This window comes from Phyllobates terribilis, unplaced genomic scaffold (assembly GCF_046119375.1).
Source record: "Phyllobates terribilis strain yellow unplaced genomic scaffold, ASM4611937v1 Scaffold_1__5_contigs__length_1240528914, whole genome shotgun sequence".
NCBI lineage: Eukaryota > Metazoa > Chordata > Amphibia > Anura > Dendrobatidae > Phyllobates > Phyllobates terribilis.
Genome location: NW_027362761.1, coordinates 816,277,351 through 816,349,439, shown reverse-complemented (window position 1 = coordinate 816,349,439; position 72,089 = coordinate 816,277,351).

The window sequence follows — 72,089 nt, the reverse complement described above, 5'->3', positions numbered from 1 at the left end:
CGTCCCTGAGTGTACCGTGTGGTGCTCACCCGTATGGCCGGTGACTCGGGGCCTTCTAATGGCTTCCGCTCCACGATGGCGGTGCTGGTCCCACGCGTGCGACCGGGCCTTCGGGCTTCTGGGCCAGGGGACCTGAAATCCCCTGCCTGACGGATTCTGCTGCTGGGTAGAAGTTAGTCCCCACAGCCTCGGACTCCGGGTCCGGTAAAGAATCTTCTTAGTCAGGGCGAGCTCTTTAGCTGCCAGCCCCTGACTCCTTGTGACTCTGCTGCTTCCTATGCTGCTCTTGTCTCTACTCTTCCTGGACTCACTAACCCTGCCTCAGCCCCGGGTTTATACAGGGGAAGTTCTTCCCCTCCCAAGGCTGGGCAGGAGGTGTGGCATGCACAGGATCCCTGACCAAAGGACCTCCCACCTGCTCTCAGACGTAATATCTCTATCACTGTGACAACCAGACCCCTGGGGTGTCACACATCCACCATCAATATATGGTTAGTTATTATGCAACCTACCATTCCAAATATAAATTGTAATCCACCACGGTGCCCCCATTAATTGTAAATAGGCACTTAATATATAATTTAATTAGAACCTCTACTCTTTCCGCCAATTTGTTACCAGTCACACTCCTGCATCCGCAACGCCCCCTACTCTATACTTCCTGCTCCCCGCATTCAATATTTACATGCACCCCCTGCCCCAATTCATTATATCATGTCTGTGCTCTCCCCACCCCATCATCATTTATCATTTACTCTCCCCCACCCCACATTCGTTATGTGCAGCTCATTATCCCCCTACTCCCAATTCCCCCATGTGCAGCTCTCAAACCCCCCATGTGCAGCTCTCATCCCCCCCATGTGCACATCTCTCACCCCCTCCCCCACATGTGCCCCTCTCTCATCCCCCTCCCCCACATGTGCCCCTCTCGTCCCCCTCCCCCACATGTGCCCCTCTCTTATCCCCCTCCACCACATGTGCCCCTCTCTCATCCCCCTCCACCACATGTGCACCTCTCTCATCCCCCCCCACATGTGCATCTCCCATCTCCCCCCCCCACACATGTGCATCTCCCACCCCCCCACCACATGTGCATCTCCCATCCCCCTCCACACATGTGCATCTCCCATCCCCCCCCACACATGTGCATCTCCCCCCCCACACATGTGCATCTCCCATCTCCCCCCCCCACACATGTGCATCTCCCATCTCCCCCCCCACACATGTGCATCTCCCATCTCCCCCCCCACACATGTGCATCTCCCCCCCCACCACATGTGCATCTCCCATCCCCCCCCACACATGTGCATCTCCCATCTCCCCCCCCCACACATGTGCATCTCCCATCTCCCCCCCCACACATGTGCATCTCCCATCTCCCCCCACACACACGTGCATCTCCCATCTCCCCCCCCCACACATGTGCATCTCCCATCTCCCCCCCCCACACACACATGTGCATCTCCCATCTCCCCCCCACACACACACACATGTGCATCTCCCATCCCCCCCCCCCCACACACACACACACACATGTGCATCTCCCATCTCTCCCCACACACACATGTGCATCTCCCATCTCCCCACACACACACATGTGCATCTCCCATCTCCCCCCCCACACACATGTGCATCTCCCATCTCCCCCCCCCACACACACACACACATGTGCATCTCCCATCTCCCCCCCACACACACACATGTGCATCTCCCATCTCCCCCCCCCCCCCCCCCCCACACACACACACACACACACACACATGTGCATCTCCCATCTCTCCACTCCTAGTTAATTGTATTTTTAAAAAAATAAAACTTGTTATACTTACCCCCATGCGATCCCTGCAGAATCCTGGCGCTCGTCCAAATCGCTGACAGCAGGTTCTCCTGACTTCCGGCCATGCGACGGCGCGGTCACATGACCGGAAGTCAGGGGAATCATAAAGGCGCTGCCGCAGCAGCGCAGCTCAGCGCTGAAATGTCCCGGACCCGGCGCATAGCATGGGGCCGGGGGCCCCATGAGGAGAGAGACGCACAAGAGGGGGGCCCCCAAGGGGGCCCCTACCGGCCGGGCCCCATACTGGAGTCAGGGCAGTCATGCCCTGATGGCGGCCCTGCTGGAGGCTGGAGGGGCCCCCTCTCCCTCGGGGCCCCCGTTCAATGAACCGGCTGCACGGGCGGTAGTTCCGCCCCTGCTGCCCTGTAAAGATATGAGTATTTGTCAATAAGTAACATTTCTAAGAACGAAAACAAAAATTGCATTTTAGAAGCCTAGCTTCTAGTGTTGAGCGAGCACTAAAATGCTCGGGTGCTCGAAGCTCGGGCCGAGCTCACTGTGATACTCGGGTGCTCGACCCGAGCAACGAGCCCAATGTTAGTCTATGGGAGACCCGAACATTTTTGCGGCGGCTCCCCCGGCAGTCTGTAGAAAGCCTAAAAAGTGCCCAAAACGATAGTGACAGTGCTCAAATGACATGGGGACAGCATGGGGATCGCCCCTGGAAGCATTTCTGACCCCCAAGTCACTGCTGTCAACAACGTGGTCAGAGGTATTAAGCCACTTTTACAGGCTCACAATAAAACGTTCAAAAACGAAAGTGAAAGTGCTTTCCTGTGAAATATGTTAACCCCTTAACGACCATGGGTCTTTCTGTTTTTGTGTTTTCCTTTTTTGCTCCCCTTCTTCCCAGAGCCAGAACTTTTTTAATTTTCATTCAATATGGCCATGTGAGGGCTTATTTTTTGCGGGACGAGTTGTACTTTTAAACACCATCACTGGTTTTACCATATCGTGTGCTGGAAAATGGGAAAAAAATTCCACGTGCAGTGAAACTGCAAAAAAAAATGCAATTCCACAGTTGTTTTTTGGGTCCTTTTTTTACCACGTTCACAGATTGCTAAAACTGACCTGCCATCATTATTTTCCAGGTCGTTACTAGTTCATAGACACCAAACATGTATAGGTTCTTTTTTATTTAAGTGGTGAAAAAAAAATCCAAAGCTTGCTAAAAAAAACAAAAAAAATGACGCCATTTTCCGAGACCCTTAGCTTCTCCATTTTTCGGGATCTGGGGCCAGGTGAGGGCTTATTTTTTGCGTGCCGGGCTGACGTTTTTATTGATACCATTTTGGGGTAGATCCGATGTTTTGATCGCCCGTTATTGCATTTTATTACAAAGTTGTAGCGACCAAAAAAACTTAATTCTGGCGTTTAAAATTTTTTTCTCGTTACGCCGTTTACTGATTGTATTAATTCTTCTTTTATATTGATAGCTCGGGCGATTCTGAACGCAGCGATACCAAATATGTGTATGTGTTTTTTTTTTATATATATATATATATTTTATTTTGAATGGGGCGAAAGGGGGGTGACTTAAACTTTTATATATTTTTTATTTTTTTTATTTTTTTAAAAACTTTTTTTTTACACTTTCTGCTTGCTTCTATAGTCTCCAGAGGAGACTAGAAGCAGCAGTTGTCTGATTGCTTCTACTGCATACAAGCGATGAGCAGATCGCTTGTATGCAGGAGAAATGCTCACTTGCTATGAGCGCTGACCACTAGGTGGCGCTCATAGCAATTGAGACATGACAACCACAGGCGTCTGCTGCAGACCCTGAGTTGTCATGCCCACCCATTGGTGACCCGCGATCACGTGACGGGGTCACTGATGGGCGGGGCTTAGGACTCCCGGAAGCGCGAGTTAAATGCCACTGTCAGAGATTTAACATGTTAACAGCCGCGGGTGGATTGCGATTCCAATAATCAGCTGACATGTGCTCGCTTCAGTGCGGGCTCACCGCCGGAGCCCCCGCTGAACCGGCCTTCCCGACCTGGTGCGTACTATTACTGACCAGGTCGGAAAGGGGTTAAGGAACATCCTTTCCAGGGTAAAGACTTGTGTATAAGGTAAAATAAATAACCAAAAACAAAAATACTCCTCCACACCTTGGGCTATGTTCACAAGTAGCATTTTTTATGCGTTTTTGCACGTTTGCATTGCTTTCAACCGAGACAAATGCATTCACCGGGAAATGTCATTTTAACATTTTACAACCTTATCTGGCCATGTGCTGTGTGACACATGCATACAGTGCTAAAAAGACATGGGAACAGCATGGGGAAGACCCCTGGAAGCATCTCTGACACCCAGGTCACTGCCTAAAAGTGTGCCCATCAGAAGTGATCCTTGCCGCATCAGAAGATGCAGACTTGCAACTATCCCCGTGCAAGTCCTTGTCCCAGGGCAGTGTTAAATTGTACCTCCCCCATAACTTGCAATACAAGCGCAAGTATGCAGCCTGCCACCCACCCACCCCCAGGCTGCAATACCATACTGCTAGCTTGCACTTGAAATTGGGCCTCTTAGGCATGTGGAGGTGGAATCTGGCCACCACGTCATGGCTGCGTCGGTAGCCTGGTATTCATACTCAGTCCCCAGCCTCCCGGCGGCCGGGTGTCCACGCTTGGTCCCCAGCCGCCAGGGGGCGGCCGGGTGTCCATACTCAGTCCCCAGCCTCCCCGCGGCCGGGTGCCCACATACAGTCCCCAGCCGCGTGGGGGTGGCCGGGTATCCATAAACGGTCCCCAGCCGCCCCTATTTGTCCCGGTGCGCCTTATACACAAGCGCGCATACCAAAACATTACCTGTGCCCTCCCCAGTGCATTTAGTGGGAAGGACAGCCTAACCACAAACACGTGGACAAGTGAATGTGGCCAGGAATGGTCCATCTCACTGACGCCTTCACACTGGGTTAATATTGTGGAAGCCGGGACACAGTTGGACACTGGGATGCAACACGTCCTCCAGACATAGAGGATTGCGGGTCCTGGGTCAATCAGGCTTCAACACAAAGTTCAGAAGGTAGACAGCAGCAGTGGTCGGCCTCCTACACAACGAGTAAATTATTCATGATCATGAGGCCATCCACCTCCTTAGCTTTCTGTTCCTTGGAATGCAAGCGCATGTATGTAGTAGCAGCTAGGCCTGAGGTGGTCAGCGTTTTGGCGCATATTCTACCTCCTTCGAGAATTGCTGGATGTTTTCCTGCTACTATCCCAGTTCTATGACTCCCGTTAAAACAAAGCTTCAGGTGATGAATGATGGATGAGGTGGTGGCAAAGGAGAAAGAGCAGGAGGAACAGGGACCATTCACATCAATATCAGGCCAGCCAACCACACATGTCTTGTAGGATATGTTTCTGTACCAAAAGGAGCGGTTCAGCTACACAGTTATAAGGCATACAGTGAATGCAATGCCTACCAAAAATTTCGAGGCACTACAATGCCCCTTGGAAGTGACATGGAGGTCAGAGGGCCTTAACTAAACCGTTTTTTTCCATTTATAGCAACTGGGTCTCCTGTACACTGTTGGCCTAAGCAGGGAATGGAAGGCTTTCCAAAAATTATTAGGCACTGCAATGCCCCTTGAAACAGACGTGGATTACAGCGTATTAAAAACCTTCTACCCATTACTGGGGAGTGGGTCTCCCTTAGTGTTCGCCTATGCATTGAAAAGCAAAAGCTGACAAAAATTAGGAGGAAATGCAATGCCCGTTGCAAGAGTCGTGGAGGTTAGAGGTAATTAAAAACAACATGTCAATGCCCCTTGGAAGAGCTGTGGAGTTCAGAGTGGTTTAATAAATAAGACGGTTTTAATGCCCCTTAGAAGAGACGTGGAGTTCAGAGTGGTTTAACAAGACAGTTTTAATGCCCCTTGGAAGAGATGTGGAGGTCACAGTAGCTTAACAAGATGGTTTTAATGCCCCTTGGAAGAGATGTGGAGTTCAGAGTGGTTTAACAAGACAGTTTTAATGCCCCTTGGAAGAGTGGTGGAGGTTACGGTGGAATAAAAAGACAATATCAATGCCCCGTGGAAGAGACGTGGAGGTCACAGTAGCTTAACAAGACGGTTTTAATGCCCCTTGGAAGAGTGGTGGAGGTCGCAGTGGAATAAAAAGACAATATCAATGCCCCTTGGAAGAGTGGTGGAGGTTACAGTGGAATAAAAAGACAATATCAACGCCCTGTGGAAGAGACGTGGAGGTCACAGTAGCTTAACAAGACGCTTTTAATGCCCCTTGGAAGAGTGGTGGAGGTCGCAGTGGAATAAAAAGACAATATTAACAACCCTTGGAAGAGACGTGGAGGTCACAGTAGCTTAACAAGACGATTTTAATGCCCCTTACAAGAGCCATGCAGTACAGCATATTAAAAACATTATTCCCATTATTGGGGAGTGGGTCTCCCATAGTCTTTGCCTATGCCTTCCAAGCAAAAGCTGCCAAAAATTAGGAAGGGGGAACTTGCAATGTCCCTTACAAGAGCCATGCAGTACAGCATATTAAAAACATTATTCCCATTATTGGGGAGTGGGTCTCCCATAGTCTTTGCCTATGCCTTCCAAGCAAAAGCTGCCAAAAATTAGGACAGAGGAACTTGCAATGCTGGCAACATGGACCACGGTCACCCTGGTGGTATAGTGGTCGTGGAGGCTGAGGATAAGGAGAAGAGCAAAAAACAGCCGAAATGAGGAAGCGTATACCCATGTGTGGGTGTGAAGCGATGCATGGGAATACACCTCCCGAAATAACACAGTGGATTTGACTTTATGTTACTCTGCTGTCATTTGGTGGTGATGAGAAGTCTGGCCCAATCCAGCCCTTGTTCATTTTGATAAGGGTCAGCTTGTCAGCATTGTCAGTTGACAGGCGAGTGCGCTTATCAGTTATAATTCCCCCAGCGGCACTAAAAACACGCTCCGATAACACGCTAGCGGCAGGGCAGGCCAGGACCTCCAAGGCATACAGAGTGAGTTCATTCCAAGTGTCCAGCTTGGATACCCAATAATTAAAAGGCACAGAGGAATCACGGAGGACGCTGGTACTCCCTCACCATCTTTTGAAACTTTCCACTCCTTGTGAGAGTACCCTGCGCCTCAGGGCCTGTAAGCTGGGCAGGTCTCAGAAAACTGTCCTAGAACATTGACAGTGTTCCCCTGCCTCTGCTGGATTGGAGTTGCGTCTCTCTCGCTTGTATGCCTTAGTTGGGCAGCGAACTGTGACCTCTGCCGCTACCGTGTACAGATGGGAATTTTTTTAATAGTTCTGCAGCAAGGGCCTTCTGATACTGCCCCATTTTTGTAGACCTCTCCAACTCAGAAATTAGAGAGTGAAAGTTCTCCTTGTAGAGGGGGTCTAAAAGTGTCATCAACCAGTAATGACTGTCACCCAACATTTTGACAATGCGAGGGTCACGGTTAAGGCAGCGTAACATAAAGTCATCCATGCGTGCCAGACTGGTAACGGGCAAGATTTCCGTGTCCTCACCAAGATGACGACTGACCATGCTCTCCTCCTCCTCCTATTCCTCCTCCCCCCTGTCCTCAGGCCACCCACGCTGAACCGACGGTATGACACTTGTACAGGTACTACCGTCTACAACGCATGATAGCAGCTTCTGTTCTTCCTCCTCCTCCTCCTCCTCTCCCTCATTGTCCCCCAATGCACGTTGGGATGAGATGAGGCTGGGCTGTGTGTAATCGCCCGCTACGGCTTTTTGATCCATCTCATCATACTCTGGCTGCAATGCCTCCTCTTTAATTCTCTGCAGAGAGCGTTGCAAAAGACAGACAAGTGGGATGCTGACACTAATGATGGTGTCATCGCCACTCACCATCTTGGTGGCCTCCTCAAAGTTTGTCAGGATGGTACATATGTCAGACATCCAGGTCCACTCCTGAGGTCTTATGTGTGGAGTCTGACCTGAATATCGACGGCCTTGTTGCAGCTGGTACTCCACAACTGCTCTCTTCTGCTCACAAATCCTTTGCAACATGTGGAGGGTAGAGTTCCAACGTGTGGGGACTTCACACACCAGTCGGTGTGCCGGAAGCTGCAAATGCTGCTGCAACACAGCAAGGTCGGCGGAAGCTGTAGCTGACTTGCGAAAATGAGCTGACAGGCGGCGTACTTTCACGAGCAGATCTGGCAACTCGGGGTACGATTTAAGAAACCGCTGAACCACGAGGTTAAGCACATGAGCCAGGCATGGTACGTGTGTGATCTCACCTCGCCTCAGAGCCGCCACCAGGTTACGGCCATTGTCACACACGACCATGCCGGGATGTAGGTTCAGCGGTCTCAGCCACAGATCTGCCTGCTCTTTCACAGCTGTCCACAACTCACAAGCAGTGTGAGGTTTATCACCTAAGCTTATGAGTTTCAGCACAGCCTGTTGCCGCTTGGCTGAGGCAGTACTGCAATGCTTCCAGCTTGTAACTGATGTGGTGATATCTGAGATGGAGGCTGAACATGAGGAGGAGGAGGAGGATGCGCAGGAGCTGTACACTGTGGGGGCAACTCTGACTGACATAGGGCTCGCAATCCTCGGTGTGGGGAGGATGTGTTCCGTCCCAAGGTCCGACTGGGTCCCGGCTTCCACTATGTTTACCCAGTGTGCCGTCAGAGAGATGTACCGTCCCTGGCCACAAGCACTTGTCCACGTGTCCGTTGTCAAGTGGACTCTCCCAGTAACTGCGTTGTTGAGGGCACGGCAGATGCTTTGGGACACGTGCTTGTGTAGTGCGGGGATGGCACACCGGGCAAAATAGTGTCGGCTGGGGACCGAGTACCGAGGGACGGCCACCGCCATAAGATTGCGGAAGGATTCCGTCTCCACCAGCCTAAAAGGCAGCATTTCCAATGCAAGCAGTCGTGAAATGTGCGAATTTAGGACTGTGGCTTGTGGGGCGTTAGCTGCGAATTTCCGCTTTCGTTCAAAGGTCTGGGATATGGACAATTGAACGCTGCGGTGGGACATGGACGTGGACGTTGATGCTGTTTCTTGAGAAACTGCCATAACAAGTGAAGACTGAGAGGAGGGGGCATCTTTACATGCAGTATGGACAGGGGATTGCCTTGCACACACAACAGGGGGTTCTATTGCACGCACAACAGTGGAAGAAGCAGTGGTGACACCCGCTGACACTGGTCGTGGACCCTGGGTTTCGCCCCACAAAGTCGGGTGCTTTGCTGCCATGTGCCTGATCATGCTGGTGGTGGTCAGGCTGGTAGTTTTGTCACCCCTGCTGATGCTGGCATGGCAGGTGGAACATATGGCCTTTTTGGGGTTATCAGCAGAGTCTTTAAAAAAATTCCAGACTCTGGAAGACCTACCGCTTGTACTGGCAACGTCCCTCGTGTTGGTGTTACGGGGAACAGTTGCCTGCCTTCTGTCTGCGGCCACCACACTGCTTCTTCCTGCCTGTTGGGGTACTCTGCCTCCCTCCCCCTGTGTGCTGCTGGCCTCACTCTGCATGTCCTCCTTCCACGTAGGGTCAGTTACTAGATCATCCACCACCTCCTCCTCTTCCACTTGCGCACCACGATCCTCCTCCTCACTTCCTGGCAATTGTGTCTCGTCATCGTCCACCTCTTGTGACAGATTGCCAACGTCGACTTCCTGTGGCCGTGGCTGTTCAAATATTTGGGCATCGCAACATGGGATCTCCTCTTCCACCACTTCAAGCGTATCAGGCGAGGGGCCCATATATGGAAATGGACCAGTGAACAGCTCTTCAGAGTGTCCAAGTGTGGGATCACTTGCTGTCTGACGACACTCGGCATGGTGGGAGGAAGGAGCATCAGGGTGAGGAGGAGTATGCGGTCGAGACTCACGGCTACTAAGATTTGACCGTGTGGAAGACAGACCGGAGGTGGTGGTGCCCAGGTAACTGGAAGTATTGTCTGCTATCCAATTAATAACCTGTTCACACTGATCAGTTCTCAATACTGGTGTTGTTCTGTGCTTCCCTAGTAATTCGGTCAAGAAGTGGGACCGAGAAGATGTGGCTGTTGGTTGTGGCACATTTTCACCTTGGCCACGGCCCCGTCCTCTGCACGAACCATCACCAGAACGTCCACTTTCACGTCTCTTGCCACGCACCTTGCCCATTGTAAATGAAGTAAAATAGCTTACACTTGCACTATCAATTGAAAAAGTGTAATAAAGAGTAGATTAGAACCGTGGAAGAGGAAAACCACAGTTATTGTTTACTGGGGTATACCACACTTTTTTAAATAGAGATATTTGCGGCTGAACAGTGAGCGACACACTCCAACTGCTTTTTTTTTAGCTACCAAAGGCCCAAAACTGGATAGTACAGCGATTTGACCCGTGGAACTGCGAAACCACACTGGGATGTCGGGCCTACACAAGACTATTTTCAACAGATATATTTTTGTGTCACAACAGTCAGGAGACACTACTGTTTTTCTTTACGGAAAAAACTACCAAAACCTGAATAGAGATTTTTTACCGTGGGATGGCAAAACCACAGTTATTGTTTACTGGGGTATACCACACTTTTTTAAATAGAGATATTTGCGGCTGAACAGTGAGCGACACACTCCAACTGCTTTTTTTTTAGATACCAAAGGCCCAAAACTGGATAGTACAGCGATTTGACCCGTGGAACTGCGAAACCACACTGGGATGTCGGGCCTACACAAGACTATTTTCAACAGATATATTTTTGTGTCACAACAGTCAGGAGACACTACTGTTTTTCTTTACGGAAAAAACTACCAAAACATGAATAATAGAGATTTTTTACTGTGGGATGGCAAAACCACAGTTATTGTTTACTGGGGTATACCACACTTTTTTAAATAGAGATATTTGCAGCTGAACAGTGAGCGACACACTCCAACTGCTTTTTTTTTTAGATACCAAAGGCCCAAAACTGGATAGTACAGCGATTTGACCCGTGGAACTGCAAAACCACACTGGGATGTCGGGCCTACACAAGACTATTTTCAACAGATATATTTTTGTGTCACAACAATTAGTAGACACTACTGTTTTTCTTTACGGAAAAACTACCAAAACCTGAATAATAGAGATTTTTTACTGTGGGATGGCAAAACCACAGTTATTGTTTATTAGGGTATACCACACTTTTTTAAATAGAGATATTTGCGGCTGAACAGTGAGCGACACACTCAAACTGCTTTTTTTTTAGATACCAAAGGCCCAAAACTGGATAGTACAGCGATTTGACCTGTGGAACTGCGAAACCACACTGGGATGTCGGGCCTACACAAGACTATTTTCAACAGATATATTTTTGTGTCACAACAGTCAGGAGACACTACTGTTTTTCTTTACGGAAAAAACTACCAAAACATGAATAATAGAGATTTTTTACCGTGGGATGGCAAAACCACAGTTATTGTTTACTGGGGTATACCACACTTTTTTAAATAGAGATATTTGCGGCTGAACAGTGAGCGACATACTCAAACTGTTTTTTTTAGATACAAATGGCCCAAAAGTGGATAATACAGAGGTTTGAACCGTGAAACTGCAAAGCCACACTTGTATTTCTCGGGCCTACACCAGACTATTTTCAACAGATATATTTGTGTCTGAACAATCAGGAGACACTATTTATTTTTTACGGCAAAAATGCCAAAAGCAGGATAACAGAGATGTTTTACCGTGGAACAGCAAAACCACAGTTATAATTTACTGGTGTATACCAGACTTTTTTGAATATATATATATTTGCGGCTGAACAGTGAACGACACACTCAAACTGTTTTTTTTAGATACAAATGGCCCAAAAGTGGATAATACAGAGGTTTTAACCGTGGAACTGCAAAACCACACTTGTATTCCTCGGGCCTACACCAGACTATTTTCAACAGATATATTTGTGTCTGAACAATCAGGAGACACTATTTATTTTTTACGGCAAAAAATGCCAAAAGCAGGATAATAGAGATTTTTTACTGTGGAACAGCAAAACCACAGTTATAATTTACTGGTGTATACCAGGCTTTTTAAAATATATATATATTTGCGGCTGAACAGTGAGCGACACACTCAAACTGTTTTTTTTAGATACAAATGGCCCAAAAGTGGATAATACAGAGGTTTGTACCGTGGAACTGCAAAACCACACTTGTATTTCTCGGGCCTACACCAGACTATTTTCAACAGATATATTTGTGTCTGAAAAATCAGGGAGACACTATTATTATTTTTATACAGCAAAAAATGCCAAAAACAGGATAATAGAGATGTTTTACCGTGGAACATCAAAACCACAGTAATAATTTACTGGTGTATACCAGACTTTTTTAAATATATATATTTGCGGCTGAACAGTGAGCGACACACTCAAACTGTTTTTTTTTAGATACAAATGGCCCATAGAACTGCAAAACCACACTTCTGTTTCTCTGGCCTACACCAGACTATTTTCAACAGATATATTTGTGTCTGAAAAATAAGAGGCACACTTTTTTTTTTTTGGGGGGGGGGGGACACCAAAAGGTTAATAAGATGGGTATTTGTACATTGTGAAGGAGGAAAAAAAAAGAGGATTTAGATAAAAAAAAAGGATTTTTCCTGGCCCCCGGGACCTGGAGCTAAGTCCAGCAATTTCAGCAACAGGAGCAGCACACAGGACTGTAATGCAGCGTTTGCTGGTATAACCACTGCGTCTCCTATACAGCCTGCCTGATATACCTGGGATGGATATTAGTCCTGAGAAGGACTGTTTGTTTGATCTGGCAGCCTTTACAGACCCTACACTAACTATTTTGCAAGATATATCTCTCCCTAAATCAGCAGCGCTGTCCCTACACTGTCTGATCCGGAGCGACTGTGTCCAAGATGGCGGCGCCCGGTTTTAAATACTCGAGGTGACGCTGTGCGGCCAGCCAATCACTGTAATGCCCACAAACAACATGGCTGCGGCATTAAAGTGACTGGCTGGCAATCCCTGCATGTTCATTGGCTCTGTAAAGAGCGCCAAACATGCAGGGCGGAGACCCGAGCTCCCGCCCGAGTAACCCGGAAATGCTCGGTGCTCGCCGAACATCCCGAGTAGCGTGATGCTCGGGCGAGTACCGAGCAGTGTCGAGCATGTTCGCTCAACACTACTAGCTTCACTATGGGTTGTTTTTTAGATGATCACCTAAGCCCCAGAGATCTAGTGAAGCGAAATCAGCATGCGAAGATATTTTGGCCAATTGTCTGTTTACAACTTTGGGGGACCAATTTGACTGTTGTCCGACTGTGTAACCTTCAAGCGTATTGCTTCCCTTCAGAAAAGTTGCTGAACCAACGTCTGTGTGTGACTGAATTCTACTGTTATCCCACAATTGAGAACCACTTTACCAACAAGAGCCATTAGATTCTGTTTAAAAAGGCATACCATCCTCTTTTATAAAGCTCTTTGCCTATCTATAACAACAACCAACCCCTTTCCAAGTCTGCACAGGATCAAATAATAATTACAAACTTGATACTGAGGTTGCCCGAGTTTTATTTCCACAATCTCAGTTTTGAAATGTTTTAGTGTTAACAGTTAGGAGTATATTGGAGCTGCTGACCTCGCAGGGAAGCAGCGGGTTGACAAACATTTGAAATAAGGCCATATTGACATGTCCATGATTTATACTGACAACACATGGATGCATTGTGAAGAAGTGTGCTATCTGTTTTTTTACTGATCCAGTCATTAAAATAGGAGTTTGGTCTGCAGAATGAACCATAGGTTGGACATTTCTCAGTTTTTTTCCCAGACCACCGTAAAAAAAAACCAGTCATGACATGAAGAACTTTGATACAAAAAACCCTCGAACATATGAAAAGTCCCATAGACTAAAATGTGTCCATGTGCAGTAACACTCGAATCACAAAGACAAATTGTTTGAATGAAGCAGTCAAAAAAAAGATATAGCACATATAACAATTATGGTCTGGAAACATAACTGAAGCAGAAGGTTCCCCCACAAATAATTAAGTGACAAGGTGAAGTACTCCCATATATGATAGAATATGTGCAAAAAAAGGCCTAACGGAGTTACATGAAATCACCCACGAGGCAGTAAAATATAATATTTTCTTGATATTTCATTTAAAATTTATTAAAATATCTTAAGGTCAGCAAAAGAAATTACAAGATGGGACGAGGAAAAAAGTGATAATTTACAGAAAAAAATGGCCACAGTTACACTGGATATCAAGAAGAATCACAGGGTCATTGTACAAATATAATGGTATACAGTCATGGCCGAAAGTGTTGGCACCCTTGAAATTGTTCCAGAAAATGAAGTATTTCTCCCAGAAAATTATTTCAAATACACATGTTTTGCCATATACATGTTTATTTCCTTTGTGTGTATTGGAACAACACAAAACAAAACACAGGAAAAAAAGGCAAATTTGGACATAATTTCCCACAAAACCCCAAAAATGGGCCGGACAAAATTGTTGGCATCCTTAAGTTAAAGGGGTTGTCCGGTCAAAAGTGATAAGTCTGTAGTCACTCTGTGTGACTGCAGACTTATAAATCCCTGCAGCTCGCACATTGTGCGCTGCGAGGATTAGCCAGTTTCAGACCCGGGACCGAAGGGCATGTATGAGTTATACATGCCCATGGCCGGTGGGCGCGGCCTCGCTCTCCATACATTTTTATTGAGCAAGGCCACGCCCCATCTAGTGGCGCAGATGGCCAGTGGTTGCGTCCGGCTAGAAGGCGTGCTAACAACACTTTCGGCCATGACTGACATATAAGATGAAAAATATGTTATGCATAATAGTGAAAGTATTATTTTAAATGCATAATATATAATATAATTGTAAAGTGCTGTATAATAAAGTGCTAACAATTATATTCCAAGAAGCAATGTCTCCTTACTGTTAAACGAGGGACCTATATGTATCTCCCCCATGTGAACTGAGTAGCAGCCAATGTATCTCATTGAGAAAAATAACAACATAGAATGGGTATAGCTAACAAGATATATATAGACAGTGCTTACCCATAATTGTAGAAGCAGAAATACCTACCATCAAACCCCGACCCATGTTTTGCTAAGGCTTTATCTAGGGGTCGACCGTAAAAAATAACATGGTCACCAGATGGGACCACAATACGAAAAATAATTGGATAGATCACTGCTTTTTTGAAGCGCATTGATACAAAAAATCCCTGAACATATGAAACGTCCCAGAGACCATAAAGTGTCCTTGTGCTGTAACACTTGGACCACAAAGACGAATGTTTGAATGAAGCCTTTTATTTTAAGGTTAGTCAGATAGCTACAAAGTTTTCTCATAAACCCATGGCTCCTTCCTACAGTTTTGTGAAGGAAGCAAGTCTGGAAATAGAAAAAAACTAAGAATAACTGTTTATGTATTCTTCCTAAAAGAAAAAAAAGTTTTGGAAAAATGTAGCAAACTTAATATACTGTAAATAATTGCTGCATATTTTAACAAACCAGAAGTCTACTACAGTATGTCTATTTTGCAGTACTATGTGTATGTCACAAGCACCTGCCAAACAATAATTCAGGATTGATGATGACCCATGAGGAAAGGATGATAAATTGCTCTCTGACTATTGATAAAGCAAATATCTGATAGTAAACTGATAGTTTAGTCTATATTTGTATACATTTATACAATGTTGCACTTTTTTTCTTTTACATTTTTTTCTTCTAAGTTGCAGGTTTTTCTTTTCAATAGTCAAATGAACCATCCCCGTATAACCTCATACAGTGGGGAAAAAAAGTATTTATAAAATTTGTTTCCAAATCAGATAATGTGATTTTCAGGATTTGTTTTCTCATTTTGTCTCTCATAGTTGAGGTCTACCTATGATGTCAATTACAGGCCTCTCTCATCTTTTTAAGTGGGAGAACTTGCTGACTAAATACTTTTTTTCCCCACTGTAAATACATGCAGGAGGCAATGCAAGTCACATGGAGTCTCATTCAGCTTTGTATTCTGGAGCCACAAGGATTCCATATGTGATGTTCACTCAGGTAATGTATGTTGGAGAATAGCGCTGTAATTCAGGATGCTATGAAGAATGCTACATTTATGTCTGCCATGTTTATAAGGAAACCAATTGAAAAATAAATGTGACATATTGGGGTACAGTAAGATCTCATGTAAGAGTTACAGAAGTAATGCGATTTTCCATTCATTACGCTTGTTAAAGAGATTTCTTAACTTGTTGTCAGGAGCACACCACTCCCTTGCCTCACGGCTTCCTACTTTCTGGGGGTGATATGCTCCTGAAATGTTTGTTTGGACCAGAGTCATGGTGGTTCTGGTGCCACGAACTGTGCCCTTGAAAGGTGCGCAGGGCGGTAGTCATGGGCGAAGGGCAACTGTGTTCCCATACCCTGGCACTCCACAAGTAAATAGTGTCCCGTTTCCATTGTGCTTTGTGTGAGTTGGATAACACTCACATTTTGGACGGAGGCCTCCGCTGTCTCCAGGATTCTGGTTCCTGGAACAGCCGCACAGTCAACAGGAGACACATTGTCCTTTTCTAACAGTTTAACTTTACTGTGTAGTCCAAGTTCAATTGTTGTTACAGCACAATACATTGTCGTCGTTATGGTACTTTCAGCCTGAGCTATTCCTCTCCTTGCTGGCATCTCTTACCCCTGGGATACCTTATCTGGGTCCGCAACACTCACAGATCCCGTCCCGACATCCATACGTGGTTTCCCGTCTAGCTGTCTCTTCTGGGAAGAGAGTAACGCAGGCTCCTCCATGCCTAGTTTGAACCGTAGGCCCCGGGCATCCCAAGAAGTTCCACTGAACCTTGTCACGTCCGTTCTCATGTTGCCCACACCGTCCATATTCTCAATTGCTTTCCAGCACTGTGGCCTTGAACTTTTACTCTCTACACTTTATCTAATATCCTCATCTGATCTTAATCAGAAAGTGTTCCCCTTTTTATCTACCCTTGCTCCTCCCATTATGGGGCTGTTCCTAAACACTTTATCTATTCCTGTCCTGTACCTATCTACTTCTTGAATCTATTGTGCCCTCCACTGCACTGTTCCTAATCCTATCTATATTTACCACATTATCCTATTTTTATATCTATGTCCTAATTTCTTATCCTTATACTTTCCCTATACGTAATACATTAACACATTATGAGATTCACATCACTAAGTGTTTATAACATTCTATAAAATTGGTCACGTCACCATTAGTGTTGAGCGAACATGCTCGACACTGCCCGGTACTCGCCCGAGCATCACGCTACTCGGGATGTTCGGCGAGCACCGAGCATTTCCGGGTTACTCGGGCGGGAGCTCGGGTCTCTGCCCTGCATGTTTGGCGCTTTTTACAGAGCCAATGAACATGCAGGGATTGCCAGCCAGTCACTGTAATACCGCAGCCATGTTGGTTGTGGGCATTACATTGATTGGCTGGCCACACATTGTCAACTCGAGTATTTAAAACCGGGCGCCGCCATCTTGGACACAGATGGCTGGGATCAGACAGTGTAGGGACAGCGCTGCTGATTTAGGGAGAGATATATACTGCAAAATAGTTAGTGTAGGGTCTGTAAAGGCTGTCAGATCAAACAAACAGTCCTTCTAAGGACTAATATCCATCCCAGATATCAGGCAGGCAAGCAGGCAGGCTGTATAGGAGATGCAGTGGTTATACCAGCGAACGCTGCATTACAGTCCTGTGTGTTCCTGTTGCTGAAATTGCTGGACTTAGCTCCAGGTCTCGGGGGCCAGGAAAAATCCTTTTTTTTCATCTAAATCCTCTTTTTTTTTCCTCCTTCACACTGTACAAATACCCGTCATATTAACCTTTTGGTGTCGTCGTCCCCCCCCCAAAAAAAAAAGTGTGTCTGTGACAGTTCAGACACAAATATATCTGGTGAAAATAGTCTGGTGTAGGCCAGAGAAACAGAAGTGTGGTTTTCCTGTTCCACGGTAAAAAATCTCTATTATCCTGCTCTTGGCATTTTTTGCCATAAAAAAAAAATAATAGTGTCTCCCTGATTTTTAAGACACAAATATTGTCTGAAAATAGTCTGTATTATCTACTTTTGGGCCATTTGTATCTAAAAAAAACTGTTTGAGTGTGTCGCTCACTGTTCAGCCGCAAATATATATATATTTTAAAAGGTCTGGTATACACCAGTAAATTATAACTGTGGTTTTGCTGTTCCACGGTAAAAAATCTCTATTATCCTTCTTTTGGCATTTTTTGCGGTAAAAAAAAACTGTAATAGTGTCTCCCTGATTGTTAAGACACAAATATATCTGTTGAAAATTGTCTGGTGTAGGCCCGAGAAATAGAACTGTGGTTTTGCAGTTCCACTGGTCAAATCTCTGTATTATCCTGCTTTTGGCATTTTTTGCCGTAAAGAAAAACTGTGATAGTGTCTCCTGATTGTTCAGACACCAATATATCAGTTTAAAAGAGTCTGGTATACACCAGTAAATTATAACTGTGGTTTTGCCGTCCCACAGTAAAAAATCTCTATTATCCAGCTTTTGGTATTTTTTCCGTAAAGAAAAACAGTAATAGTTTCTCCCTGATTGTTCAGATTGTTTAAAAGAGTCAGGTGTAGGCCAGAGAAATAGAACTGTGGTTTTCCTCTTCCACTGTTCTAATCTACTTTACTCTTTTTCCATTGATAGTGCGAGTGTAAGCTATTTTACTTCCTTTACAATGGGCAAGGCGCATGTCAAGGGATGTGGAACTGGACGTTCTGGTGACGGGGCCGTGGCCAAGGTGAAAATGTGCCACAACCAACAGCCACATCTTCACGCTCCCACTTCTTGACCGAATTACTAGGGAAGCACAGAACAACACCAGTATTGCGAACTGATCAGTGTGAACAGGTTATTAATTGGATAGCAGACAATACTTCCAGTTACGTGGGCACCACCACCTCCGGTCTGTCTTCCACACGGTAAAATCTTAGTAGCCGTGAGTCTCGACCACATACTCCTCCTCACCCTGATGCTCCTTCCTCCCACCATGCCGAGTGTCGTCAGACAGCAACTGATCCCATACTTGGACACTCTGAAGAGCTGTTCACTGGTCCATTTCCAGATTTATGCCCCTTGCCTGCTCTGCTTGAAGTGGTGGAAGAGGAGATCCCATGTAGCGATGCCCAAATATTTGAACAGCCACAGCCACAGGAAGTCGACGCTGGCAATTTGTCACAAGAGGTGGACGATGACGAGACACAATTGCCAGGAAGTGAGGAGGAGGATCGTGGTGCGCAAGTGGAAGAGGAGGAGGTGGTGGATGATCTAGTAACTGACCCAACGTGGCAGAAGGACATGCAGAGCGAGGCCAGCAGCACACAGGGTGAGGGAGGCAGAGTACCCCAACAGGCAGGAAGAAGCAGTGTGGTGGCCGCACACAGAAGGCAGGCAACAGTTCCCCGTAACACCAACACGAGGGACGTTGCCAGTTCAACCTGTAGGTCTTCCAGAGTCTGGAATTTTTTTAAATACTCTGCTGATAACCCCAAAAAGGCCATTTGTACCACCTGCCATGCCAGCATCAGCAGGGGTGACAAAACTACCAGCCTGACCACCACCAGCATGATCAGGAACATGGCAGCAAAGCACCCGACTTTGTGGGGCGAACCCCAGGGTCCACGACCAGTGTAAGCGGGTGTCACCACTGCTTCTTCCACTGTTGTGCGTGCATTAGAACCCCCTGTTGTGTGTGCAAGGCAATCCCCTGTCCATACTGCATGCAAAGATGCCCCCTCCTCTCAGTCTTCACTTGTTATGGCAGTTTCTCAAGAAACAGCATCAACGTCCACGTCCCACCGCTGCATTCAATTGTCCATTTCCCAGAGCTTTGAACGAAAGCGGAAATTCGCAGCTAACGCCCCACAGGCCACAGTCCTAAATTCATACATTTCATGACTGCTTGCGTTGGAAATGCTGCCTTTTAGGCTGGTGGAGACGGAATCCTTCTGCAACCTTATGGCGGTGGCCGTCCCTCGGTACTCGGTCCCCAGCCGACACTATTTTGCCCGGTGTGCCATCCCCGCACTACACAAGCACGTGTCCCAAAACATCTGCCGTGACCTCAACAATGCAGTTACTGGGAGAGTCCACCTGACAACGGACACATGCTTGTGGCCAGGGACGGTACATATCCCTGAGGGCACACTGGGTAAACATAGTGGAAGCCGGGACCCAGTCGGTCCTTTGGACGGAACACATCCTCCCCACACCGAGGATTGTGGGCCCTATGTCAGTCAGAGTTGCCCCCACAGTGTACAGCTCCTGCGCATCATCCTCCTCCTCCTCCTCCTCATGTTCAGCCTCCATCTCAGATATCACCACATCAGTTACAAGCTGGAAGCACTGCACTACTGCCTCCACCAAGCGGCAACAGGCTGTGCTGAAACTCATGAGCTTAGGTGAGAAACCTCACACTGCTTGTCAGTTGTGGACAGCTGTGAAAGAGCAGGCAGATCTGTGGCTGAGACCGCTGAACCAACATCCAGGCATGGTCGTGTGTGACAATGGCCGTAACTTGGTGGCGGCTCTGAGGCGAGGCGAGATCACACACGTACCATGCCTGGCTCATGTGCTTAACCTCGTGGCTCAGTGGTTTCTTAAATCGTACCCCGAGTTGCCAGTTCTGCTCGACAAAGTACGTCGCCTGTCAGCTCATTTTCGCAAGTCGGCTACAGCTTCCGCCACCCTTGCTGTGTTGCAGCAGCGTTTGCAGCTTCCCTCACACCGACTGGTGTGTGATGTCCCCACACGTTGGAACTCTACCCTCCACATGTTGCAAAGGATTTGTGAGCAGAAAAGAGCAGTTGTGGAGTACCAGCTGCAACAAAGCCGTCGATATTCAGGTCAGACTCCACACATAAGACCTCAGGAGTGGACCTAGATGTCTGACATATGTACCATCTTGACAAACTTTGAGGAGTTCACCAAGATGGTGAGTGGCGATGACGCCATCATTAGCGTCAGCATTCCACTTGTCTGTCTTTTGCAACGCTCTCTGCAGAGAATTAAAGAGGAGGCATTGCAGCCAGAGTATGATGAGATGGATCAAGAAGCTGTAGCGGTCGTTTACACACAGTCCAGCCTCATCTCATCCCAACGTGCATTGGGGGACAATGAGGAAGAGGAGGAGGACGAAGAACAGGAGCTTGTATCATGCGCTGTAGATGGTAGTACCTGTACAACTGTCATACCGTCGGTTCAGTGTGGATGGCCTGAGGACAGGGGGGAGGAGGAGGAGGAGGAAAGCATGGTCAGTCGTCATCTTGGTGAGGACACGGAAGTCTTGCCCGTTACCAGTCTGGCACGCATGGCTGACTTTATGTTACGCTGCCTTAACCGTGACCCTTGCGTTGTCAAAATGTTGGGTGACAGTCATTACTGGTTGGTGAAACTTTTAGACCCCCGCTACAAGGAGAACTTTCACTCTCTTATTCCTGAGGTGGACAGGTCTACAAAAATGGGGCAGTACCAGAAGGACCTTGCTGCAGAACTGTTAAAAAAATTCCCATCTGAACATGCTAGCGGCAGAGGTCACAGTTCGTTGCCCAACCAAGGCGTACATGCGAGAGAGACGCAACTCCAATCCAGCAGAGGCAGGGGAACACTGTCAACGTTCTGGGACAGTTTTCTCAGACCCTCCCTTCGGACAGACCTTGAGGCGCGGGGTACTCTCACAAGGAGTGGAAAGTTTCAAAAGATGGTGAGGGAGTACCTTGCCGACGTACCAGCGTCCTCCTTGATTCCTCTGTGCCTTTTAATTATTGGGTATCCAAGCTGGACACTTGGAATGAACTCGCTCTGTACGCCTTGGCGGTCCTGGCCTGCCCTGCCCCTAGCGTGTTATCAGAGCGTGTTTTTAGTGCCGCTGGGGGAATTATAACTGATAAGCGCACTCGCCTGTCAACTGACAATGCTGACAATCTGACCCTTATCAAAATGAACAAGGGCTGGATTGGGCCAGACTTCTCATCACCACCAAATGACAGCAGTCAAATCCACTGTGTTATTTCGGGAGGTGTATTCACATGCACTGCTTCACACCCACACATTGGTATACGCTTCCAAATTTCGGCTGTTTTATGTTCTTCTCCTTATCCTCAGCCTCCACCACCACTATACCACCAGGGTGACCATGGTCCGTGTTGCCATTATTGAAAGTTCCTGCGTCCTAATTTTTGGCAGCTTTTGCTTGGAAGGCATAGGCAAAGACTATGGGAGACCCACTCCCCAATAATGGGAATAATGTTTGTAATATTCTGTACTGCATGGCTCTTGTAAGGGGCATTGCAAGTTCCTCTGTCCTAATTTTTGGCAGCTTTTGCGTGGAAGGCATAGGCAAAGACTATGGGAGACCCACTCCCCAATAATGAGAATAATGTTTGTATTATGCTGTACTGTATGGCTCTTGTAAGGTGCATTAAAACCATCTTGTTAAGCTACTGTGACCTCCACCACTTTTCCAAGGGGCATTAAAACCGTCTTGTTAAGCTACGGTGACGTCCACGTCTCTTCCGAGGGGCATTAAAACCGTCTTGTTAAGCTACTGTGACCTCCACCACTTTTCCAAGGGGCATTAAAACCGTCTTGTTAAGCTACTGTGACCTCCACCACTTTTCCAAGGGGCATTAAAACCGTCTTGTTAAACTACTGGGACCTCCACGTCTCTTCCGAGGGGCATTAAAACCGTCTTGTTAAGCTACTGTGACCTCCACCACTTTTCCAAGGGGCATTAAAACTGTCTTGTTAAGCTACTGTGACCTCCACCACTTTTACCAAGGGGCATTAAAACCGTCTTGTTAAGCTACTGTGACCTCCACGTCTCTTCCGAGGGGCATTAAAACCATCTTGTTAAGCTACTGTGACCTCCACCACTTTTCCAAGGGGCATTAAAACCGTCTTGTTAAGGCGGCTGGGGACCATGTGCGGACAGCGTGGTGGTGGGTGGGTGGGTGGCAGGCTGCATGCTTGCGTTTGCATTGCAAGGAATGGGGGAGGTACAATTGAACATTGCTCTGGGAGAAGGACTTGCACTGGGATAGTTGTAAGTCTGTATCTTCTGATGCGGCAAGGATCACTTCTGATGGGCACACTTTCAGGCAGTGACCTTGGTGTCAGAGATGCTTCCAGGGGTCTTCCCTATGTTGTTACCATGTCTTTTCAGCACTGTATGCATGTGTCACACAGCACATGGCCAGATAAGGTTGTAAAATGTTAAAATGACATTTCCCGGTGAATGCATTTGTCACAGTTGAAAGCAATACAGAAGTGCAAAAACGCATAAAAAATGCTACTTGTGAACATAGCCCAAGGTGTGGAGGAGTATTTTTGTTTTTAGTTATTTATTTTACCTTATACACAAGTCTTTACCCTGGAAAGGACGTTCCTTAACATATTTCACAGGAAAGCACTTTCAGTTTCATTTTTGAACATTTTCTTGTGACCCTGAAAAGTGGCTTAATACCTCTGACCACGTTGTTGACCGCAGTGACGTGGGGGTCAGAAATGCTTCCTGGGGCGATGCCCATGCTGTTCCCATGTCTTTTGAGCACTGTCACTATCGTTTTGGGCACTTTTTAGGCTTTCTACAGACTGCCGGAGGTGCCGCCGTAACAATGCTCGGGTCTCCCATAGACTAACATTGGGCTCGTTGCTCGGGTCGAGCACCCGAGTATCGTGGCGAGCTCGGCCCCAGCTTAGGGCACCCGAGCATTTTAGTGCTCGCTCAACACTAGTCACCATTCATCAACTGTTCACATTAGTGCCCGTAATATTCTGTGCACTGCAGGAGGGGAGATATGTTTAATTGAGGCTAATATCTTCAGTGATGTGAAACCTGAAAGTCTTTTCCTGCACGTTATATACTGAGAGGGTTAATCAGCCATTTTTAATGGACCAGTTTTTTTGTGAACGACTATAGAGCAGGTGGGAGGTCATTCACCATATCTCCACCCCAGGCTGTGGCCTGGGGTTTAAATACTCAGCCTGTAGAGGCATTTAGTGGTCAGTGTCTGGAGAAGCTGGCTTCAGAGAGAGGAGCTTGTGTTTTTTTCCTGAACCTTGTGTGATGTGCTAACCCTGTGTGGGTGGACCCCTACAGGCCTATGGACTGTACTTCCTTATTTTCTTTTGTTTACCCGTCATGCCAAGAAAGGCCTGTTTGTTTTGATGGATGTGGTTTATGCCATGTTTTAATAAAACACTCAGGAATTTAAAGAAACGGCATTCCTGCATCTACCTCCGTGTGCAGCTGAGTGAGCAATCTGCGACAGCACTTAAAATACATTTTTAATACACAAAAGCACACCCTTTTTATTAGAAAGGAAAAATAGTATGATTGTCCCAGACACACTCTTACACCCTGTCCGTTGCTGCAAGCAGAGGTAGCTTTACCTCTGCAGTGTCATAGCAGTGCAGTGGCACCAAAGGAGGCTGGTCAAAGCAACGCTGGTAAAGACTGTGCTTCTTGCCTAGAAGACCAGCCACCTCTATCTGTAATCATCGCCGGTAACCTAAACAATCAGTCATAAACATTAAAATTAAAAATCCTGCCGTTTTCAAGAACCCTAGATTTTTTTGAAAGAGCTCATTGCAAAATTGCTTGTTTTGATAATCACTTTTCATTTTTACCCATTTATGAAGATTAGACAACCGCTTTAAATACTTTCACAAGTTAACATGTGTTACTTATAGGACATTATATATTATAGTGTGAACATACGAGTGCCCACTTTCCAGATATCTAAAACACATATGTCAAAGAGCTGCATACCTTTTTACCTAATATTAATAGTGATTATTAAGTCAATTTCTTTGCTCTATCCAAAAAGAGAATGCTATTAGAATAAGTCTATTACTGCCTCTTTTTAACTTTCAAATGTTTTGCAAAATTGGAGAAGTCAGTAGAAAGTAAAGGGGAATAGCCAGCTCACTAATGCAGCCAGCAATCCTCCAGAGCACAGCTCAACACCACTGCCAAGGAGGGACAATATGTGAAGTAGTAAGGCGAGATCTGGATACATGGAATAAAATCTTGACATTTTATTCGATCATGTTAAAATCCTATTAGAACATCCAGATAGTGTCCATAGGCAAAACATGAACGCATTTCTGGTGCACATAGCCCCCCTTAATCAAGCACCACATGATCAAATAAAGTTTCATGATTTCATTCCATGTAACTGGATCAATTCTTACTTCTTAACAGAAGTCAATGGACCCTTGTTCTGTGAAAAAAAAACACTTAGCTTGCCGGGCGTGTGCTTTGACATAGCCAATCAGGAGCAGCATAGAGAATTTTACTGAAAAGGGTTACATTTGCTGGGTGAAGAATAGAGTTCTGGCTGTCAGGAGTTTACAGACTGGAAATAAGCAAGAAGGCAGTGATGCAGTTTCAAAGTCATTTTAGTTAATGGAATGGAAACTAAACAAATTAACCCTAATATAACTGTTAATTCATTGTGAAAATATACAAGTCACAGTACAACCAATTGCATTCCCTGATTCCACCTTCCCCACAAACTTGTTTTTAACCCCTTTACAGCCCAAGGTGGTTTGCACGTTAATGACCAGGCCAATTTTTACAATTCTGACCACTGTCACTTTATGAGGTAATTACTCTGGAACGCTTCAATGGATCCCCCTGATTCTGAGACTGTTTTTTCGTGACATATTGTACTTCATGATAGTCGTAAAATTTCTTCGATATCACTTACGTTTATTTGTGAAAAAAATGGAAATTTGGTGAAAATTTTGAAAATTTAGCAATTTTCAAAATTTGAATTTTTATGCCCTTAAATCAGAGAGATATGTCACACAAAATAGTTAATAAATAACATTTCCCACATGTCTACTTTACATCAGCACAATTTTGGAACCAAATTTTTTTTTTGTTAGGGAGCTATAAGGGTTAAAAGTTGACCAGCGATTTCTCATTTTTCCAACAAAATTTACAAAACCATTTTTTTAGGGACCACATCACATTTGAAGTCACTTGGAGAGGTCTTTATGACAGAAAATACCCAAAAGTGACACCATTCTAAAAACTGCACCCCTCAAGGTGCTCAAAACCACATGCAAGAACTTTATTAACCCTTCAGGTGCTTCACAGGAATTTTTGGAATGTGGAAGAAAAAAATGAACATTTAACTTTTTTCACAAAAATGTTACTTTAGACCCAATATTTTTTATTTTCACAGGGGTAACAGGAAAAAATGGACCCCAAAATTTGTTGTGCAATTTCCCCTGGGCACGCAGATACCCCATATGTGGGGAAAAACCACTGTTTGGGCGCACGGCAGGGCTCGGAAGGGAAGGAGCGCCATTTGACTTTTTGATTGTAAAATTTGCTTGAATAATTAGCGGACGCCATGTTGCGTTTGGAGAGCCCCTGATGTGCCTAAACAGTGGAAACCCCCCACAAGTGACCCCATTTTGGAAACTAGACGCCCCAAGGCACCTATCTAGATGCATAGTGAGAACTTGGAACCCCTAGGTGCTTCACAAATTGATTCGTAAAAATGAAAAAGTATTTTTTTTTCCACTTTTTCATTTTTACGAATCAATTTTTGAAGCAAGTGCTCACTATGCATCTAGATAGGTGCCTTGGGGGGTCTAGTTTCCAAAATGGGGTCACTTGTGGGGGAGCTCCACTGTTTAGGCACATCAGGGGCTCTCCAAACGCAACATGGTGTCCGCTAACAATTTGAGCCGATTTTCCATTCAATTTGTTAGCGGACCCCATGTCGCGTTTGGAGAGCCCCTGATGTTCCTAAACAGTGGAGCTCCCCCACAAGTGACCCCATTTTGGAAACTATACCCCTCAAGGATTTTATTAAGGGGTATAGCGAACATTTTGAACCCAGAGGTACGACACAGAATTTGATAACATTAGGTCATCATATTGAATAAGTTGTCATTACTCTTGAGCGCAAGTGCTCGCTACTTGAGTTTGCATCGGGTACTCAGGTATGCACCATGTATCATGGGTGCTCAAGTGAAATGCTCGAGTCCCCGCCCGCATGTTTCACGGTTATTAGACACCCCCCAAAAAACATGCTTGGATCGCTCGTGCATGGCAGGCAATCCCCGCGAGGTTTTTTTAGCCGCGAAGCATATGGGGCGGAGACTCGAGCACCCACGATACTCAGTGCATACCCGAGCACCCGATGCAAACTCAAGTAGCGAGCACTTGCGCTCAACACTAGTCGCCATATCGTCATCTTTTTTTTTTTTTTTTTTTTTTTTTTTACATTGGAAAAAAAAAACAACCCCAACCCTAACATTAGCACAACCCCAACCCCAGCCCTAGCGTTTATTTTTTACGCCGTTTCTCATGCAGTATAAGTGATGAGATTACTTTATTCTTCGGGTCGGTGCGATTACAGCGATACCAGAATCATATCGAGTTTTTATGATTGACAGCTGTCACACACTAAAAGACACATATTTTGTAAAATCTAGTTTTTGCATCGCCATATTTTGGCTGACAGAGTCATGTGATGGCTTGTTTTTTGCGGGATGAGTTGACGTTTTTATTGGTGCCATTTTCAGTCTTTCTATTCCTATTTTTGGGACGCAGAATAAACAAAAACCAACAATTCAGGAATTGTGTTTTTTTACATTTTTTTATTCTGTTCCGCGTGTGGTAAAATTGATAAGGCAGCTTTATTCTTCGGGTCAGTACGTTTACAGCGGTACCACATTTAAATAGTTTTTCTATGTTTTGGCGCTTTTACACAGTAAAAGCTATTTTATAGAAAAAATTATTTTTTTGCATCGCTTTATTCTGAGAGCTCTAACTTTTTGATTTTTCGGATGATGGAGCTGTTTTGCAGCTTGTTTTTTGCGGGATGAGATGACATTTTCAGCGGTACCATTTTTATTTATATTCGTCTTTTTGATCGCGTGTTATTCCATTTTTTGTTTGGCGGTATGATGATAAAGCATTGTTTATTTTTTTTTACCGTGTTCACTGAAGGGGTTAACTAGTGGAACAGTTTTTTAGGTCAGGTCGTTACAGACGCGGCGATACCAAATATGTGTACTTTTATTGTTTGCTTGTTTTTTTTTCATAATAATATTTATTGATGGGTACATTATATTTTTATTTTTAGTGGATTATTTTTTTTTTAATATTTTTACAATTTTTTTTTATTTTTTTTTTCACTTTCGGACAGTTTTTTTTACTTTTTTACTTTGTCCCACTATGGGAATTTCACTTTTTTGATTCTGATCGCCTGCATGGCACAGGAATGGAGCACCATCCCTGTGCCATGCAGGCTGTCAGCGCTGGACAGGGAGAAGATTGTTTGGAGATGCACTGCGCATGTCCAAACAATCTTCCTGCTGTCTGGTGACCCGGATGTTGTCATGACAACATCAGGTCGTCATGGCAACACCCGGGAAGCCGCGGCAGACAGCGCTGGAAGCCGGAAGAGGAGGTGAGTATCGGCGATCACTTCCCCTTGCATCCGCAGGACTTCGATCGCAGCATTGCGGGGGTTAATGTGCTGGGAGCGGTGCGTGACCCCTCCCTGCACATAGTACCGGGTGTCAGCTGTGACAATCAGCTGACACCCGGCAGCGATCACGCCCGCACAGCCTGTGTGCTCGCGCGATCGCCATGACGTACTAATACGGGTCAGGCTCTTAAAGCCCAGGGCACAGACGCGTATTAGTACGTCATGGGCTTTAAAGGGGTTAAACCTTACATTTTAATTAGGGTCTGATGAGGGTATTTTTATGGTAAGGATGGAGTTTGGTGGGGTTAGCTTTTTTGAAGTTGGGCACCCTTAGGCTATGTGCCCACGATGCGGAAATGCTGCATATTTTTTCCGCTTCTCCCTGACAGGAAAAACGCATGTGGTTTTTACATGCAGTTTTCCCGCCAGGTAGAAGCGTTTGTCAAGTGTTTTTCCATGCATTTCTGCATGCGGGTTATCAAGCGCTTTTCCAAGAGATTTTAGCATCACTTGGAAAAGTTCTTGACAACTTGTTAACACTATATAAATCCATGCAACTGGCAAGGATTTATAGTAGTGTGACCAAGTTAGTTTAAAAAAAAGAATAAGAATGGTAAAAAATAATAAAAAAAAGATTATACTTACCTTCCGATGTCCTCCCGGTGTTTTCTCCGCCACATCCGGTCTCTTGCACTGCTCGCGGTGGTGTGAAGGACTTGCGGTGACGTCATTGAGTCATGTGACAGGTCACATGACTCAATGACGTCATGGCAGGTCCTTCACAACACCGCGACCCATACAGCAGACCAGACGAAGGGGAGAAAACACCGGGAGGACATCAGAAGGTAAGTATAATCTTTATTTTTAATTTTAAATTCTTTTTTTTAAAGTTTCTATGGTACCCAGGTCTGGATGAGAGTCTCCTCTCCTCCAGACCTGAGTACCATCCGCACATTGAACCGTGTGATATCCGCTTGTGCACATGTAGTGATGCGGATGTCACGCGGTCCAATGCAAGTCAATGGCGGCGATTACGCTGCGTGTCCGCAAAATTAATGGACATGCTGCTGATTTTTGAGCGCAGCATAAATGCTGCGGAAAAATCCGCATCATGGGCATTGACATTGCGGCTTGTCATTGGGGACCATGGGGGACGGATTACCAAGCGTTTCCCAAGCGTTTACGCAGCGTAAATTCCGCAGCATAAATACTTGGAAAATACTTAGTGGGCACGCAGCCTTATTAGGTAGGGATGTAATATCTCCTGCTTCCTCATTAAAAAATCCCTCAAATCTGACTGTATTGGTCCCAGTTCACACCTCTATATCTGTCATTTTTTGGTATGTGTTTTATCCCCTCTCCTGCTGTGTGAACTAGCCAGCTGTTTATGTTAGCTATCACTTAGATCAGGGATGTGTAATGCAGTGGCTTGCTAGAATGTCCAGGGGGTGTGCTCTAGCTCAGGGTTCCCGAACTCCAGTCCTCAAGGCCCACCAACAGGTCATGTTTTCAGGATTTCCTTAGTATTACACAGGTGATAATTCCATCACCTGCACAGGCAATAATTCCATCACCTGTGCAATACTAAGGAAATCCTGAAAACATGACCTGTTGGTGGGCCTTGAGGACTGGAGTTGGGGAACCCTGCTCTAGCTGACCATTTACCTCCCCCTCAGGTGACTGATCATGTGACTGTGACATCATCACAGGTCCTGTGTGCACAAAAGAATATATAAACCCTGGTAGTTTTGAAACAGGTAGAGAAAGAGTGGCCTTGTGAGGCCTAGAGAGAGAGGCCTGGTGAAGCCTGGAAGGCAGAGGCTGGATCCCTGGTGTTTGAGATACCTGTAGCCTTAGAGGGCGAGAGGCCTGGTCCCTGTGTGGGACTCCACTAGCCTGGAAGGCAGAGGCTGGATCTGACGCGCCCCCTGGGCCTGTGCTGCTGCTGGGGGATACCCGGAGCCGGATCGCTGGGGGTTGTAGTCCTCCGTGGCGGTGACAAGGTCCGTGCCCAGGGTGGTCAAACCAGTGGCAGTCTATTTGTATTGTAATAAGTGTCCGACTACGCCACCCGTGGATTGCGGTCAGTGGGGACCGCCGCTGCGCTGCAGACCGCTGAGGCTGATGTTGTTTGCGCAGCTGAGTATGGGATGACTCCCTACGGGAGAAGTATTGCCTCAGGGCAGCTAATGTGGAAGATGATGGGAGTGATGGTCTGAGGGTCCCAGTGCTAATGGTGCAGGAGCGGCAAGGAATCACAGAGACGGGAAGTGCAGTTTAGGGTCTTTACTGATGGTACAAGGCAGACCCTCCCGGGAGTACTGGCTAGTATAAGGGGCCTGGTCAGTCTGCGAGCAAGCAGGAGTTCCCCTGGCCAGGTGGAGTTGTAGGCCTCCCCGTTTATCTGCACTCTTCCTGGCTACCTTGCTGTCAGCGGTTACAAGTAGCCCACGTCCCTGAGTATACCGTGTGGTGCTCACCCGTATGGCTGGTGACTTGGTGCCTTCTGTTAGCCTCCGCTCCTGGATGGCGGCGCTGGTCCCTTCTTTGTAACTGAGCCTCCGGGCTTCTATGGCCAGAGGACCTGGAATCCCCTGCCGGCTGGTTTCTGCTGCTGGGTGTATATCAGTTCCCACAGCCTCGGACTCCTGTGTCCGGCTTTAGTGTCTTCGTCCAGGGCGAACTCTGCTCAGCTCCAGCCCCTGGACTTCAGCTACTGCTCCTCCAGAGCTCCTGATCTCACTTTCCCTCTCCAGACTCTGACTGCTCTAATCCCGCCCCAGACCCAGTTTAAAAGGGCAGATTCCTCCCCTCCCAGGTCTGGGCGGACCGTGTTGCATGCTTAGGGATCCTGACCAGAGAAACCTCCCACTTGCTCTCAGACATAATATCTCTATTACTGTGGCAACCAGACCCCTGGGGTGTCACATTCCCCCCTAGTGAATTTTAGTACTCCGGGACTAAACACATTTTTTAAAGAAACATAAATACAAGGTATAACAATAACAAGACAACATATTTACAAGAAGCTTTAGTCTGTAGAGGTCACGGCGTTTCCGTGACCGGGTGTCCATATCACCCAAGGTGAAGTTTATGAAACAAAGGGGGTGTCCATGTCACCCAACAAGGCGAAGTCTTGGCACAGAATAGGGGACCTGTCCAAAGCAAACCCCTTGCGTTGTCCTTGGGCGTGGCTGCAAGGCTAGAGCTAGCTACTTTGGGCCGCAAGTAGGCCATGCCAGACAGGTTTTCTCTTCTGCGACCATCTTCGCAAGAGGCACCAAGGTGCAACTATCTACAAAACTGTTCCGGTTATCCAGTGTCCATAACCTGTTAGTCCAAATAAATCTGCAGGGTAACTGAGAAACATAATTAGTAACAGGCAACAAACATAAACCATAAACATTTTTCAATAAACAGTCAACTTTACAGTGGACTGGTTTAGATTCTCCAGCGAGCGGGCATCTGACCTCTAGTGACTCTAGTGGACCTACGGAGCTCACTAACTGGTTCTGCACTACAGGGTGTAGGAGGTGTTATGGGAAAGCTGGGCAGCTTTCTGCGCACTCTTTGGCTCACTAGGGGCACAACAGGCTCACTACTAGCAGAGGGTTGATCCTCCTGTACTGCTGGTGTGGACTCTTCTGCCCCTTGGGCCGGCTGCTCTTCCAGCTCTACCGGTTCCTCTGTAGGCACTTGTGGGGCTGGCTGGAGAAAGGTGAGGACGGGTACCACGACAGCGCCGTTTACTTGCGTCCAAGACCGGGGGAAGTCTCCGAGTACGGTACTGATCATTTCTTCCCTTTCCTCTGCGGGTTGAGGGTTTTCTTGATCTTCTTCAGGGCTTTGCAGCTGCTCGGGACACTTCTTCTGGTGGTCTCTGGAGACAATGGCTGTGGTTTCTCCTCCATCCTTACTGATTATGCAGATTTTTGGGTTCTCATGGCTTGATGGCAGTACGGTGTACGGGTCCTTCTCCCACTGGTCGTCCAACTTGTGGAGCCGCCTCTTCCTCTTCAAGACCTGCTCTCCAGGTACCAGGGGAACAGCGGGAGCATACTGGTTATAACCCTTCTCTTGCCTTTCTCTAGCTTGAGACAGACTTCGCTCGACGCTCTCCTGTACTTTCCGATACTGCTGCTGCCGTTCTGTATCCCAGTCTGCCTCTGGCGAGGTGTCCTCAGGCGTCAGGACTCCCATATCCAGGTCAATAGGCAGCTTACCAGGTCTTGCTCTCATTAGGTAAGCCGGGGTACAGTTGGTGGAACCTACAGGGATGTGGTTATACAGGTCCACCAGATCGGGCAGTTTCTCAGGCCACAGACTGCGTTCTTCCAGGGGCAATGTTTTTAGCAGATCTATCACCACCTGGTTCATCTCGCAGAGTCCATTGGTTTGAGGGTGATAGGGCGTTGTTCTTATCTTCTTGCAGCCATACAGGTTGCAGAACTCCTGGAAGACCTCCGCTTCGAAGGCTGGTCCTTGGTCTGTCAGCACTTGGTCCGGGTACCCGTGTGGACGGCAGAAGTGCTGCTGGAAGGCTCTAGCTGCTGTTTGAGCCGTTAAGTCCTTGACCGGGACCACCACCAGGAACCGGGAGTAATGATCTACGATTGTGAGGGCGTAGACATACCCAGATCTGCTTGGAGCCAGTTTCACATGGTCCAGGGCTACCAGTTCCAGTGGCTGTCTGGTGATGATGGGCTGCAGGGGAGTCTTCTGGCTGGCACGGTCTTTTCTTCTCAGGTGGCACGGGCCACAGTCTCTGCACCACCTCTCGATGGCTCCTCTCATGCCTACCCAGTAGAACCGTTCACGCAACAAGAACTCCAGCTTCTTCCATCCGAAATGCCCTGCTCCGTTGTGGTATGCCTCCAGAATCATAGCCGCGTCTCGTCTTGGGACCACTACTTGCCAGGTCAACTCATGTGTTCGAGAGTTAACCATTCTCCGGCACAGCTTCTCCCTGTAGAGGAACAGCTTACTTTTCTCCTTCCACAGTTGCTTGGTCTCCTCCGGAGCGTCTGGGTCAAGACTGGCATCGGCCTGGGTCAGCATTTCCTTCACCAACCGGACTGCGGGATCACTGTCTTGCGTCTCCGCCCAGTTGTAGTGGGGCAAGGGATTGAACATCACGGAGCGCCTGTCCTTCACACGGTGGGAATACAGGGTAATCCCATGACGGTGGAACGCAGGGAGCTCAACTTCTTCCAGATCTTCTGGATCTTCCCCTACGTCCGGTAAGTTCGGCATTCTAGACAGGGCATCCGCGTTGGCATTTGATCGTCCTGCCCGGTATTTGATGGTGAATTCAAAGTTGGACAGGCGGGCCATCCATCTCTGTTCCAGGGCACCGAGCCTTGCAGTGTCCAGGTGTGTCAACGGGTTGTTATCCGTGTACACGGTGAATTTGGAGGAGGCAAGATAATGCTTGAAACGTTCGGTCACTGCCCACACTACTGCCAGGATCTCCAGCTTGAATGAGCTATAATTCTCAGGGTTCCTCTCCGTGGGCCGTAGCTTTCGGCTGGCGTAAGCGATTACCCGTTCTTTCCCTTGCTGGATCTGGGACAGTACGGCTCCTAGCCCGATGTTGCTTGCGTCCGTGTGGAGGATAAAGGGCTGGCTGTAGTCTGGATATGCCAGGATTTCATCCCCCGTGAGGGCCATCTTCAGCTGGCAAAAGGACTCCTCTTCCAGCTTTTCCCACCTAAAGGGCGGCTTCTGGTTTTTGGCTTTCCGAGATTGACCTATCAGGAGGTCCTGCATAGGGGCTGCCATTTTGGTGAAACCGGGAATGAATCTTCGGTAGTAGCCTACCAACCCGAGGAACTGCCGCACTTCCTTTATGCTGGAGGGTCTTGGCCAGTCCTTAATTACAGTGATCTTATCAGGGTCGGGAGCCACTCCGTCAGCACTCACCACGTGTCCCAGGTACTGCACCTTTGGTTTCAGGAGGTGACACTTGGAGGGTTTCACCTTTAGGCCGTAATTCGCCAGAGCTTCAAACACTTCTGCCAGGTGTTTCAGGTGGTCCTCGTAGGTCTTGGAATAGATGATGACATCGTCCAGGTATAACAGGACCGTCTCGAAGTTCCGGTGTCCCAGACAGCATTCCATCAACCGTTGGAAGGTTCCTGGTGCGTTGCAGAGCCCGAACGGCATACAGTTAAATTCGCTGAGACCCATCGGGGTGGTGAATGCGGTCTTCTCCCGGTCCGCCTCTGCTACAGGAACCTGCCAGTACCCGCTAGTGAGATCCAAAGTAGAGAAGAAGTTAGCAGATTTTAATGCAGCTAAGGACTCTTCTATCCTTGGTAACGGGCACGCATCTTTGTGTGTGATACGGTTGACCTTCCTGTAGTCTACACACATTCTCATGGTGTTGTCTTTCTTTTTCACTAAGACTAGTGGAGCTGCCCAGGGGCTACAGCTGTCCCTGATTACCCCAGCCTCCTTCATGTCTCTAAGCATCCCCTTGGCGTGTTGGTAGTGTGCCGGGGGTACGGGTCGGTATCTCTCCTTTATGGGAGGATGGTCTCCCGTGGGGATGTGGTGTTCTACCCCCTTTACTCGCCCGAAGTCTAGCGGGTGTTTACTAAACACTCTCTTGTACTCTCGAACCACCCGATAGACTCCCTGTTTCTGGTGTGAGGGAGTGGAGTCAGTTCCCAAATGCAGTTGCTGACACCAGTCCTCCATTGGTTTCTTAAAGCCGTTACCTTCCTCTGGTTGAGATGGAGGCAAGGGTTCCACGGCCTGTACAGAATTCTGGTTTATGGTGAACAATTTGGCTAGCGTGGCATACCGGGGCAGGTGTACTTCTCTCTCCCCGATATTTATGATGCGAACGGGCACCCTCCCATGGCGTACATCGACCACCCCCCGTGCCGTCAAAATGGTGGGCCTACTGTCTGAGTAGACGGGTTCTACCATTGCTTGGTAGTCTCTACCTCTTAGACCAATAGCTGCCCGGCACCAAATCATCATCTCACTTTTTGGGGGCATGGCAATAGGGAACGGGTCACACATTCTCACGCTACCTATCTCACCACCAGATAGTTCCACCTGTTGCCGCTTCATCAGTGCCCGGATCTCTTTTTGGAGCACACGCTGCTGGCCGGAACTGGCGTTCTTGGCAACCTGCTGTAAAATGAGAATCACCTCTGCAAGACAATTTTCAATCACATTAGTTCCCAAGGTTATTCTAGGGTGACTCTCATGACGGTCTATGTCCACTATAATCAGTCCTTGTGCCGCCAGTTCGACTTTACCGATCTTAATGGTCACCTCTTTGAATCCCACCTGCGGCACGGGCTGACCATTGCTGGCGATGATACTCAGGTCGTCATCTGGGTAGCGGGTTATGTCCGAGTCATTCCAGTACTGCTTAAAGAGCACGTACGGGATGGTGGTGACCTGTGACCCGGTGTCTAGTAGGGCACTCATAGGAATGCCATCCAGTACCACAGGCAAGATTGGACGTCCCCCTACGTATTTATCACGCCAGTTTAATGGGCCTGATGGTCTTATGCCTGGGGGTTGGCCCTCTACCCCAGGTTGTGCCCGTTTAAATGACAGTACCTTGCCACATGTCCGGGTTGATTGCAGCGGCGGCAGATGGGTCGTCCGTCTTCGTTGTATCTGTCGCTGGGTCTTCCTCTGGCCGGTGGGGTCCTCCTCAGTCGGCGCCACGGGACGTCCTCTGGTCCGGATGCCAGCTGGATCTTTCCTGGAGAAGAGACCTGTAAAGACTGCACAGTTCTGGTTAGCGCGGCAACGCTCTTAGTCAGCTCTTGGACCTGATGGTGCAGGTCTGTAGCCGGGTCACTGTTTAAAGCCTGCGCATCAGCTCCCACAGGCCCTGCAGACAAGGGCGCCGTCTCCTGGTGGTAAGTGATAGCAGGGCGCCTGTGGGTCACAGCGCCACCTGGTGCCGGTTCTCGGAGCACCCGGATGGCTCTGTCCTTGAACTGTGCAAAGTCCAGGTCAGGGTCCTGTAAGGCCATTGCCCGCAACTGGGTTCGATGGGCATTGCACAGTAGACCCTCAATAAATTGTTCAGTCAACAGCTTATCTTCATTCCCCACGCTGTCAGGGTCTGCCTGCTTAATGGCTCTCAGGGCCTCTTGTAGGTTTAGAGCATAGTCTCTTATACTCTCATGTGCCCGTTGTTTGCACCCATAAAATCTTAGTTTTATTTCGGCTGAGGTGCGGGTGTCAAATGTGTCTTTCAGCCGGGTTAGTATGTCTCTGACAGTCCTGTTCCTCTCAGGTGGCCAGGACTTTACCTCCCTTTGGGCTGCCCCGATTAATTGGGCCACCAGGATGCTCACTTTTTGCTCTTCTGTGAGGGGGTACACCTGGAAGAGGCTATCCAGTCTTTCTCTAAAGTCATTTAGGGTATGTGACTCCCCTGAGTACTGGGGTAGCCAGGCTGCCCCCGGGATATAGGGCATGGTGAATGGCATGACTGTTGCAGCGGTTGCGCTGGCGGTGGCTGTGGCAGTGGAGCTCCCTTCGGTGTCCGGCATCCTCCTCCCCCCTAGTGGACCGTGGCCTACCTTGCGATGCTCTTCTTCCGTAGGCCACGGCTCCGCAGTCGATTGTCTGGGTTGAGGACCTGGCGTCGCGCTCCGATGACGTCAGCGTCGCTCTTCCTCCCTTCCAGGACCTTGCGCAGCGTCAGAGCGTGGGGCGGAGCTTCGGATCTCGCGCGCTTTCGGCGTCCACGTCCCTCTTCTTCCCGTGCGGCGTCCCGAAGATGGCGTCCGAAGGCGGGAAGCAGCTGCGGATGGCGGGAAGAAGGCAGAAGACGGCGGGAAACGGTCCAAGATGGCGTCTGATGGCGGGAATCGGCTCCGGATGGCGGGAAACGACTCCGGACGGCGGGAAACTTCACCACAGGTAAGTATAAAAGTCTCTTTTTCAGGCACGCAGTACCCGGTTGTTGCGGGCACGAAATCCTGCCGACTACGCCAAAGTTGACGCGCCCCCTGGGCCTGTGCTGCTGCTGGGGGATACCCAGAGCCGGATCGCTGGGGGTTGTAGTCCTCCGTGGCGGTGACCCGGTCCGTGCCCAGGGTGGTCAAACCAGTGGCAGTCTATTTGTATTGTAATAAGTGTCCGACTACGCCACCCGTGGATTGCGGTCAGTGGGGACCGCCGCTGCGCTGCAGACCGCTGAGGCTGATGTTGTTTGCGCAGCTGAGTATGGGATGACTCCCCACGGGAGAAGTATTGCCTCAGGGCAGCTAATGTGGAAGATGATGGGAGTGATGGTCTGAGGGTCCCAGTGCTAATGGTGCAGGAGCGGCAAGGAATCACAGAGACGGGAGGTGCAGTTTAGGGTCTTTACTGATGGTACAAGGCAGACCCTCCCGGGAGTACTGGCTAGTATAAGGGGCCTGGTCAGTCTGCGAGCAAGCAGGAGTTCCCCTGGCCAGGTGGAGTTGTAGGCCTCCCCGTTTATCTGCACTCTTCCTGGCTACCTTGCTGTCAGCGGTTACAAGTAGCCCACGTCCCTGAGTATACCGTGTGGTGCTCACCCGTATGGCTGGTGACTTGGGGCCTTCTGTTAGCCTCCGCTCCTGGATGGCGGCGCTGGTCCCTTCTTTGTGACTGAGCCTCCGGGCTTCTATGGCCAGAGGACCTGGAATCCCCTGCCGGCTGGTTTCTGCTGCTGGGTGTATATCAGTCCCCACAGCCTCGGACTCCTGTGTCCGGCTTTAGTGTCTTCGTCCAGGGCGAACTCTGCTCAGCTCCAGCCCCTGGACTTCAGCTACTGCTCCTCCAGAGCTCCTGATCTCACTTTCCCTCTCCAGACTCTGACTGCTCTAATCCCGCCCCAGACCCAGTTTAAAAGGGCAGATTCCTCCCCTCCCAGGTCTGGGCGGACCGTGTTGCATGCTTAGGGATCCTGACCAGAGAAACCTCCCACTTGCTCTCAGACATAATATCTCTATTACTGTGGCAACCAGACCCCTGGGGTGTCACAGATCCCCTGTGTTTGAGATACCAGTAGCCTTGGAAGGTATGTGGCCCGGAGGCCCATCTGGGAAGCCTTAAAGCCACAGCTGTGGCAGAACCACGCTGACTGAAGCAGCTACGACTCGGCAAAGGTAAAAACGCAGCTTGATGTGGACATTGATATTGTTCCCTTGCTGAAGGCTGTATTTGGAGCCAAGTGGGCATATCTGTCACTAGAAAGGCTCTGGGATATTATGTGTAACATGTCGGTGAGATGGACTATGTTATGAGTGGTTTATGAGATGTAATAAACTGCTGGACTGTGAATTACCGGAAAAACGTTCCATGTGTGCTTTAATTGACCCGGTGAAGCGAGTGCCCCAGCGTGATGAATAGCGCTACCTTACAGATGTCAAACTCAAATACAGAGAGGGCCAACATAAAAAACTTAGAAAAGATGCGGGCCAACCTTGATATCTATTAGCAACCCTCCGCACATTTTCATGGGCCCCACATAGTCCTCCACACAGTATAATGGGCCCTACATAGTCCTCCATACAGAATAATGGGCCCCACATTGTCCTTAATACAGTATAATGGGCCCCACATCATCCTCCATACAGTGTAATGACCCCCATATAGTTCTACATACAGAATAATGGGCCCCACATAGTCTTCCATATAGAATAATGGCCCCACATAGTCCTCCATACAGTATAATGGGGGGGGAGGTGGTGCCGTCTTTGTGGGCCAAATATAATCACTCTGAAGGCCAGATTTGGCCCGGGGGCCAGAGTTTTGGATATGTGACTTAGATCATCCCCTCCTTTGATTCTCTGACCTATCTCCATGTGGCTCCTCCCTTCTGTTCACACCTGGCATCCTTCCTGTGCAATTAAAGGTATATATATATTTGGAGCCCTGGGTCAATGCTGAATGGGAACAAAATGGGAAGAGTGCTGGGAAGGGAAACATGCAAACAAACTACAGGAGAATCAATAAAGAAAACCTCAACAAGATAATCCTTGACCAGGGAGCTGGGGCTCCAAACATCTATCTAACTTGGAATATAGCCAGCAAAGACTGCATGTGCAAGGAGAGTATAAATAGTCCCTCCAAAGATGTGATAGGACAAACCTAACAAGGAAGTGAAAACACCTGCACAGAAGCAAAGCAGCAAAAGAAAGACGAGCATTATTCATTATTGGCAGTTGGACAGAGACAAGACAGTCTGTGGTCCAATTGAGAGGGAAATCGACCACACAGCAAGAGGTCACCGGATGCCCCAGAGTCAAGCCATGACACATCCCCATGACCACCCAACAGTCGGCAGCCTCCAAACTCTTGTCGCTTGCTTCATCCTTTGGGCTTACACGATGGTTCTCCACATCTATCCACACAGACGGACATACGGTACATTAGACTTTATCTTCACCCGGCTCGGTTCCCTATCTAACCTCAAAACTCACCTCTCCCCCTATCTGACCACCATCTACTCATTTTCTCATGCCTGATCTCTTCATCTACCTGCCAATTCCAGCAGCTAGCACACCCCCCCGCAGAAACGTCACACATGTAGACATTCACACACTGTCTAACTCTCTTCTACTGATGTCCTTCTACTATGTTATAAAAGCTGCCAAGTCTTTATTGTATATAACTACTGAGCAGGAATCTACAGTAGTTGGGAAATGAATATCAAAAGACTGACCGTCAGTTCCAAACGGAATACTGATCTGAACAGGTGCATACTAAGAGTAGCCATCGCCATACATAACTAACAGAGTTGCACTCTGTAGTGCTATAGCATGTAACCATAAAATATGTGAAATTTGATTTGCATTACTGCTCTAGAAAATAGGAAAAAGCGAAGATACTTAACACATAATTTGGCCAATTCATGTATGCCCAGCAGTCATGTCAAGGCGATCTTCTTTTGCTGGGACTTAACCTAATGTGACTCCTCTCATGGGCTAATAGCCTACATTTATATGGGTAGGTAGAATCCTGCTGTAATTAAAACCACCACGGGCTCATGGGTGGATCGCTCAGTCAGAAAGCCATGTATACATTCATATATTCATCTAATGTAACTCACTATATATAAAACAGTGCTTAATAACTACTTTATCCTCACTACGACATCTTTGACTTTCTTTAATTCTATAATACAATTGTTTATGATGCTTATGAAAACCATCATCTTGTTGCTGGATCGAACCTCCATATTAGTGACTGTTAAAGACATTTAAGGTGACCACACACATTAGTATCAGCATGCACATTAGATGGTCAGCTGGTCCCTATAAAATTAGAGTGTTTGATCAACATTAATCTGATATGTATGAGAGTCTTTAGATAATGAATTGCTATTCTTAAAGGGTTTTTAAGCTTTCAAGTTTCTTCAGCCTATACGCTATGCTTGCGCTAGCTAAAAATAATGACATCAGTGTTAACCAACTTCGCTTTCACCAGCGCCGGCTCTCTGCTATTGCTCCTTGTGTTTCTTTACAAACTGCAGCAGTGACGTCAGGACTACAGTGCAACAGCTGAAAGCTTCAGCCAATCATTGTGCTCAGCAGCTCTCCTGTGACATCACCGCTGCAGCCTGTAAATAATCATCAGGAGCAGCAGTGGAGAGCCGGTGCCGAAGTAGAGGAAAGTGGGTAATAGGGGTATAAGCTGTAGAAACATGAAAATGGAAAACTCTCCTAATCTAAGCAACTGATTAGCTTAAGGCCACATTCAGTATTTCATCAGTATTTTAATTTGTAATCCAAAACCAGGAGTGGGTGATAAATACAGAAGTGGTGACGTGTTTCTATTACACTTTTCCTCTGATTGTTCCACTCCTGGTTTTGGTTTACAAATACTGAAGTAAAATGCTGACCAAATACTGAACGTGTGAACGAGGCCTAAAAATGTATGCACATGTATATGCAAGAGAAATTATTACAACTGAGTATGTAAAATCTATAGACCATTGAGCATAACTCAGTATGCAATTATTCTGGATTCTTGTGATTATATTTCACAAATGCCGCATTTACCCCGGATTGTTACAATATAACACTTCTTTCTTATTTCCTTCAGTCATTATACTAATAGCATTACATATGGATAGTTTTAAATACAATTCTAAGACTGTGAGTTAAAGATTTTAGTCATAACTTACAATTTTATAAATCTTTAGTAAGCAGGCTCCGCTGCAATTCTCCAGGTCATAACAAGGAACACCACCATACCTCTGGCAGACCGCCTTATCACTGCTGTCTGTTTGCTATTCGTCCGTATATCCTCAACACTTCTTTGATTTCAGTTTTCTACGCATAGTCAAATATACTTTTCAGTGCAAATGGATCCCACAAAAATATACTTTAGCTATATTTGTTTGTTTGTTCTTACTGTAGGAGTCAATAAAAGAGTTCTAAGGCTTGAGGCCCCCATACCAGTGGCGGACCCAGACATAAAAGGGCCTCGGCATGAACAGTATATGGGCTCTTTACAGTCCAATAATTCTGCCTATAACAGAAACTCCTTACTGTTTTGGAGGTGGTAGTAGATCCCTTTACCACCAATGATGTGTTCACCCCTGCCTCATATGCATTAGAGACTAACATCGGCCAAACCCACTGGTATTAACTGTCACGGCTGACAGTCTAATGTGTATGAGGGACTCTCCCCCAACAGATGATGTCGGGGAAGATTAGGTTTAGGCATGTTCCATTTGGGACTGCCAATCTGTTTCTTGTCAAAGAAGTAAACCGCCACTATAAGAGTAGTAATGGCTGTCTTGTTGAGAACTGAGGAGCACTTGGCAAAGTGAGCCCACCAGTGTCCAGGAGATCCGGGGGAGATAGCTGTTAACAAAACAACAGTTCTTATGATCATTTGGCCAGCAGCTATCTATTGTGTATGGGGTTCCTTATATTAGGCTTCATGTTGAGCGTAAAATTTGAGTTTTATCTGTACATTGTTTTTATGTAAACAATGTATAGGATATAGCAGCAACAATTCATGCCATAGGTCACTGTGTGTTTCACTCAGTTGATTTTACCAATGCAATAGTCAGAAGTCATTTAATATTTCCCAAAAAAAGTGAGAGAATATTCAAAGTACTATCTCTTGGACTATGATTTGTCAAGTCACAAATGGCAACATTCATACCATCCTAAGAAATAGACTGATTGACATGAATCCTGATTCCAAGACCATGGCAAAGTTGATTTTGCCATGAGAAGTTGTCATCGTCTGATCATTTTCTCTGGAGAAGGGATTATAAGCGTTATACTATCCCACAGATTAAGAGACATATATCCTGAAAATAAACTTTCACCTGACTTCAATTTGTTGTAGTTCTATCATGCAGTTGCTAAGATATTATCTGACTCCAGCAATTTCCTCCTCTTTGAGTATGTGCTGATTTCTAAGCAATTTACTCACCTTAGGGCACTGTGGACATGTAAAAAAATAGTTGCTAATGTATAAAGTAACCTGAATAGGCTGACAACAAGTAGGTCATAAATTGGTTGTGTTTTTCCATGTAATTTCAAAACTCAGGTTCTAAAGTATTCTATTCTGACATTGCAATGACATCTTCTATACAGTTGTAAACACTGTTGTTTTTTCACACTTGATAAATGCCAGTACGACATTGAAACGTGTACTGGATAATAAAGAGCCTTCTAAGAATATCACAGCATATTCTTTCCAGCAGCGCATCCAACTGGTTCCTGTACAGATTAGAAAGGCCCTAGCCGCACAAATTAAAACAACACCTTGGACCTAACTCTCTAAAAGGCTGTCAAGGGGTTTCTCATACCTTCTGAGGAACCAGAGTGGAGGCTGCAACACCCTGCCAACAAGGGGAAAGGAAAGGTCAGAAACTAAGACACATTCATATAGGGTAGAGAGAGAAAGTTAACCCCTTAATAACATCTGACGTACTAATACGCGTCTGTGCCCTGGGACTTAAGAGCCAGACCCGTATTAGTACGTCATCGCGATCGCGCGCGCACACAGGCTGTGCGGGCGCGATCGCCGCCGGGTGTCAGCTGATTGTCACAGCTGACACCCAGTACTATGTGCAGGGAGCGGTCCTGCACCGCTCCCAGCACATTAACCCCCGCGATGCTGCGATCGAAGTCGATCGCGGCATTGCGGGGGCAAGGGGAGGTGATCGGCGATACTCACCTCCTCTTCCGGCTTCCAGCGCAGTCTGCAAAGGCTTCCCGGGTGTTGCCATGATGACCCGATGTCGTCATGACAACATCCGGGTCACCAGAGAGCAGGAAGATTGCTTGGACATGCGCAGTGCATCTCCAAGCAATCTTCACACTGTGCACTTCTGACAGCCTTCATGGCATAGGGATGGTGCTTCATTCCTGTGCCATGCAGGCGATCAGAAAAAAAAAAGTGAAAGTCCCAGAGTGGGACAAAGTAATAAAGTGTATAAACTGTGTGAAAGTGGAAAAAAAAAAAAAAATGTGCAAAAATATTATAAAAAAATAAAAAAAAATAATACACCAAAGATAAAAATATAATGTACCCATCAATAAATATTATTATAAAAAAAATTAAAAAAAAACAATAAAAGTACACATATTTGGTATCGCCGCGTCCGGAACAACCTGACCTATAAAACTGTCCCAATAGTTAACCCCTTCAGTGAACACGGTAAAAAAAAAAAAAAAAAAACGAAGCAAAAAACAATGCTTTATCACCATACCGCCAAACAAAAAATGGAATAACACGCGCTCAAAAAGACGCATATAAATAAAAATGATACCGCTGAAAACGTCATCTCATCCCGCAAAAAACAAGCCACCATACAGCTCCATCAGCCGAAAAATAAAAAAGTTATAGCTCTCAGAATAAAGCGATACTAAAAAATATTTTTTTCTATAAAATAGCTTTTATTGTGTATAAGCGCCAAAACATAGAAAAATGATACAAATGTGGTACCGCTGTAAACGTACTGACCCGAAGAATAAAGCTACCTCATCAATTTTACCACACGCGGAACAGAATAAAAAAAAAAAAAAAACAATTCCTGAATTGTTGGTTTTTGTTTATTCTGCCTCCCAAAAATCGGAATAGAAAGCGATCAAAAAATGTCACGTGCCTGAAAATGGCACCAATAACAACGTCAAGTCATCCCGCAAAAAACGAGCCGTCACATGACTGTCTGACAAAATCTGGAAAAATTATAGCTCTCAAAATATGGCGATGCAAAAACTAGATTTTACAAAAAATGCGTCTTTTAGTGTGTGACAGCTGTCAGTCATAAAAACCCCATATGATTCTGGCATTGCTGTAATCACACCGACCCGAAGAATAAAGTCGTCTAATCACTTATACCGCACAAGGAACGGCGTCAAAAATAAACTCTTGGGTTAGGATTGGGCTAGGGTTAGGGCTGGGTTTGGGGCTAGGGTTGTGCTGGGGCTAGGGTTGTGCTGGGGCTAGGGTTGTGCTGGGGCTAGGGTTGTGCTAGGGCTAGGGTTGTGCTAGGGTTAGGGCTGGGGTTGGGATTTTTTTCAAAAGTAAGAAAAAAAGATGACGATATGGCGACTAGTGTTGAGAGCAAGTGCTCGCTACTTGAGTTTGCATCGGGTGCTCTGGTATGCATTGAGTATCGTGGGTATTTGAGTGACATGCTCGAGTCTCTGCCCCATATGCTTCGCGGCCAAAAAACTTTACGGGGATTGCCTGCCATGCACGAGCGATCCCCGCATGTTTTTTTTTGGGTGTCTAATAACTGTGAAACATGCGGAGCAGGGACTCGAGCATGTCACTCGAGCACACGCTGTACATGGTGCATACCTGAGTACCCGATGCAAACTCAAGTAGCGAGCACTTGCGCTCAAGAATAATGACAACTTATTCAATATGATGACCTAATGTAAACAAATTCTGTGCCGTACCTCTGGGTTCAAAATGTTCACTATACACCTTAATAAAATCCTTGAGGGGTATAGTTTCCAAAATGGGGACACTTGTGGGGGAGCTCCACTGTTTAGGCACATCACGGGCTCTCCAAACGCGACATGGTGTCCGCTAACAAATTGAATGGAAAATCGGCTCAAATTGTTAGCGGACGCCATGTTGCGTTTGGAGAGCCCCTGTGTGCCCAAACATTGGAGCTCCCCCACAAGTGACCCCATTTTGGAAACTAGACCCCCCAAGGCACCTATCTAGATGCATAGTGAGCACTTGGAACCCCCAGGTGCTTCACAAATTGATTCGTAAAAATGAAAAAGTGAAAAAAAAACACTTTTTCATTTTTATGAATCAATTTGTGAAGCACCTGGGGTTCCAAGTGCTCACTATGAATCTAGATAGGTGCCTTGGGGGGTCTAGTTTCCAAAATGGGGTCACTTGTGGGGGAGCTCCAATGTTTGGGCACACAGGGACTCTCTAAATGCAACATGGTATCCGCTAACAAATTGAATGGAAAATCGGCTCAAATTGTTAGCGGACACCACATTGCGTTTGGAGAGCCCCTCTGTGCCCAAACTTTGGAGCTCCCCCACAAGTGACCCCATTTTGGAAACTAGACCCCCCAAGGCACCTTTCTAGATGCATAGTGAGCACTTGGAACCCCCAGGTGCTTCACAAATTGATTCATAATAATGAAAAAGTGAAAAAAAAAACACTTTTTCATTTTTATGAATCAATTTGTGAAGCACCTGGGGTTCCAAGTGCTCACTATGAATCTAGATAGGTGCCTTGGGGGGTCTAGTTTCCAAAATGGGGTCACTTGTGGGGGAGCTCCAATGTTTGGGCACACAGGGACTCTCCAAATGCAACATGATATCCGCTAACAAATTGTCGGCTCAAATTGTTAGCGGATATCATGTTGCATTTGGAGAGTCCCTGTGTGCCCAAACATTGGAGCTCCCCCACAAGTGACCCCATTTTGGAAACTAGACCCCCCAAGGCACCTATCTAGATGCATAGTGAGCACTTGGAACCCCTAGGTGCTTCACAAATTGATTCGTAAAAATGAAAAAGTGTTTTTTTTTTCACTTTTTCATTTTTACGAATCAATTTGTGAAGCACCTGGGGGTTCCAAGTCCTCACTATGCATCTATAAAGGTGCCTTGGGGGGTCTAGTTTCCAAAATGGGGTCACTTGTGGGGGAGCTCCAAAGTTTGGGCACACAGGGGCTCTCCAAACACAACATGGCGTCCGCTAATTATTCAAGCAAATTTTACAATCAAAAAGTCAAATGGCGCTCCTTCCCTTCCGAGCCCTGCCGTGCGCCCAAACAGTGTTTCTTCCCCAAATATTGGGTATCTGCATGCCCAGGGGAAATTGCACAACAAATTTTGGGGTCCATTTTTTCTTGTTACCCCAGTGAAAATAAAAAAAATTGGGTCTAAAGTAACATTTTTGTGAAAAAAGTTAAATGTTCATTTTTTTCTTCCACATTCAAAAAATTCCTGTGAAGCACCTGAAGGGCTAATAAAGTTCTTGAATGTGGTTTTGAGCACCTTGAGGGGTGCAGTTTTTAGAATGGTGTCACTTTTGTGTATTTTCTGTCATAAAGACCTCTCCAAGTGACTTCAAATGTGATGTGGTCCCTAAAAAAATGGTTTTATAAATTTTGTTGGAAAAATGAGAAATCGCTGGTCAACTTTTAACCCTTATAGCTCCCTAACAAAAAAAAATTTTGGTTCCAAAATTGTGCTGATGTAAAGTAGACATGTGGGAAATGTTATTTATTAACTCTTTTGTGTGGCATATCGCTCTGATTTCAGGGCTTAAAAATTAAAATTTTGAAAATTGCAAAATTTTTAAAATTTTCGCCAAATTTCCATTTTTTTCACAAATAAACGCAAGTGATATTGAAGAAATTTTTCCACAATCATGAAGTACAATATGTCACGAGAAAACAATCTCAGAATCAGGGGGATCCGTTGAAGCGTTCCAGAGTAATTACCTCATAAAGTGACAGTGGTCAGAATTGTAAAAATTGGCCCGGTCATTAACGTGCAAACCACCCGCGGGGCTTAAGGGGTTAAAGGGGTTTTCCCACGAACGAAAGTTGATATTACCCAATAGATCTTGGAATAAAAATAAGTTCCACAGTTGGATGTGTTTAAATAAAATGTCCCTGTGCTGAGATAATCTTATAAATGTGCCCCTGCTGTGTACTGTGTAATGGCTGTGTCTGACCGTACAGGGACATGGTCTGATCATACCACATCTCCTGGGCAGGGGAGGAAGCAAAAGAGTATACAGACATTACAGCAGGGGATCACAGCTGATTCTTTCTGTGAGGTAAAACTTTTCACTGTCTGTTTTTAAACAATGTTTTACTTCAAAGAAAGAATCAGCTGTGATCCCATGCTGAAATGTCTGTATACTCTTTTGCTTCCTCCCCTGCCCAGGAGATGTGATATGATCAGACTGTGTTCCGTACACGGTCAGACACAGCCATTACAAAGGGGAACATTTTTAAGATTATCTCAGCACAGAAACATTTTATTTAAACTCATCCAATTGTGTAACTTATTATTAAAAGATATACTGATTAAAATGAACTTTTGTTCATGGGAAAACCCCGTTACAGAGAACCAAAAATAAAAGGAACAAGTATAACCTGCCAGAAACCTAACAGTGGTAAAAGGGAAAGGTGCTGGGAGGAAAAGCAAACAGAGTCACTGCAAGAATACAACTGGAGTTTACCAAGCAAGGTAAACCCCTTTGCTGAAGGGCTGGAACAATTGAACACACATCCACCAAGAAGTATAGCTAGCAAGGAAATGCAGTGAAGAGGGAACATATAAAACCCCACCTAAAATGTGATAGGGCAAACCAAAAACAGGAAAAGGAGAAACACCTGGAGAGAAGCAAAGCAAGAAAGGAAAGCAAAGATGAAAGAAACCATCAGCATTTGGACAAGGAAGAAAGGGTAATAGCTCAGCAGACAGAGGAACCAACCACGCAGCAACAAGTCACCGGATCGATTCCCCAAACCACCCTATAACACTGTAATTTATCCCTCAGCCTCAAACTATGATGACTTTCATATCTTCTAGAATACTTTTGTTTTTCAGTGAGTGAAGACACTGGACAAAAAAGACATCACAATAACTAGGGATCTGGAGAATGGGGCATTTTTTTTTTTTTTTAAGATTTCTTACAAAGCTTTGGTTTGTTTGTTTGTTTCCTCCATCGATTTATGAAATGAATCTATATTTTAAATCTGAAGAAAACAGATAAATAAAATATATTTTGAATCAATAAGCTGTCTTCTTACCTGAACATGTCCTCTTCTGTCACTTGGTTAACATCTGCTATAAAGGTGGGGTACATCTGCTAGCATATTGCTGAATGAAAACGGATATTCACAGTTAAGCTTAATATGAGAGTTGGAAGTCACATTGTTTCCTAATGTAAGGAGAAAATGGGGCACTCACCACTGCATGTTAAAATAAGCTTTATTGCGGTTACAAACAGAGATTGTGGAGACAATGTGGCTGACAGCCATTTTGCGTGTAAGTCACACTTTGTCTGACATTGTTTTCTACCCTGATATAAATTGGAAAAGAACAGACTACTGGCTAATGAGTCCTGGTATTTAATAACTCATTGACATGTTGCAATTTTTTGTTTATCGTACAATATATGAATTCTATAGTCATCAAAAAGTTGTTGTTTTTTTCATTTTACGGTAGTAGGTGACTGAGGCCACTTTAAAACATTTGTATCAAAATTTAGAGTACTCTAAGTGTGTGTTCACTGGTTCCATTGAAAAAATGAAAGACTTCTCTAGGCTCTAGTTTGCTCTTGCTTCTCTCAGGCATGGCTAAAATGTAGGTATGATTGTTAAATTGCCTATAATTACATCTACAACATTAGTTATGGTCATACAAAAAGAAATCTGCAATAACTTCAATTTTTTTTCTTGCAAACTATAGTATTCAGTAAGAGTCTAAAGTTGCAGACAGTCAATAGTAACAGTCCATACTTGCAGACAGCCCTTAATAAGTCCATACTTGCAGACAGTCCATAGTAGCAGTCCAAAGCTACAGGCTTTCATAAAAGAAACTGATATTTCTCCAATCCCCTCCATGACAGCACCCTAGGAGGTTGCCTCCCCATCCTAATTAGGGACAGGAAACACAAGAGGTTAAATAGCCCCTCCCCACTGCCATCCTCAGTGTTTTTCCTGTCCCTAAAGGGATGAAGAGCAGTATTCCCCTATGTACCTGGAAGCCGGGCTACAGAGGTCGATCGCTTCGGTCTTCCTCCTCTGTCAGCTCCCCCTTTCCGGAGCGGGACCCCGCCATTCACCTGCGCTGCAGGGTGACGCAGAGTGGTGTGGGGGGCTGGAGACCTCCCGTAGCTCCCCAGCCCCGATCTTCCTCCTATCCTCCATCGTGCTCTGTGCGCATGCAGGAAACGTCGGAAGTTCCGGCATCGGCAGCAGGTGATTTCACTTCCGGTGCATTCCAAGGTGGAACGCATGACGTCACCAGCTGGAAACTCAAAAGATAAAAAAAAGGAATTTGCCACCGAAGATTGGTGAAATTAAGCCAGACGGAGGAATCTTTTATCCTATTGGAAGGCCCTGATAGGAAAACACCTTAAGGTAGGACAAAATTCATTTGACCATGAAAGATGTACAGTACAGACCAAAAGTTTGGACACACCTTCTCATTTAAAGATTTTTCTGTATTTTCATGACTATGAAAATTGTACATTCACACTGAAGGCATCAAAACTATGAATTTACACATGTGGAATTATATACTTAACAAAAAAGTGTGAAACAACTGAAATATGTCTTATATTCTAGGTTCTTCAAAGTAGCCACCTTTTGCTTTGATGACTGCTTTGCACACTCTTGGCATTCTCTTGATGAGCTTCAAGAGGTAGTCACCGGAAATGGTTTTCACTTCACAGGTGTGCCCTGTCAGGTTTAATAAGTGGGATTTCTTGCCTTATAAATGGGGTTGGGACCATCAGTTGTGTTGTGCAGAAGTCTGGTGGATACACAGCTGATAGTCCTACTGAATAGACTGTTAGAATTTGTATTATGGCAAGAAAAAAGCAGCTAAGTAAAGAAAAATGAGTGGCCATCATTACTTTAAGAAATGAATGTCAGTCAGTCCGAAAAATTGGGCAAACTTTGAAAGTGTCCCCAAGTGCAGTTGCAAAAATCATCAAACGGTACAAAGAAACTGGCTCACATGAGGACCGCCCCAGGAAAGGAAGACCAAGAGTCAACTCTGCTTCTGAGGATAAGTTTATCCGAGTCACCAGCCTCAGAAATCACAGGTTAACAGCAGCTCAGATTAGAGACCAGGTCAATGCCACACAGAGTTCTAGCAGCAGACATATCTCTTCAACAACTGTTAAGAGGAGACTTTGTGCAGCAGGCATTAATGGTAAAATAGCTGTTAGGAAACCACTGCTAAGGACAGGCAACAAGCAGAAGAAAGTTGTTTGGGCTAAAGAACACAAGGAATGGACATTAGACCAGTGGAAATCTGTGCTTTGGTCTGATGAGTCCAAATTCGAGATCTTTGGTTCCCACCACCGTGTCTTTGTGCGATGCAGAAAAGGTGAACGGATGGACTCTACATGCCTGGTTCACACCAATAAGCATGGAGGAGGAGGTGTGATGGTGTTGGGGTGCTTTGCTGGTGACACTGTTGGGGATTTATTCAAAATTGAAGGTATACTGAACCAGCATGGCTACCACAGCATCTTGCAGCGGCATGCTATTCCATCTGGTTTGCGTTTAGTTGGACATCATTTATTTTTCAACAGGACAATGACCCCAAACACACCTCCAGCCTGTGTAAGGGCTATTTGACCAAGAAGGAGAGTGATGGGGTGCTACACCAGATGACCTGGCCTCCACAGTCACCAGACCTGAATCCAATCGAGATGGTTTGGGATGAGCTGGACCGCAGAGTGAAGGCAAAAGGGCCAACAAGTGCTAAGCATCTCTGGAAACTCCTTCAAGATTGTTGGAAGACCATTTCCGGTGACTACCTCTTGAAGCTCATCAAGAGAATGCCAAGAGTGTGCAAAGCAGTCATCAAAGCAAAAGGTGGCTACTTTGAAGAACCTAGAATATAAGACATATTTTCAGTTGTTTCCCATTTTTTTGTTAAGTGAATGTTCAATTTTCATAGTCATGAAAATACACAAAAAACTTTAAATGAGAAGTGGTGTCCAAACTTTTGGTCTGTACTGTAGGTTCCCAAAGATCTGCATCTGCAGAGCCCAGCGCAGACCCAGCCCCAGTAAGTAAAATTGTGTTTGGGGAGATTTCCACTCTCTTGCAGCAGGATCCATACTTAGTCTGTCTCTCTCTCTCTCTCTCTCTCTCTCTCTCTCTCTCTCTCTCTCTCTCTCTCTCTCTCTCTTTAGGGAGACAAGGAGCCTGCATCAAGAGTGGGGGAAAAAACTACCGGGCGCAAGTGTGCCATATGTAGCAAAAAGCTCTCTTCTGGCCATAAAAATCCTCTATGCCAGAAGTGTACGGAAAAAATTGTAAAACAGGAACAACCTTCCATGATGGATGAAGTTAGGGGGATGGTCCGTCAAGAAATTCAATCATCCCTAGCCTCCTTCTCAAAAATCTTCTCGCAGTCTGGGGGTCCGCCTGCTGCTAATAAGAGGAAGTATGACCCCAGAGATTCATCTGACTCAGACGTTAATATATGTGGATCAGATTAATGGTTAGAAGAAGGAGAATTAAATGTGCAATATTCAGAAGAAGATAAAAGATATTACTTTTATTTCTGAATATATGGAAGAACTGTTAACAGCCATAAGGAATACTATGGGAGTGGAGCAAGAAGAGAAGACTCGGTCAGTGCAGGATGAAATGTTTGAAGGGCTAAAGTCCAGGAAAAAATTAGTGTTTCCAATCCATGATAACATCCAAAGTTTGATAACAGACGAATGGGAGTATCCTGAAAAAAGGCTAAGTATCCCAGGAGAAATGAAAAAACGGTATCCCCTAGATGAAGACATCACAAAATACTGGACAGAAATCCCAAAAGTGGATATATAATTGGCGAGAGTAGTGAAAAAGACGGATGGATTAAAAGATTCATGACAGCCGCCCCCAGAATAAATCCCACAAGAACAAAAACAGTCCCTCCCTGGGATCTGAAAGTTGTACTTAAAGGCCTTACTATGCAGCCCTTTGAACCAATCACAGAGGTATAAATTGATAAGCTGTCATGGAAATCTGCCTTTCTGGTAGCCATAACAATGGCAAGGAGAGTAAGCGAGATCCAAGCACTAGCCATCAGAGAACCCTATCTGAAAATTTCAGTGGATAGGATAGTTTTCCAGCTGGAACCTTCATTTCTTCCTAAAGTGGTAACAGATTTTCATAGGTCCCATCCTATAATCCTCCCTTTTTTTGTAAGAATCCTTCAAACAGCGGAGAAGAAGTATTCTATACCCTGGATGTCAGGAGGATTATTCTACATTACTTACAGCAAACCCAGACATGGAGGAAAGATCAAAATCTCTTTGCCCAATGTGGTGTTAGAACCTTGCTGTTAGGTTTTTTTTCCTTTGCTGGTCACATGACCTTGTTGGCCTATTTAATCCTGCTCCGCCCTTCTGGCTTTGCTGGACTTCATTGTATATCTACTTTCTAGCTAGCCTGTGCTCTGTATCTAACTCTGTTAGTTTGCTTGGTCTACGGACCTCTATGTTCTATCTATTTTGTTTGTTCGTCTGTCTGCTACTATTTCTGTTAGGAGGTGTCCCATATTCCTCCCAGTCCTTAGTACTTGTAGGGATTCCCTCCTCACATCTATAGGTCTCCGTACAGACTAGATTAGGACTTTAGCAGGTCTGATCGCAGGATCAGGTTCCCTGTTACATCGTAGGGATTCAGCTGAGTCTTATAGTAGGGACAGATCTCCTCTCTTTCCTTAGCTTTGGTAGCAGAACATAACAGTAAGTCCAGCCTGCAAATTCTCTAAGGAAAGATTTTTTTTTTTTTTTTGTTCCATCATGGTGTCGGTTCAGGATTTGGCTAAACACCTGCAGGGACTCTCTCTGGAAGTGGCCGAGCTCCGTCAGCACGTGAGTAACTGTCCTGGAGCACATTTCTTGGAGCCTAAGGTATGTTTGCCGGATTTATTTTTTGGTGAACATCGAGAATTTTTTTCATTTAAAAATGCTTGCTTATTGTATTTTCGTTTGAGACCCAAGTCCTCTGGGGATGAATCCCAGCGCGTAGGGTTCATAATGTCACTTTTGCGCAAAGAGCCTCAGGAGTGGGCCTTTTCTTTGCAACCTAGTGATACATGCTTCAGATCAGTGGATAGTTTTTTTTCTGCTTTAGGACTATTATATGATGATCCTGACCGTGTGGCATCAGCTGAGACTGAGTTGAGACGTTTAAAACAAGGATCAGGTAATGTCGAAAAATATTGTACTCATTTTCGTCGTTGGTCCACTCAAACAGGGTGGAACGATTCTGCTCTGAAAAGTCTATTTCTTGCTGGGCTCAGTGAAAGGGTTAAAGACCTGCTAATTGCTTATCCTACACCTGAGGATTTGCAACAGGCTATGCAATTAGCTATACGGGTGGATAGAAGACTGCGTGCTAGGGTTAATGAGAGCAAATCCTCTGCTATGTCAGTTTCTGGTTATGATAATGTGTGTACTAACAGTGGTGAACCGATGGAGATTGGATCGGTGGCACCTCGCTCTCAAGAAAAAGACCGTCGTTTTTCAGAAGGCTTGTGTTTCTATTGCGGAAAATCTGGTCATTTGATTAAAGGCTGTGAGCTTCGTATGAAGAAAGAAAAAAAAATGGTCAGTCACGCCCGTATTGCCTGTTTAAATTCCAAGGGTATATTTTTAGCTGCTTCCACGATTGCTCAGGAAAAATTAATGGAATTTCGGGTGTTTGTTGATTGCGGGTCTACACTGAATGTAATTGATGGGGGATTCGTGGAAAAACTCAATTTAAAACCTGAACCTTTATCATCCCCCATTGCTGTGGTTTCTGTGGATGGCTCCCCTTTGAAGAATATTACTCTCAAGGTCAGTGAATTTCCTCTTACTATTAATGGTGTTCACCATGAGAAATTGGATTTGGTAGTGTTGAATAACTTGCCTTCTCCAGTAATATTGGGTTTGCCCTGGTTAAAATTTCACAATCCTGTACTGGATTGGTCTACCAGTGAAATTAAATCCTGGAACCATAAATGTTATGACAAGTGTTGTAACGGGCGTATTGCAGCTTTGGATAGGGGAGAATTGCCTGTTCCTATTCAGGATTTTTGGAGAGTTTTTTCTGAGAAGGAATCGCAGGTTTTGCCTCCCCATAGAGACTATGATTGTTCTATTGAATTTGTCCCTGGAGCGACTCTTCCTAAAAGTCGTTTATTTAACCTTACTATTCCTGAGAGGAAGGCTTTGGAGGAATACATACAGACAAGTTTGGCCGCCGGTCACATTAGGCCCTCTAAGTCTCCTGTGGCGGTTGGATTTTTTTTTGTAAAAAAAAAGGACGGCGGTTTACGTCCTTGTCTGGATTTTCGTGAGATTAACAAAATTACGGTACGCAATCCTTACCCACTGCCATTGATTCCTGATCTGTTTAACCAGTTATTGGGGGCCAAGTGGTTCTCTAAAATTGACCTTAAGGGGGCATACAATCTGTTGCGCATGAAGGAGGGTGATGAATGGAAGACTGCTTTTAACACTCCTGTGGGTCATTTTGAGAATCTGGTTATGCCTTTTGGTCTTACTAATGCTCCTGCATTTTTTCAGAATCTGATTAATGACATCCTTAGACCTTTGATCGGTAAAAATGTGGTTGTGTATTTGGATGACATTTTGATTTATTCGCCAGATCTGGAGTCTCATTGGCGGAGCGTGCGTAAGGTATTACAGTTATTAATGGACAATTCGCTTTTTGCTAAGCTGGAGAAATGTGAGTTCGCTGTACAGAGAATTAGTTTTTTGGGCTACATTATCTCCAGCAAAGGTTTTGAGATGGATCCGGTTAAGGTTCAGGCTGTGCAGGAATGGCCTAGGCCTATTGGTTTGAAATCGATACAGAGGTTTTTGGGTTTCGCCAATTACTACAGAAAATTCATAAAAAAATTTTCTAGTATTGTCAAACCTCTGACTGATCTCACCAGGAAAGGTGCTGATGCGGTTCAGTGGTCTTCTGAGGCCATTGAAGCTTTTGTGTATCTCAAGGAGAGGTTCACCTCTGCTCCCATCCTTATGCAGCCTGATGTTACTAGGCCGTTTTTGGTTGAGGTTGATGCTTCCTCTGTGGGGGTTGGCGCAGTATTGTCTCAGGATAACGGGGATGGATTACATCCCTGTGCCTTTTTTTCAAAAAAATTTTCGGAGACTGAACTGAATTACGATATTGGTAATCGGGAATTATTGGCTATTAAACTCGCATTTGAACACTGGCGCCACTTCTTGGAAGGTGCGGAATTTCCCGTTCAGGTTCTTACGGATCATAAAAATCTGATATATCTTGATGCTGCCAAGCGCCTGAATGCCCGTCAGGCTAGGTGGGCACTGTTTTTCTCGCGGTTTAATTTCTCCGTTACTTACATCCCTGGTACTAAGAATGTTAAGGCGGATGCCTTGTCTCGCAGTTTTTCTCCCATAGTCGGTGCTGAGAAAGAGGAAAACATTTTACAAGAAGGTGTTGTGATAGCTGCTTTAGACTCCGTTTTGGAAGATGAGATTCTTAAAGCACAGGAGAATGCCCCATCTAACACTCCTCATGGGAGGTTGTTTGTGCCTGGGACCTTTAGGAGAGATTTGTTTGTTGAGTGTCACGAATCTCGGTTGGCAGGTCATCCCGGAATCTCTGAGACCAAGAGACTGGTGGGTCGCAGTTTTTGGTGGCCTGGATGGCAGAAGGAAGTCATTAAGTGGGTGCGCCAATGTACTATATGTGCTAGATCTAAGTCCTCACATACTCCTGCTGCGGGGTTGCTTTGTCCTTTGGAGGTCCCCAGTGCTCCTTGGACACATTTGGCTATGGACTTTATAACTGACCTTCCCCCCTCTGAGGGTTTTACTGTCATCTGGGTGGTCGTGGACCGTTTTAGCAAGATGTGTCACTTGGTTCCCTTCGTCAAACTGCCCTGCGCTAAAACTCTCGCTAAGGCCTTTGTCAAGGAAATTGTCAGACTTCATGGCGTTCCTACTGACATTGTTTCTGATAGGGGTCCTCAGTTCGTGGCTCGTTTTTGGCGTGCCTTTTGTGACAGGTTGGGAATTCATTTGTCGTTTTCGTCCGGATATCATCCTGAATCTAATGGCCAGACAGAAAGGAAAAACCAGGATGTTGAGCAGTTCTTGCGTTGTTTTGTGGCAGACAATCAAGAGGGGTGGTCTGAGTTTCTGCCACTTGCCGAATTTGCTCTGAACAATCATACATCTTCTTCTGCTGGTTGTTCGCCTTTTTTTTGTTGTTCTGGGAGACATCCGTCGTTTGGGTCGTTCTCCAAGTTGGGATCTGCCGTGCCTGAGGAGGAGAATTTTTCCGGTGATTTGGAAAGAGTTTGGACGGATGTGCGTGGTAATCTTCAGGAGGCCAACAGAAAATCTAAAGACTACTTTGATAGGAAACGACAGGAGGTTTTGTTCGCTGTTGGTGACATGGTTTGGTTGTCCTCTAGGAATCTGCGGTTGAGGATTCCTTCTAAGAAATTGGGTCCCAAGTTTGTAGGGCCCTTTAAGGTGCTTCAGGTTGTCAACCAATCTGCTGTTAGGTTGGAGGTTCCTACCTCCTGGAGAATTAATCCGGTCTTTCATGTCTCTCTGTTAAAAAAAGCTGTTGTGTCGGATGGTGACTCCTCTGCCTCTGTTCCTCCGGTGGTGGAGGACGGGGAATATGAAATTTCTCGCATCCTTGACTCTAGACGGTATAGAGGTAGTTTGCAGTATCTTGTGGCCTGGAAAGGTTTCGGACCCGAGGATAACTCTTGGGTGAGGTCAGATGATGTTTCCGCGTCCAGACTTATCAGAGCGTTTCACAGGAGATTTCCTGATAAGCCTGGTCCTAGGGGATCCGGAGGATCCTCTTAGAAGGGGGGGTACTGTTAGAACCTTGCTGTTAGGTTTTTTTTCCTTTGCTGGTCACATGACCTTGTTGGCCTATTTAATCCTGCTCCGCCCTTCTGGCTTTGCTGGACTTCATTGTATATCTACTTTCTAGCTAGCCTGTGCTCTGTATCTAACTCTGTTAGTTTGCTTGGTCTACGGACCTCTATGTTCTATCTATTTTGTTTGTTCGTCTGTCTGCTACTATTTCTGTTAGGAGGTGTCCCATATTCCTCCCAGTCCTTAGTACTTGTAGGGATTCCCTCCTCACATCTATAGGTCTCCGTACAGACTAGATTAGGACTTTAGCAGGTCTGATCGCAGGATCAGGTTCCCTGTTACATCGTAGGGATTCAGCTGAGTCTTATAGTAGGGACAGATCTCCTCTCTTTCCTTAGCTTTGGTAGCAGAACATAACATGTGGGGCCCAACAAAGGGAAGAAGGTATCCAAAAATACACTGGCAAATTGGATCAAAAAAGCGATCGGCAAAGCATACAAGGCTCAGGGGTCAACTCCTCCAGAATCTTTAAAGGCGCATTCTACCAGAGCGATGTCTGTCTTCTGGGCTGAGAGCGCGAGTGCATCAGTCGAGCAGATTTGCAGAGTGATGACATGGTCATCATTCCATACTTTTACAAAACATTATCGTTTAGATGTGGTGGCTAATTGGCATCTAGCCTTTGGAAGGAAGATCCTTCAAGCTGTTGTCCCTCCCTAAAACATTATTCTTTGGTACTACTCCTAGGGTTCTGTCATGGAAGGGATTATTGGAGAAAATAGAATTAGACTTACTGATAATTTGGGTTCTAAGACCCTCCATGACAGCACGGGTAGTTCCCGCCCTTTAATTTTTCATTCTTTATGAAATTCCTTGGTGTGAATAAAATATTTGAAGCATTCATACTGTGTGGTCCTTTACAAAAACACTGAGGATGGCGGTGGGGAGGGGCTATTTAACCTCTTGTGTTTCCTGTCCCTAATTAGGATGGGGAGGCAACCTCCTAGGGTGCTGTCATGGAGGGTCTTAGAAACTGAATTACCGGTAAGTCTAATTCTATTTTTGGGTTTGATAAGAAATCAGTGCTGAAGGAATTTTTAAATATACTAGGCTTACATGCACTTGCAGGGGTATTCTCTAACTTCCCAATCGCTGGGAGTCTGACTTCTGGAATACCCATCGATCTTGAAAACCGTGACTCTGTGTGAATCGAGTGGCAGTCAATCATGTGCACCGCCTGTACATTCATTCTTAATGAGACAGCCAGAAATAGCCAAGTGCTGCACTCAGTTGGTATTTGGCACTCACATAAGAATGAATAAAACAGTAGTGCGCATGATCGACCGCCACTTAGTTTACACTGGGCTCTTTAGAGTAATGTTTGTCCAAGAAGGAATAACGTCCAAACTTGAGAATAGCCCCTTTGATATAATGACAAACTGCTGTTAAATCAATACCCTATTTTCTAGTCCTAGGTCTTTCCTTCATCCTTTTTCATTCTTTAGGATCAATTCCTTGTTGAAAAAGTGTATCAATTTGCCAATTTACCACATTGTCATCAGTGCAAACTTAAAAAAAAAAAAGGAATCCATTTGGGTCAAATAACTTTGACATAAAATGTAGAGCTGTATATGTTTTTTATTATTCCTCGACAGATAAAATGAGAGTGTTGGTTCTCTATACTCTCTACCCGAACATATCAGACTCTCGCCTACCATGGAAACCTTCAAAAGGAACCTGAAGACCTACCTCTTCCGACAAGCCTACAACCTGCAGTAACCACCGCTCCACCATACTGCTGCATGACCAGCTCTACCCTCACCTACTGTATCTTAACCCATCCCTTGTAGATTGTGAACCCTTACTGGCAGGCTCCTCTCTCCTGTACCAGTTTGTGACTCGTTTTTTTTTTTCAAATTATTGTACTTGTTGTTTGCTATGTATACCCCTTTTCACATGTAAAGCGCCATGGAATTAATGGTGCTATAATAATAATGTGAATTGATCAAACCTCACCCATATGCTGCAGAATTATTCTATATTGAAGCTGACCCAAGGAGCGGATTTTAAAATTTTCAGCATGTCAACTTTGGACTAGATTTTTACAGCGTATTCCCCCATTTCTTAAAGAAAGATGAAGGGACTGATTCATCAGCACTGGCACACAGAATGCTCGCGGTATGCCAGTCTCGTTGGAGTAAAAGGCGCCAAATTCATTAAGAAGCACAATTAATTATTTTCCAGTTATTAACCAGGATAGCATTTCTGGCATACAAAATGCTGACACTACACTCTTGATGATTTTGGTGGGCAGGAGTGGCCATGCCCTCTCCCACCCCAATGCCTACATAGATCCTCCTATTTTGGTGGAGCTGATTTAAGCTTATGACGCGCCCCCTGGGCAGTGGGGTACTCGGTAGCCGGGCTGGTAGGTGCTGGGGATGTCACGGTGGCAGTGACCCGGTCCGTGACCCAGGGTGGTCAATTAAAAGAAAAGTAAAAGGGGGAATAAAGTTTTTAGAGATAATGTTTGTGATGCCACCTGTGGTATGCGGCTATATGGGGCCGCCGCTGCGGTGCAGATCCTCTGAAGCTGATGGTGATGCAGCCGAGTTGGTTCAGCTCTCCACAGGTAGAGCTAAGCTCCAGGGCAGTATATGAAGAATTGTGGAGGTAGATGTCGTTGGTGCGGTGTAATGCAGGTGATGGCGCAGATAATGACTAGTCAACAGATTAATGGCGGTTTCCTCTATATTTACTTGCGGTTTGTCAGAGCAGACCGGGACACGGGTACTAGTTGGTAGTGGAGGTCCGGACGGCCTGGAAGCGAGTTGGGGATCCACCTCGCCAGGTAGAGTTGTAGGCCTTCCCTCTGCACTATTCTCTTTGGCCCTTCTGCTTGAAGCTATGCTGCGGCCCTCGTTCCTGAGCAAAACGTCTGTTCCTCACAGAGCTCGGGCCTTTTTTAAGTGTCGCTTCTCCGTGGCGGCGCTGGGCCCTATGATGCTGCTTAGCCGCCGGGCGTCCGGTGGGGCCAGGAGACCTGCAGTCTCCTGACCTCCAGATTTAGCTGCTGGGCCTTCAGTGCCCCACAACCACGGACTCCGGTGTCTGGTTCCTTTGTGCTTCTCTCTGGGGTGAGCTTGTCCACAGCTCCCTTCCCCAGGTCCTTCCTCGTCTCTCTCCTGACTCCAACTCCTCTCAACTATCTCTAACCCCTCTTCCAGATTCTAGTTTGAAGAGGAGGAGCTCCCCTTTCTGGTCTGGAGCCAGGAAAGTGTTGTATGCTGGTAAACCTGATTAAGAGACCCCTCCTTGCTTCCAGGCATGGCATCACCCCTTGTGAGGGAGGCAATGCCACTGCGGAAACCGGACCCCTGGGATGACACATTTACATGCATAATTTTTGCATGAGAAGTTACAGAAAAATGTAGCGACTTTTGAAAGCTGTTATGCCAGTTTTCTAGCGAAAAAAGCTTTGCTAATTTGGCCCTGAAATAGTCTGTGAAATTTAACAGCAAAACTGCCTGTTAATCTTGCTTTTGGTTTTACAGGAGACTTGCTTTGAAATCTGCTGACAGATTTTCTCATTCTCTATAGATGTACAATAATTCAAATAGCCTATCCTATTCAATCTATCATTGGTCATAGAGATCTTAACAGTAGAGAGTTCTAGACTTAGAGCTCGTGTACATGGCCATGTTTTTGGTCCGAGTGCGATTCGACAAAACATCGAATAACACTCAGACCAATGTTATTCTATGGGCCATACACATGTCCGATTTTTTTCCTTTGACCAAATCGGTCCGAGGAAAGAGTCACTATATGCCCGAGTGTGATCCGATATTTGGAACGTACTCGGCCATGCAATTCAATGAAAACATCAGACTGCACTTGGATGATATCTGTGTGCAGTCTGAGTTCCTCGGACTGACAGAATGGAGAAGATCGAGACATTTTTTTCTCCATCCTCTCATCTCAGAGCATCAAATAAACAGATCAGAGTTTGATCAGAGTGTAATTTGCATAATCAACCTGATTCTCTCGATTGTCTGCACCTAGCCTTAAAATGAGAAACGAAAGTAGATATACAAAGGTAGCAGTTGCACGAAGACCCTTTGTACTAGAGGATGGCTAAAGACCCAGCTTAATCATAACAAAACAAATCTTTTGCATTGTCACCAAGAAACTTCAAATTACGCCTCTGGATTGAGATAATATGAAAAACAAGTTTGATTAACATATTTAAAGTACTTAAATGTATTTGTGTTATTCATTATGTAAATCTAATCTATATTATGAAATTTACAAGAACATAACTAATCATTTACGTGATATACACAGTTCACCTAATTCTGATGCAATTACATTTTTTTATCTCTAGCGTTGTCAGATATGCGACCTGGACTATATAGTTACAAGTAGATGTCAATGGTCAAATTCCTTAACATTCAGAGCTGATGCAACATTACCAGGCATGACATCAGTCATCGTTCAAGGCTACGAACCTCTCCACACAGTGACAGCTAGACTTTCTATTACATGTCTGGTAAAACTATCAGCAGCTGCACACAAGATAGGCAAACAATTCAGCCAATGAACTGATTATATTATTGACTTAAATGTTACTTGGGGAAAATTCTCTGCGACTGATCTGCATATTATCACCCAGACACCTATGCACACAGAGCTGTTGACACATGAGGGTAAGGCCAGGTAGGGCAGTCGCTACACAATTTTGATGTCATCAAATTATATGTGGTTGACAAAATGCTGATTTTGCATCAACAAACATTGTTTTGACTGTGCTATTTGATCTAAACATTATGAACTTTGTCAAGGACCAAATTGTGATGGTTAGAGGCAGTCACTTGAATCTTGTGGCCCCAATACAAAATCTCTAACGGGTCCTCAACTATTAAAGGCTTTTTGCCCCCTCATCCACCCCATGCTCCAGAGCCTGATTGCAACTGCAGCTTCACTATAGTTATACCCCTAGGTAGAGGACTGGGTTGGAGCATCTCCAAAACGTCAAGCATTATGGAATATTTTCTGTTTGAATTTTCACAGGAAGGGAAATTGATGATCTAGCAATAGGGTCATGGATGCTTGAGACTCATTGGTAGATCTGTGAACTTAACCTAATCACTGGCTGGAAAAGTTAGACTAGATACACTATTTTGTTCATCTGTAATATACCAGTTTTATGTTGGTGTGCAAGAACATGTATGGTATTTAGTAAAGTGTCACACTCTTAAATACCATGTTTTACCAAGGGTTTCTGGCCAGCAAAGACAATGGCTCTGTTGTGGGCAGGAGCTTAGTTTATATATAGAGCATTGTTTTAGGGTATGTTGGCCTCTTGTGACATAGCATCCAAACAGTGAATTGTTGCATCAAGGTATCAGAAGCAGAAGTGGAGTGCATCAGTGGGCCTGCCAGCGTGTAATCGGGGAATGATGATAAGAACTGTGTATTGCTGTTGAATGTCTTCAGGCCATTTGCAGCTAAACTGTTCCTGACTGCTGGTGGATACAAGCTCAACCAGTGGGACTAGTCTAGATAACAGTCCTGCCTTCCTGGTGCATGCGTTCCTGAGGTTGGGTTTCTGTAAATTACCAGTAACGAATAATAATATACAGTCCTGCTCTTCGTTATTGGCATTCCTGAAGTTTAAGTACATAATGTGGAATATCTCCTGAAAAAAGGAATCAAGTGAAACAGATTTTTACAAGGGATGGAAGGCATCTCATATGATGAGAGGTTGAAAAAGGTGAGCTTGTTTAGCTTAGAAAAACGACGCCTCAGAGGGGATCTCATTACATGTATAATATATGTGTGGTCAGTACAAATGACTAGCATATGACTTATTCCTTCCAAAGACCATACTAAGGACCAGGGGGCACTCATTACTGGTGGAATAAATGCGATTCCAGCACCTAAACAGGATAGGGTTCTTTACAGTCAGAGTAGTTGGACTGTGGAATGCCCTACCACAAGAGGTAGTAATGGCAGACACTATAACAGCTTTCAAAAAGGGCTGGATAATTTCCTCGATACAGGTAACATTGTGGGTTACAGTTAAATTTGGCAAAATGTTACACCTACAGTAGTACTTTTGATCCAGAGTTCTTATACTGATTGCTTTTTCTCTGGGTCAAGAAGGAATTTTTCCCTGTGATGCAAATTGGCTGAATGTGTCCTGGGGTTTTTGACTTTTTCTGGATCAACAGATTTAGGTATAGGGATTTTACTAATACCATTATTAGAATCATAAGAGTAATAGAAAAATAAAACTAATTAAAAAATTATAAACTGGTTCATTTGTAATTGTAATAGTGCAGTAATAATAAAAATTGTAATAATACATTTGTGAGGCCTAGTCCCAGTAAGTTAGTGTAGTGTTAGTGTAGGGAGTACAATTGGGTGAGAAAGGTTGAACTTGATGGATCTAGGTCTTTATTTAACCTACATTACTATGTTACTATAGAGCACTCGTGTTAAATACAAATGAGAGGGAAAAATAGAAAAACCTAAAGCTTGGTTTTCTCCACACATACCGCTTAGAACTATCACCAAAAACTTCTATCTTCGTCTCATCAGACCAGAGAATCTTATTTCTCACAGTCTGGGAGTCCTTCATGTGTTTTTGAGCAAACTCTATGCAGGCCTCAGAGTAAAAAGATCAGTAGAAAGGTCTTTGTACTGTCCCTTCATATATTTGTACATAGTAATAAGATCACCCCTAAGCCTTTGTTTTTCCCAACTAAATAACCCCAAGTATAATAACCTGTCTTGGTATTGCAGACCCCCCAGTCCTCTAATAACCTTGGTCGCTCTTCTCTGCACCCGCTCTAGTTCATAGTAACATAGTTTTTAAGGTTGAAGGAAGACTAAGTCCATCTAGTTCAACCCATAGCCTAACATGTTGATCCAGAGGAAGGCAAAAAAAAGCCATGTGGCAAACACTAAGCTCCACATTGGGGAAAAAAATTCCTTCCCGACTCCATATGACAATCAGACTAGTTGCCTGGATCAATGCCCTATCAAGGAATCTAGTATATATAACCTGTAATATTATACTTTTCAAGAAAGGCATCTATGCCCTTCTTAAATTTTAATAGTGAATCACTCATTACAACATCATGCGGCAGAGAGTTCCATAGTCTCACCACTCTTACAGTAAAGAATCCCCGTCTGTGATTGATTAAACCTTCTTTCCTCCAGACATAGAAGATGCCCCCTTGTCCCCGTCTCTGGCCTCAGAGTAAAAAGATCAGTAGACAGGTCTTTGTACTGTCCCCTTATATACTTGTACATAGTAATAAGATCACCCCTAAGCCTTCGTTTTTCCACAGTAAATAACCCCAAGTGTAATAACTTGTCTTGGTATTGCAGACCCCCCAGTCCTCTAATAACTTTGGTCGCTCTTCTCTGCACCCGCTCTAGTTCAGCTATGTTTTTCTTATACACCGGAGACCAGAACTGTACACAGTATTCTAAGTGTGGTCGCACTAGTGACTTGTATAGAGGTAAAATTATGTTCTCCTCATGAGCATCTATGCCTCTTTTAATGCATCCCATTATTTTATTTGCCTTTGCAGCAGCTGCCTGACACTGGCCACTAAGCGTGAGCTTGTCGTCCACCAATACACCCAGGTCTTTCTCAGTTACAGTTTTGCCCAGTGTTTTACAATTAAGCATATAATTATACATTTTATTTCCTTTGCCCAAGTGCATTACCTTACATTTTCCCCATTAAAGCTCATTTGCCATTTATCAGCCCAAGCTTCTAGTTTACATAGATCCTCCTGTAATATAAAATTGTCCTCTGTATTGATTACCCTGCAGAGTTTAGTGTCATCTGCAAATATTGAAATATTACTCTGTATGCCCCCTACAAGGTCATTAATAAATATGTTAAAAAGAAGGGGGCCCAATACTGACCCCTGTTGTACCCCACTGTTAACTGAGACCCAGTCTGAGTGTTTTCCATTAATAACCACCCTTTTGTTTCCTATCACTGAGCCAATTCTTAACCCACATACATATATTTTCCCCTATCCCCATTGTTCTCATTTTATGTATCAGCCTTTTGTGTGGAACCGTATCAAAAGCTTTTGAAAAGTCCATATACACAACATCCACTGCATTTCCTTGGTCCAGTCCGGAACTTGCCTCCTCATAAAACCTAATCAGATTAGTTTGACAGGAACGGTCCCTCGTAAATCCATGTTGATATTGGGTCATGAGGTTATTCTTCTTCAGATACTCTAGTATAGCATCTCTTAGGAAACCCTCCAGGATTTTACCCACTGTAGAGGTTAAGCTTACTGGCCTATAATTTCCAAGTTCAGTTTTTGTCCCCTTTTTAAATATTGGCACCACATTTGCTATACACCAGTCCTGTGGTACAGACCCTGTTATTATGGAATCTTTAAAGATTAAAAATAATGGTCTCTCTATGACGTTACTTAATTCCTGCAGTACTCGCGGGTGTATCCCATCCGGGCACGGGGATTTGTCAACTTTAGTGATTTTTAGACGCCGCCGTACTTCCCGCTGGGTTAAGCAAGTGACATTTAATGGAGAATTTTGTTATCACTAATCATGTTTTATGTCATGCGATTTTCTTGTGTAAATACGGTTGAAAAAAAAAATCATTTAACATATTGGCTTTTTCCTCATCCTCATCCACCATTTCACCCAGACTATTTTTAAGGGGGCCAACACTATCATTTTTTATTTTTTTTTACTATTTATGTAGTCAAAGAATATTTTGGGATTATTTTTACTTTCTCTGGCAATGATTCTCTCTGCCTCAGTCTTTGCTGCCTTGATTTGGTTTTTACAGAATTTATTTAATTTTCTATATTTATTTAATGCCTCATCACTACCTACTTGCTTTAGTTCTCTAAATGCTTTATTTTTGTCACTTATTGCGCCCCTTACAGCTCTATTTAGCCATAGTGGTTTCCTCTATTTCTAGCATGTTTATTCCCATAGGGTAGTGGTTCTAAACCTTGTTTGAGGTACCGAACCCACCAGTTTCAAATGCACATTCACCGAACCCTTCTTTAGTGATAAATCAAATATGATTTTTTTCCAAATTCAAGACATAGGTATATGTTTTTTTACTGGTACACAAAATGAACCGTGCATGAACATCACCTTGATCAAAGAACAAAACCAACACAGTGCATGAACTCACAACAAATTACATACCTGCAAATCAGTGTGACTTCTGCTGTTGTTTTTGAGAGACCTGTCAGATATGCGTGGCTACACCTTGGCAAGTGCTACTCTCATGTCATTTTCACGGCAAAGTCTGTTCCTTTTCTTTGTTTTTATGTCCAGCATTCTCGAAAAAGATTGTTCGCAGAGATATGTGGTAACAAATGGTACAAAAAATTCCAGGGCTTTCTTAGCAATAATTGGGTACTTTTCCAACTGTTGACACCAAAACGTTGAGAGTGTTGTTGTTCTGAAGAGTTGCTGTTGAACCTGGCTCTGCTGAATTTCAATGATTTCGTCGAGGTATTCATAATTGACATCTGCTGTCTCAACAGCAAACGTGAACGACTGTCTCACCCATGTTGGATATGACTCTCTTGTAGGGAAATATCCGTCGAGAGACTTTGCAAGCTCATCTAAGTGCGGGGCAATTGTTTGCTTCAGTTCCATGGATACAGAAATGTCTCCGATTCCAGACACATCTTCGATCTTACTTACACAGTCGTCCAGAAGGGGAAAGTTTGCAAAGTTATTGTTCTCTGTTCGTCGTTTCCATAACGGTAGGTTTTTTTTAAAAGCCTTCAGGTTTTCTTCTGCTTCCATGATGTTGACTCCACCACCCTGCATCTGCTGATTGAGATGATTTAGAGCTGCAAATATATCAGCCATGTACGCTAAAATGAGAATGAACTCAGGATTTTTGAAGCAATCTGTATGACAATGTTGGTGCTCTTGCAAAAACAGGCATGGCAAAAACACGATTCAGCACCTGTCCCCGGGATAACCACCGAACATTAGAAAAGGTACAGGAGTACCTCGAATTCAGAGCCTATTTCTTTACACAGCTCACTGAAGATGCGGTGCCTCAGAGCACTATATCGCATATAGTTCACACATTCCACTACAGTTTTTAATACTTCTGCCATTTTTGGAGGCAAGGTTTTTGTTGCCAACGCATGCCTGTGCAGAATACAATGCATAACAATGATGTGTGGTGCATCGGCTTTTACTAACGCACCAAAACCAGACTTTCTTCCCAGCATGACTGGAGCTCCGTCCATACAAACTGCAGAAACCATATCCCATGAAAGATTGTTGTCTCTGAGGAAGTCATCCACAAGCTTCTTCACATCGGCTGCCTTAGTTGTTGTTGTAAGAAGCTTACAAAATAAAAACTCTTCTTTTATCATGTTGTCTTTCACATAGCGCACGAAAACAGCAAGCTGGCTTAGATTAGAAACGTCTGTGGTCTCGTCGAGTTGAAGGCTGAATTTTGCCGGACTTGAAATTAGATCTGCGACTACTTGAGCCAAGATGTCTTTACTCATGCACTCTATTCTGTCACTGATGGTGTCATTTAAAAGAGGAATTTGGGATAATTTACCTTCGGCCGCTGTTCCGAGTATCAGATTCGCCATCTTTAACGCTGCTGGTTTTATGAGTGTTTCACCGATGGTGTGCGGCTTGCCCTGCTTTGTGATCAGGTAAGCAACTTCGTACGAGGCGGTGAGTTCGGTTTGTTCACGGGTACAAATCCAAGAGCAGGCAGAGTGGCCCTTTCATCGAAACTGGCTCTTTTCACCTTGAATTCAGCAAGCGTTGTGTTCTTGTATTCCCCATCTCCATGCAGCTTCAAGAAGTGTTCCTTCAGTTTTGCCGGTGCGAGACTAGAGTTGCTCAACTTGGCATTGCAAATCATGCCGATAGGACGCTGACTCCCATCACGTTCCGTGATACATGTTGTACATATTCGTCCGACCACTTTCTTTTTTTGCTCGACATAGTTAGTATGGATTACTGAGCACACTAAATTCCCCGCAGCACTGATTGGCCAATTAATGTAACGTGATCATCTGCAGCAAGTGATGGCCAAGCGGGGCGTTCATCACGAATTTACTTAATGAGTCGGGTGTGTCTTGACCTCCATGGCGGAGGCTCCGCCGAACCCCTGAGACCGACTCACTGAACCCCTAGGGTTCGATAGAACCCCGGTTAAGAACCATTGCCATAGGGTATATATTGCGCACAGGTCCTATTCAGGATGCTAATAAATGTCTCCCATTTGCTTTGTGTAGCTTTATGTCTCAGGATATCGTCCCAGTTTATTGCACTAAGGTCATCTCTCAACCGTTGGAAATTTGCCTTCCTGAAGTTTAGTGTCCTTGTAACCCCTCTACTACACATCTTATTAAAGGATACATGAAAACGTATTACTTTGTGATCACTATTACCCAAGTGACCCCCAACTCGTATATTTGATATGCGGTCTGGCCTGTTGGTTAATATTAAGTCTAGCAGTGCCCCCCTTCTTGTTGGGTCCTGAACCAGTTGTGAAAGGTAATTGTCTCTCATAGTTGTCAAAAACCTATTTCCTTTGCTGGAACTACAGGTTTCTGTTCCCCAATGTATTTCAGGGTAGTTAAAATCGCCCATAATAATGACTTCTCCTTGAGTCGCTGCTTCATCTATTTGCTTTATGAGGATATTCTCCGCTGCTTCCATTATTTTTGGAGACTTATAACAAACCTATATCAGTAACTTATTATTTTTCCCTCTCCCCTTAACTCCACCCACAGGGACTCTACATTTTCATTAGATTCACATACAGTACAGACCAAAAGTTTGGACACACCTTCTCATTTAAAGATTTTTCTGTATTTTCATGACATTGAAAATTGTACATTCACACTGAAGGCATCAAAACTATGAATTAACACATGTGGAATTATATACTTAACAAAAAAGTATGAAACAACTGAAAATATGTCTTATATTCTAGGTTCTTCAGAGTAGCCACTTTTTGCTTTGATGACTGCTTTGCACACTCTTGGCATTCTCTTGATGAGCTTCAAGAGGTAGTCACCGGAAATGGTTTTCACTTCACAGGTGTGCCCTGTCAGGTTTAATAAGTGGGATTTCTTGCCTTATAAATGGGGTTGGGACCATCAGTTATGTTGTGCAGAAGTCAGGTGGATACACAGCTGATAGTCCTACTGAATACACTGTTAGAATTTGTATTATGGCAAGAAAAAAGCAGCTAAGTAAAGAAAAATGAGTGGCCATCATTACTTTAAGAAATGAAGGTCAGTCAGTCCGAAAAATTGGGCAAACTTTGAATGTGTCCCCAAGTGCAGTTGCAAAAACCATCAAGCGCTACAAAGAAACTGGCTCACATGAGGACCGCCCCAGGAAAGGAAGACCAAGAGTCACCTCTGCTTCTGAGGATAAGTTTATCTGAGTCACCAGCCTCAGAAATCGCAGGTTAACAGCAGCTCAGATTAGAGACCAGGTCAATGCCACACAGAGTTCTAGCTGCAGACACATCTCTACAACAACTGCTAAGAGGAGACTTTGTGCAGCAGGCCTTCATGGTAAAATAGCTGCTAGGAAACCACTGCTAAGGACAGGCAACAAGCAGAAGAGACTTGTTTGGGCTAAAGAACACAAGGAATGGACATTAGACCAGTGGAAATCTATGCTTTGGTCTGATGAGTCCAAATCTGAGATCTTTGCTTCCAACCACCGTGTCTTTGTGCGATGCAGAAAAGGTGAACGGATGGACTCTACATGCCTGGTTCCCACCATGAAGCATGGAGGAGGAGGTGTGATGGTGTGGGGGTGCTTTGCTGGTGACACTGTTGGGCATTTACTCAAAACATGAAGGCATACTGAACCAGCACGGCTATCACAGCATCTTGCAGCGGCATGCTATTCCATCCGGTTTGCGTTTAGTTGGACCAACATTTATTTTTCAACAGGACAATGACCCCAAACACACCTCCTGGCTGTGTAAGGGCTATTTGACCAAGAAGGAGAGTGATGGAGTGCTGCGCCAGATGACCTGGCCTCCACAGTCACCAGACCTGAACCCAATCGAGATGGTTTGGGGTGAGCTGGACCGCAGAGTGAAGGCAAAAGGGCCAACAAGTGCTAACCATCTCTGGGAACTCCTTCAAGATTGTTGGAAGACCATTTCCGGTGACTACCTCTTGAAGCTCATCAAGAGAATGCCTAGAGTGAGCAAAGCAGTCATCAAAGCAAAAGGTGGATACTTTGAAGAACCTAGAATATAAGACAAATTTTCAGTTGTGTCACACTTTTTTTGTTAAGTATATAATTCCACATGTGTTAATTCATAGTTTTGATGCCTTCAGTGTGAATGTACAATTTTCAAAGTCAAGAAAATACAGAAAAATTTTTAAATGAGAAGGTGTGTCCAAACTTTTGGTCTGTACTGTATATTCTCACGCAAGATGGGTTTTAAGGATGATTTTAAATATAAACACCCCCCCCTTGCTTGTTTGTACGGTCATTTCTGAACAGACTATAGCCCTGTAAATTAACTGCCTGTAACGGGTCTGGGAGGCGGAACCTCTGAGCTACTATACAAGGGGGCGGTCCTTGTAAGGGAGCGGGTGGCAATCAGGGATGACGGGCAGGCAGTCACAGCAGGTGACCGGGACAGTCTCTGAGTGGACGGGCTGGAGGTCACGGCAAGTGACCGGGGCAGTCTCTGGAAGAACGGGCAGGAGGTCACGGCAAGTGACCGGGGCAGTCTCTGGAAGAACGGGCAGGGAGTTACGGCAAGTGACCGGGGCAGTCTCTGGATGAACGGGCAGGGAGTTACGGCAAGTGACCGGGGCAGTCTCTGGGTAAAGGGTAGGTACGACCTGTGATGGCAGAGCCTCCGGGTAGGCTAGCAGGCAGATGGTAGATGTGTGCTCCCAGGTGAGCAAGCGAGAGTCTCTGGAATGGTAGGTGGTCACAGCACGTGACGGCGAAGCCTCCAGGTAGGCTAGCAGGCAGGTAACAGGTGGGCGCTCCCAGGTGAGCGGGCAGGAGTCTCTGGAACGGCAGATGGTCACAGCACGTGACGGCGGAGCCTCCAGGTAGGCTAGCAGGCAGGTAACAGGTGTGTGCTCCCAGGTGAGCGGGCAGGAGTCTCTGAAAAGGCAGATGGTCACAGCACGTGACGGCGGAGCCTCCAGGTAGGCTAGCAGGCAGGTAACAGGTGTGCGCTCCCAGGTGAGCGGGCAAGCTGGTCCATAGACAGACTGACAGGAGTTGGAAGGCAGACCGTCGGACCTCAGGTTAGCAGGCAGGTGACTGGATATCAGGCAGGACAAAGGCAGCAAGCTGGCAGGAATCTGGCAGGTAACTGGCAGGTAACTGGCAACGGGACCTGAGGGCTGAAGCACAGGTGAGACACAGGTGCAAACAACATTGCTCGGGCACCTCCATTTTGGAGGAGGTGCCCTTTATATGGGAGGTCCTCCGGCAATTGGCCGGGGACTCCTTAGGACAGCGCGCGCGGTCCCTTTAAGAGAGGGGGAGCGCGCGCGCGCGCGCCCTAAGCACGCTGCCGGGGAAGGAGCGCGCGACGGAAGCAGCGGGGAGAGCAGCGCTGGAGGACGCCGCGCCAGGAGCGGGGAGGTGAGAGGGACGGCGTCTCTGCCTAGAACGGGGCAGAGACGCCGATGCTAC